At 42.3% G+C, this 72,089-nt stretch overlaps 2 protein-coding genes across 2 annotated transcripts in view; both read left to right on the top strand.

Moving 5' to 3' along the window:
* Positions 1 to 3,291, top strand: part of HTATSF1 (HIV-1 Tat specific factor 1) — an 18,595-nt gene extending 15,304 nt beyond the window's left edge. Inside the window, exons 9-10 of the mRNA XM_087427002.1 lie at positions 333 to 470; positions 1,005 to 3,291. Coding sequence (XP_087283128.1) covers positions 333 to 470; positions 1,005 to 2,273 — 1,407 coding nt within the window. The 3' untranslated portion in view covers positions 2,274 to 3,291. The remainder of the gene's footprint in view (positions 1 to 332; positions 471 to 1,004) is intronic.
* Positions 3,292 to 24,607: 21,316 nt separating this feature from the next.
* VGLL1 (vestigial like family member 1) lies at positions 24,608 to 49,276 on the top strand. The gene is made up of 5 exons (XM_004441631.3): positions 24,608 to 24,752; positions 29,141 to 29,359; positions 39,804 to 40,223; positions 41,990 to 42,049; positions 47,950 to 49,276. The coding sequence occupies exons 2-5, from the start codon at positions 29,158 to 29,160 to the stop codon at positions 47,991 to 47,993; spliced, it is 726 nt and encodes a 241-aa protein (XP_004441688.3). The 5' UTR covers positions 24,608 to 24,752; positions 29,141 to 29,157; the 3' UTR covers positions 47,994 to 49,276.
* The last annotated feature ends 22,813 nt before the right edge of the window (positions 49,277 to 72,089 follow it).

Genomic DNA, 72,089 nt, shown 5'->3' with positions numbered 1-72,089 from the left:
GGCAGAGCTAGGAATGAATCCCAGGGCTATTTGACTTCAGAGTCCACTCTCTTAACAGCTGTACTGTCTTTGTACTGCTTCTCGTTAGACAGTGTTGTCAGCAGAAACATTTCCAAGGACATGATGCTTGGTTCTTGCTAAACAAGATTAAGCTAAAGAAGCAGCTAGCTGTGTGTCACTGGCTGGGGTAAAAGGGAAGAAAGTCTTCATACATAAAATCTTTTAGCTCAAATTATCAGAAAGAACACTATTACTTACCTATTTTGTCAAATGTGTATGTTTTATTTTTAATTTTCTCATTCATTCCGTCTTTTTCTTCCTTGTCTTTCTAGAGACACCCAGATGGTGTGGCCTCTGTGTCCTTTAGAGATCCAGAGGAAGCCGATTATTGTATTCAAACTCTCGATGGAAGGTGGTTTGGTGGCCGTCAAATCACTGCCCAAGCATGGGATGGGACTACAGATTATCAGGTAAATTCTGCAACTGTCAAGGGCACATAAATTGTTTCATTACCAAGAAATACTGCTCTAGCAGTCCTTCAGATAAGTTGTGGGTTTGGTTTAATCTGTTTAATGTAACAGTACTTCTTTTAAATAATACTTTGTGTTTAGAGCACACAAAGAAAAATGTTTCATTCTTTCAGTTTATAAGTCTGAAATTTTGAAGCTTGCTCAGAATAGTGATAAGAACACATTAAACCAAAACCTTTCTATTCCTTTCTGTGTTGTAAAGTACAGACAGAGTTCAAATATTAGCTATTTAATTGTTAAGACATTTCTGCAGTACTGTGTTGTTGGGCATTTATTTAAATGATCTCTTAAGGTCACCACTACTAAATCAAGATGTAAAGTTTTGAAAACTGAAGATAGGGAATTGCTTTGATTTCCTAAGAAGAGATGCCTTACAAAATCAGGGTACTTGGATTAATATTAGGAATGCTCAGAGATGCTATTACTGCTTTTTGCCTAAAACTTATTTTAATGGCAGTTTCCATTTGTGCACAGGTGGAGGAGACCACAAGAGAAAGAGAGGAAAGGCTGAGAGGATGGGAGGCTTTCCTCAATGCTCCTGAGGCCAATAGAGGCCTTCGGCGTTCAGAATCTGCCTGTGCTTCAGAAAGGGCAGGGCCTTCTAGAGTAAGGCATTTTTCAGAGCACCCTAGCACATCTAAAATGAAGGCTCAAGAAACTGCAACTGAAATGGCATTTGAAGAACCTATAGATGAAAAGAAGTTTGAAAAAACAGAAGATGGGGGAGAATTTAAAGAAGATGCTTCTGAACAAGATGCTAAAGAAAGTGGACCTGAAAAAGCGGAAAAAGGCTGCCCCCAGAAAGAATCTGGAGAAGGCTGCCTCGAAAGAGAATCTGAGGAAGGCTGCCCCAAGAGAGAGCGTGAAGAAGACTACCCCGAAAGAGAATCTGGAGAAGGCAGTTCCAAAAAAGAGTTTGGAGAGGGTAGTCCTAAAAAAGAGTCTCAAGAGAATGGCCCTGAAAGAGAATTAAAAAAGAAGAGACTCAAGAATGATTGTGAAGAGAATGGTCTTGAAAAGGCAACTGAAGAAGATGGCCCTGACAAGCAGTCTGAAGAGGAGGACAGTCCCCAAAAGGCGTCTGAAGAAGATGACTTGGAAGGAGAATCTGAAGAAGACTGCTCTGTAAAGCAGTTAGAAGAGAGCTTTGAAAAAGAATTTGAAGAAAATGGCCTCGAAAAAGAATTTGATGAGGATGGCTCTGACAAGGAATTTAATGAAAACGTTCTTGAAAAAAAGTTAGAAGAAAATGACTCTGAAAAATCAGCATTTGAAGATGACAGCTCTGAAAAAGTGTTTGATGAGGAAGGCTCTGAGAAAGAATTTGACGAAGAGTCAGATGAAAAGGAAGAAGAGGATGATACATATGAAAAAGTATTTGATGATGAGTCTGATGAAAAAGAGGATGACGAAGATGCAGATGAGAAGGGGCTTGAAGATGCTGATGAAAAGGAGGAGGAAGAAGATGAAGATGAAAAGGTGTTTGAAGATTCTGATGAAAAAGAAGATGAAGAAGCAGATGTAAAGGAAGATGAAGATGTAGATGAAAAGGTGTTTGAAGATGACGATTCCAACGAGAAGTTGTTTGATGATGAGGATTCCAGTGAGAAGTTGTTTGACGATTCTGACGAGAGAGGGACTGCGGGTGGTTTGGGGAATGTTAAGGACGAAGGGCCCCTGTCCACAGGCAGCAGCTTTGTCCTCAGTAGTGATGATGACGATGATGATGATGATGATATTTAATCGTTAAACTTGCTTTGTAGGGAGATTCCTCCATCTACATTTTGCCTATGCTCCAGGGTAATTACTAGTAGTGTTACATGAACATGTGCATAGTGGTAGGATGCCATCAGATTAAAGCATTGAAGTTTTCATTGTTACCTGTACTTAATGATTTTAAGTATATGTTAATTGTTCATTAAAACTTCATAGTATGAAATGCAAGTCAACTGGATACTTGTCCTTTGTCGGATTTGTTAAATGCATGCAGAATAATATTTTTTAAAGTATTCTGATTGAAGTTTGTGATATTCAGAAATAAAAATAAGTTGTTAATATGCAGAAACTGAAAATTGGACTTGAGTTAAATTACATTTTAAACTCCAGTTATTGCTTTATTTATACTAAGGTTTGGTTTTTCTAGGGCCTTGAAAAATCCCATAGGAGTCTCCTTGCTTCCAGTTTATGTTACCACTTAGGTCCGCATTTCCCCTCTGTAAACCAGAACATGTTACTAAACTTATCAAGTAAATGGCACTTTGGAGTTTTTCCCTGCTGGGTCCTTGCAAGTTACTTGTATTTGTTTTCATTTCTACCCTCTTTCCATGAAAGTTGACTTTTAGATGTGCAAAAGCAAACTTCCTGAGGTCCACAGCTTTGATTATTGAAAATATAGAGAAGGAGATTAGAATTCTATCATGTACTGTTTGGGCCCCTTTAGAAGTTAATTAAAGTTATGGGGGCTCTCCCCAGAAAAATGTATGCACACACTACACAACCTTTTGTAGACAGTTTCGGGAGGTTCATGGATCCCCTGGAGTTGAAGAAATTTTGTCCTGCATACTTCTGTTTTTTGTTTTCATATTTGTTTTAGAATCACAGTGCCTAGTACTGTGCTAAGTTGTGTAGCCCCAATAAAATTTTGGGTCTTGATTGTGCTTTCCAAATTCAGTATTGGTGAATTGACTTCTGATGTAGCATTAAGAAGTTATTCTCATAAATTAGAAGCATTAAAATAAACTGCATTCGTGCTTTTTCATTATACTGTCTGTAAGTGTAATCATTGCCCTCTTTAGACAGAATAGAGTTCTTGTACTTCAAGCCAGCTTTCTGAGAATTTTTTACTTGATGTCTGGGATTTCTTAAAATCTTTAGGATTTTCACCAGGGATAAATCAGTAAAAGGTGAAGAAAGTTAAATTTAGAAAAATGGCAAACCAAAATCTTGTTCCCCTTTAAAGATAAGCCAAAAGCATTTAAACACTAAATTTATTGGAGAATTGGTTTTCGAAATGAAAGGAAAAGAATGCTTTATCTTCTGTACAGCATGGTTGGAACACATTAACTACAACATAAATTAACTTGAAGACCATTAGAAGGGGGCTGTTTTCATTCTAGCATCTTTTCCCCTGCTCACTAATTTGGTTGATATCACATACTCATTCTCTGTTCATGTATATATATTTTTAAACAGTTTTATTTATTTTTGTGTGTGTGAGGAAGATCAGCCCTGAGCTAACATCCATGCTAATCTTCCTCTTTTTGCTGAGGAAGACTGGCTCTCAGCTAACGTCTATTGCCAATCCTCCTTTTTTTTCCCCCAAAGCCCCAGTAGATAGTTGTATGTCATAGTTGCACATCCTTCTGGTTGCTTCTCTGTTCATATATAATACTTATGCTCTTCATATAAACACCCTGGAAGTGAAAGTCACAAACAGCTGTAAAATGGTAAATAATTTGTGAGGTGATACTGATAAATAAGAGTCATGAAGCACACACACACACAGTCACCTATTTACTAACTAATCAGGTTTTGGTCCTGAAAATGGAATTTATTGTGAGGCAACAGTAAATCTTGTTAGCAAAAGAAAAATATGGGGGTAGATTTTAAGCACAGCAATACTCAACTATTACGTGACAATTTCTAAATTTTAATGCTCCTTAAGACTATATAGTTGACATAAATATCAAATAATATATTCAACCCTGAATGCATGAACCTGTAGTGGCTTCAGGGATGCCTTTGAAAGGCTTGAACGTCCTGCTCTCTGAGTCTACCTTGTACAGGAGTGTACCTTGTATAAGAACAAACTTGAAACTTCATGTTAGAATATAAAAATATTACTGGTCTTGGCAATATTAAGGAAATATTTGAAATCATTAATGCTTTCTACAACAGGAACCTGATAGGGCAAAATTGGAGTGATTTGTCTCAAAGATCTCTTTTCCTTCTCAACTAATGGTAACTGGGCTCTTTCTGAAACTGTTTCTTGCGAAATCCGGTCTATTTGGAAGCCACTATCTCTTCCATTTTAAAGTGGAATCTAGGGGCCAGCCCCGTGGCTTAGTGCTTAGGTGCGCACGCTCCGCTGCTGGCGGTCCGGGTTCGGATCCCGGGCGCGCACCGACGTACTGCTTCTCCAGCCACGCTGAGGCGGCGTCCCACATATGACAACTAGAAGGATGTGCAGCTATGACCTACAACTATCTACTGGGGCTTTGGGGAGAAAAAGGGAAAGAAAGGAGGAAGATTGGCAATAGATGTTAGCTCGGCTGATCTTACTCACAAAAAAATAAATAAAGTGGAATCTCTTTTCCTCAGGTAAATTACTTGGGGACTTCTAAGACAGGAGTTAACTACTTTTCTGAATACACCTTCAAGATAATAACGTGAATCTTATTTTTTGTGTGTGTGTGTGTGAGGAGATCAGCCCTGTGCTAACACCTGCCAATCCTCCTCTTTTTTTTTTTTCCGAGGAAGACGGCCCTGGGCTAACATCCGTGCCCATCTTCCTCCACTTTATATGGGACACCGCCACACCATGGCTTGCCAAGCAGTGCGTCGGTGTGCGCCTGGGATCCGAACCGGCGCAGCACTTAACCCCTTGCACCACTGGGCCGGCCCCACGTGAATCTTATTTTTTAAAGTAAAGCAAACCAAACATTTCAATGTCATGCTGAGAAATGCTCTTAGTTTGAACAAAGCCATGGCTTGGAGAACAGTAGAAGGATTATAAATTTGCCCTTTGTGAATATTTGCCAATATTCTTATAGATTGTTTTTCCTTATTGAGTCTCTCTCAGATACAAACTGCATGTGGTTTTTGTAGGCAGTCACTTCAATTCATTTAAAATCAGTTTGCTCAAATGGTTTTTGCCTGTTACCACACCTCATTTACATGACTGGCTTTGTTCGTATCTCTCTAAGTAAAACACTAACCTGATATAAGAAAAAATGTTAAAATCACTCCTTTCTAAAATCACAAATTGATACTGCAAATAGCCTAAATTTTTGGACACCAATTATCACAGGGATCAACTGCTTAAGAAAAATATTTCATAGTTTAAAGTTTATTTTTAGGTGTTCAGAGTCCTGCAGATTTACTTTTCATTTGGAACCAGGAGGATTCTGATGTGATGGTATATCAGATGCATTATTACACTCAAATAGAAAGCATATGCAGGTTGGCTTGTGTCGATAGCTCGGTTATCTGGAGAACGTACAGGCTGTGATATTAAGATGCACTGATAGTCCTAGCCTGGATAAAGAAAGGGAGGATGGCAGCAGCGGCACAAAGGCGGCTTTTCTGCTGTCAGTATTCTACTTCTGCACCCCCTCTCAATGTTTCTGCTGAAATGGCAATGATAATATTAGAAAAATAAAACTCTAAGAAGAAAGCATTTTTTGATTTGCCAGTTCCAGCTTTTTCATAGAAATTAGGCTTAATGATGATAAGCCTGCAACATCTTAATGTAAAAATTTCTAGACTCAACTATTTCTAACTTTAAAGTTTGAAAATGTGATATCTTGACCTCTTTTTTTCTTAAAGTATTTTTATACTATCTTTTAAATAAACAGTATAAACTTTGGTTCTTAGGTGATTCTTGAGAAATTTTAGATTAGGGTAATAAAAATTTGCATATCACTTCAATGCTTTTCATATCACCTCTTACTGGGAATATATTGATTACCATCGTGAGATACTAGTAGTGTTGGACTATTTAGCATATTTACACTCGCTACAGCATCTATTTCATATAATTTGGTTCAGTCGATTAGCAAGTATAGGTTGGGCTACCGTGTGCCGATGAGGTGGGGCAGTGGGGATAAAGGCAGCATTAGGTGTGGACTCCTCAAATGGCTGCTGTAATCTATGTGGAGATGAGGCAGCCAAAGAACAATGTGGCATTGATCCAGCAATACCATTTCTGGAGCCTAGCACAGGGCCTGGCACATAATAGGACCTCAATAAATATGTGCTGAATGAATGAATTTATTCTATGGATACACTTGCACACGCCCATTCATTCATTTGAAAAGGTTCATTGGCCTCACCACTACCTTGTCATCATTCTTGGTGATTTCAATATCGAAGTAAATGATCCTTTCTTTCCCCCTGGTCTTCCCACCTCAGCAGCCCACACGTCCAAACCTAAATTCTAGGAATCATCTTTGATTTCCTTATCTCTTTCACCCTCCCCATATCCAAGCCCTGTTGGCTCTAACTCCAAATACACCCAGAATCTGAATACTTCCCATCTCCATTCCCACCACAGTAGTGCAGACCCCCATTAGCTCTCAGAGAGGTTCTAAGCTGGACTCCCCACTTGCACTTTTGTCTCCCTCCAAGTAATTTCTTACACAACAGCTAGAGTGATTAAAAAAATCACTGCCTAAAATGCCTTGATGGTCTGCTAGCACTTAGAATAAAATCCAGACTCCTTCCTATGGCCTTCCTGCACAGCTCTGAATGATCTTGCCCTGCCTGCCTCTCCAGACTCATCGCAGAACTCTCCCTAGTGCATCATTCCAGTCACACTGGCATTATCTGAGTTTCTCATTCCTATGTCAGGACCTTTGCACATGCCTCAGCCTGGCATGCTCTTTCCCCAGCAAAGCTGGATCTCTCATCCATCAGACTGCTCAAGCATCAACTGCTTAGAAATCCTGACCATCAGTAGCCCACCCCTTCTCTTCCCTGATGCTATTACTGTTGGACCCTCTTCACAGCAATAGATTATCTTGTTTGTTTACTTGTCTTCCCCCCCGCGCTGCCCACCCCACCACCACCCTGGCAGTATGCAAGCTCCATAATCGCCAGGGCTTTCTCCTGGTCTCTGCTGTCTCTCCAGTGCCTACAACAGTGACTGACACATAATAGGTAACCACATATTTTTTCAGGGTTGGGAATAATCATCATGAATGTGCTATGTTCTGTGAGGAGCTCCACATTCTTAGAGGAATGTGCAGAACTTTAAGTAGGACAAGGGAAAGGGAGTAAAAACAGTTATCTGTAATAAAAAAACAATGAGATAAGATTTTGAGAACACAAGGCCCACAGAGAGAGTTAATCTCTATTTGGGGACATAAAAAATTATATTATTGCAATTTTATTATATTCTTGTTCTTCATCTTCATGGAGAACAGGATTTGAATTATAGCAAAAGGGCTTAGTAAGATATGTTAAGCTTTCTGACCGTTAATCATTAGGACTTCTCAGTGGGGAGCTTATGGAATCCTCATTTCTGGATATCTTACTGGATATGAAATATCTTTATTAAATGAATTATGTAAAATTTCCTTTGGAAACCCCTTCATTTGATTTCTAAAATGATTTGATTCTCTGACTTCCCTACATTCTTCTTCCCTGTCATTTTATTCTCTCTACCTGCTCTGCAGACAATTGGAAATTTTACCAAAATTTTGTGTCTTTACAAACTTGTTTGGGCCCTTTCCAGTCTGACTACATACATTATCACTAACCATTAGAAATATCTCCATATTTCATGAAAATGAAGAAATGAGAGCCGGATTCAAATGCAGATGCCAGTATCACTGCAGGAGAGTAGGGATTTGGGCCAGTTGACAAGAAGACTATATTTCATTTATATATTTACTGATATTTCTGTTACAACCTCACTGTCTTAATTAACACGAAGGCATTGAGCTCCATTTCCAGGTCCACTTTGATATCAAAATCACCCAGAATGATGACAGGGATAATGGTGAAGTCAACGAACCTCTTCAAATGCATGAGAGTGTTCAAGTATATCCGTGGAATACAAGAGCAAGCCTGCAAATCTTAGAACTTTTTATATCTGAGTTCCATGCAATTGGGAGTTTGCTTTTAAAACTTTCAGAAGTACTAGTTAGTCTGTTCATTCATTCAATGAACACAGACTACGGGCCAGACGCTGTTTTAGGTCTGGGAATACAGGAATTAACAAGGGAGAATTGGAAGAGAAATAGACAATACACATATTTGTTTAAGAGAGAAATTCAAATGGCAGATGCTGGGAACAAATCAAATCAGGGTGATGTGCTAGAGACAATTTGGTGGGAGGAGAAAATTCTTTAGGTTGGTAAGGAGGGAAGGTCATGAGGAGGTGACATTTAAGCCAGTACCCAAATGATGAGAAGGACCTGCCGGGTAAAGAGCTGCTGGAAGATGGTTCCAGACAGAGGGAACAGCAAATGAAAAGACTTTGAGGCATGGCTTGAGAGCCATGCAAAGGGCATGGCTTTTATTCACAATGTAATGGGAAGCCATTAGAGAGTTGATTTTTAAACAGAGTGGTGATACAATCTAATTTATGTTTGAAAGGGATCTTTTGAACTGGTGTGTAGAGAATGAACTAGAAGAGAGAAGAAAGGAGGCACTTTTTTGTAGCCCAGGCAAGCAAAGATGGTGGTGTGAACTAGGGTGGTAGCTGTGGAAGTGGTGAGAAGTGATTGGATTCAGGACATATTTTGGAGGTAGATATAACATGGGGGATGAGGATGTTAAGAAGTTCGGATTTTATAAGAAGTACAAGTGTTTTCATTATAATGATGCCCCTGAAAAACTTCATATTCTGCAAAAGTGTGTGCTAAAAATAATAGGGCTTATGGGAAACATAGGGTGAGGGCAAACCTCTCAAAACGTATGGAACGTTGTAACCAGAGCGTTAAGAAGAGCAACAGGAACTCCAATGATAGTAACGGTGGAGGTAAATCTCTGACGGCATTTGTGCCCCATATCCCACCAGTCAATCCTTCACAGCCTTCAACCCTAGGTCAGCTTCCTCCTCCAAGATGTGAGTGCTGGAGGGCATTCCCTTCTACTGGAGACCATTTTCATCGAAATTTAATAAATAATCCAGGACATAGCTGTTTTTATTTTTCAGCAGCGCCCTCATCTGTACTCAGAGCTTTGACAGATTGCTGACCATAGCCATCATTGAAACCACTAAACTAGCCTCACTAGTGCTAAAGGAAGGTCTCTCTAGATTTCCTGCTTTTTGTCTAGGGTCTTCATATATTGCTAAGGCCTTTTGAATGGTGAGGAAGTTTGCCACAGATCACTTCAAAACATTAACGTGCTAGAAAATTGGCGTGTGAACCAACACCATTTCTATGTCATACCAACAGCAGTCCCTTATTGCTTATTAAGTCATTCCCAACAAAGAAACACACACTGTAGCAAACAGACTAGACAAAAGAAAGCCTGTGGAGCTTTTAAGCAGAGGAGTAACATTATCTGACTTATGCTTCAGAAAGATTCTGCCTGCTGAGAGGAGGACCAGCAGTGGAGGAAGAGGGCAACCCTACGGAACTGTTGCAGTGGTCCAGGTGAGAGGTGGTGGCAGTTGAGACTAGGCGAATAGCAGTAGAGATGGTAAGAAGTAACTGCAGTCATTCTGGATATGGTTTGGAGGTAGAGGTGATAGCATTTGCTGATGGAGTGGATGTGAGGGTTGAGGGAAAGAGAAGAATCAAGAATGACTTTCTAGGGTTTTGTCCTCAGCAACTGAGTGACTGGTGGTGCTGTTAACTGTAGTAGGGAAGACCGGGGAAGGAACAGGTTTGAGGAGGGGAGCAACTGAAGGCTTCTGTCTTGGCCACCTTAAGTTTGAGATGTCTATATGACATCCACAGGAGATGTCAAATAGGCGATTTGATATATGATTCTGAAGCTCAAGGATGAAGTCAGAACTGGAGATTTAAATTTGGTGACATCAGCATATAGACGACATTTAAAGCCAGGGGATTGAATGAGGAGCCTTCAGGAGAGACTGTAGAGAGATAAGAGGAGAGGACAAGACCAATCCTTCAGGCACTTGAGCATGTGGAGGTGACACAGGGGAGGAGGGCCAGAAAAAGAGATTGAAAAGGAATGATCAGTGGTATGAGAGGAAAAAGAGGAGAAGATGGGTTTCTGGACACCAAGGGAAGAAAGTATTTCAGGAAGAAAGGAGTGATCAGTTGTGCCAAACACTGCTAGGAGGTGAAAAAGAGGGCAGAGAATTGACCATTGCATTTGGCAAGTTGGAAGTGGTTGGTGATCTTTGTTAAGAGCCACTTCAGCAGAGTACTGGAGATTAAACTCAAATGGAGGGGAGGGAGAGGAGACTAGGAGGCGAGAATGTGGAGATAGCAACTATAGGCAACTCCTTTGGGGACTTTTGCTATGAAGGAGAGCAGAGAATGGGGCAGATTCTGGAGGAGAATGTGAGGATAAGGAAAGGATTTTTTTTTTTTATTGATGTTTTAATGGTTTCTAACATTGTGAAATTTTGGGTTGTACATTTTTGTTTGTCCATCACCATATGTATGACTCCCTTCACCCCTTGTGCCCACCCCCCACCCCCACTGCCCCTGGTAACCACAGTCCAGTTTTCTCTGTCCATGTGTTGGTTTATATTCCACATATGAGTGAGATCATACAGTGTTTGTCTTTCTCTTTCTGGCTTATTTCACTTAACATAATACGCTCCAGGCCCATCCATGTTGTTGCAAGTGGGACGATTTTGTCTTTTTTTATGGCTGAGTAGTATTCCATTGTATATATATACCACATTTTCTTAATCCAATCGTCTGTCGAGGGACACTTAGGTTGCTTCCACTTCTTGGCTATGGTGAATAATGCTGCAATGAACATAGGGGTGCATAAGCCTCTTTGGATTGTTGATTTCAGGTGCGTTGGATAGATTCCCAGTAGTGGGATGGCTGGATCCTGGGCATCTCTATTTTTAATTCTTTGAGGAATCTCCATACCGTTTTCCATAGAGGCTGCACCAATTTGCATTCCCACCAGCTGTGTATGAGGGTTCCTGTTTCTCCACATCCTCTCCAACATTTGTTGTTTTTTGTCTTGGTGATTATAGCCATTCTAACGGGCGTGAGGTGGTATCTTAGTGTTGTTTTGATTTGCATTTCCCTGATGATTAGTGATGTTGAGCATCTTTTCATGTGCCTATTGGCCATCTGTATATCTTCCTTGGAGAAGTGTCTGTTCATTTCCTCTGCCCATTTTTTGATTGGGTTTTTTTGTTGTTGTTGTTCAATTGTGTGAGTTCTTTATATATTATGGAGATCAACCCCTTGTCTGATGTATGTTTTGCAAATATTCTCTCCCAGCTGGTTGGTTGCCTGTTCATCTTGATTCTGGTTTCATTTGTCTTATAAAAGCTCTTTAATCTGATAAAGTCCCACTTGTTTATTTTTTCTTTAGTTTCCCTAGTCTGGGTAGGCATGTCATCCGAAAAGATTCCTTTAAAACCAATGTCAAATAGTGTGTTGCCTATATTTTCTTCTATGAGTTTTATAGTTTCAGGTCTCACCTTCAGGTCTTTGATCCATTTTGAGTTAATTTTTGTGAATGGCGATAGCACATGGTCCACTTTCATTCTTTTGCATGTGGCTGTCCAGTTTTCCCAACACCATTTATTGAAGAGACTTTCCTTTCTCCATTGCATGTTCTTAGCACCTTTGTTGAAAATTAGCTGTCCGTATATGTGTGGTTTTATTTCTGGGCTTTCAATTCTGTTCCATTGATCTGTGTGTCTGTTTTTGTACCAGTACCATGCTGTTTTGATTACTATTGCTTTGTAGTATGTTTTGAAGTCAGGGATTGTGATGCCTCCTGCTTTGTGCTTTTTCTTTAGGATTTCTTTAGCTATTCGGGGTCTTTTGTTGCCCCATATAAATTTTAGTATTCTTTTTTCTATTTCTGTGAAGAATGTCATTGGGATTCTGATTGGGATTGCATTGAATCTGTAGATTGCTTTAGGTAATATAGACATTTTAACTATGTTTATTCTTCCAATCCACATGCATGGGATATCTTTCCATTTCTTTATGTCATCGTGGATTTCTTTCAATAATGTCTTGTAGTTCTCATTGTATATGTCCTTCACCTCCTTGGTAAGATTTATTCCTAGGTATTTTATTCTTTTTGATGCAATTGTAAATGGTATTATCTTTTTGAGCTCTCTTTCTGTTAGTTCATTATTAGCATATAGAAATGCAACTGATTTTTGTAGATTGATTTTGTACCCTGCAACTTTGCTGTAGTTGTTGATGGTTTCTAATAGTTTTCCAACAGATTCTTTAGGGTTTTCTATATATACAATCATGTCATCTGCAAATAGTGAGAGTTTCACTTCTTCGTTACCTATTTGGATTCCTTTTATTCCTTTTTCTTGCCTAATTGCTCTGGCCAAAACCTCCAGTACTATGTTGAACAGGAGTGGTGAGAGTGGGCAGCCCTGCCTCGTTCCTGTTCTCAGAGGAATGGCTTTCAGTCTTTCCCTGTTGAGTATGATGTTGGCTGTGGGTTTGTCATATATGGCCTTTATTATGTTCAGGTACTTTCCTTCTATTCCCATTTTATTGAGAGTTTTTATCATAAATGGATGTTGTATCTTGTCAAATGCCTTCTCTGCGTCTATTGAGATGATCATGTGGTTTTTATTCTTTGTTTTGTTGATGTGATGTATCACGTTGATTGATTTGCGGATGTTGAACCATCCCTGCGTCCCTGGTATAAATCCCACTTGATCATGGTGTATGATCTTTTTAATGTATTGTTGTATTCGGTTTGCCAATATTTTGTTGAGGATTTTTGCATCAATGTTCATCAGCGATATTGGCCTGTAATTTTCTTTCTTTGTATTGTCTTTACCTGGTTTTGGTATCAGGGTGATGTTGGCCTCATAGAATGATTTAGGAAGTGTTCCATCTTCCTCTATTTTTTGGAAAAGTTTGAGAAGGATGGGTATTAAATCTTCTTTGAATGTTTGGTAAAATTCACTGGAGAAGCCATCTGGTCCTGGACTTTTTATTTTTGGGAGGTTTTTGATTACTATTTCAATCTCTTTACTTGTTATTGGTCTATTCAGATTCTCCATTTCTTCTTGGTTCAATTTTGGGAGGTTGTATAAGTCTAAGAATTTATCCATTTCTTCTAGATTGTCCAATTTGTTGGCATATAATTTCTCATAGTATTCTCTTATAATCCTCTGTATTTCCATGGTATCCGTTGTAATTTCTCCTCTTTCATTTCTAATTTTATTTACTTGAGCCTTTTCTCTTTTTTTCTTAGTAAGCCTGGCTAAGGGTTTGTCTATTTTGTTTATCTTCTCGAGGAACCAACTCTTTGTTTCTTTAATCCTTTCTACTGTTTTTTTGGTCTCAATTTCATTTATTTCTGCTCGGATTTTTATTATTTCTCTCCTTCTGCTGGCTTTGGGCTTTGTTTGTTCTTCTTTTTCTAGTTCTGTTAGGTGTAATTTAAGGTTGCCTATTAGGGCTTTTTCTTGTTTGTTAAGGTGGGCTTGTATCGCTATGAGTGTCCCTCTCAGGACCGCTTTTGCTGCATCCCATATGGTTTGATATGGCATGTTATCATTTTTGTTTGTTTCCAGATAGTTTTTGATTTCTAAGGAAAGGATTTTTTTAACCTTCACTATTTCTTTCTTTATGTAGCTCTGAGTTTCTGATCTATACCATCTTCCTTCTCTCTAAAGAACTTCTTTTAACATTTCTTGCAAGGCAGGTCTACTGGCAACAAATTCCTTCAAATTTTTGTTTGTCTGAGAAAGTCTTCATTTCTCCTTCACTTTTGAAGGATAATTTCACAGGGCACAGAATTCTAGTGGGCTTTCTCTCTCAACACTTTAGATATTTCACTCCACTCTCTTCCTGATTGCCTGGTTTCTGAGAAGTCAGATGCAATTCTTCTCTCTGCTCCTCTGTAGGTAAGTTGTTTTTTCCTTTGGCTTCTTTCAGGAATTTTTCTTCCTCTTAGATTTTCTGTAGTTTGAAAATGATATTTCTAGGTGTAGTTTTGTTGGCGTTTAACCTGCTTGGTGTTCTCTGAGATTTCTGAATCCGTGGTTGAGTGTCTGACATTAATTTGGGGAAATTCTCAGTGATTATTGCTTCAAATACATATTCTATTCCTTTCTCTCTTTCTTCTTCTTTGGTATTCCCATTACGCGTATGTCACACTTTTGTAGTTGTTCCACAGACCTTGGATATTCTGTTTTTTTTTTTTTTAATCTTTTTTTCTGTTTGCTTTTCAGTTTTGGAGGTTTCTACTGAGATATCCTCAAGCTCAGAGATCTCTTTCCTCAGCGGTATTCAGTCTATTAATAAGCCCATCAAAGGCATTCTTTATTTCTGTTAGGGTTTTTCCTCTAGAAATTCTTTTTGGTTCTTTCTTAGAATTTCCATCTCTCTGCTTACATTGCCCATCTGTTCTTGCATGCTGTCTACTTTAACCATCAGAGCCTTTAGCATCTTAAGCATAGTTATTTTAAGTTTTGGGCTGATCATTCCACAGCCCTGTCGTATCTGAGTCTGGTTCTGATGCTTGCTCTGTCTCTTCAAACTGTGTTTTTTGCCATTTAGTATATCTTGTAATTTTTTCTTCATAGCCAGACATGATGTACTGGGTAAAAGCAATTGCAGTAAATAGGCCTTTAGTGATGTGGTGGTGAGGTGTATGGGGAGGGTAGGTATTCTATAGTCCTGCGATTAGGTCTCAATCTTTCAGTGAGCCTGTGCCTCTGGATTGTGAACTTCACAAGTGTTTCTCGGTCTTTTTCTCTCCCTCCTTAAGCGGAACAGGATGGCTAGAGGGGGCTGGAATTGAGTATTTCCCTTCTCCCAGGTCAGTTATGCTCTGATAAAAGAAAAAAAAAAAAAGACAAAAACAACCTCCAGTAAGTTAGGCTCTGGTTAACTAGTTTCTCTTGAGGGCAGACGTTTTTAAGATGAACAGAGTGCTCTGGTGTATTTCAAAATAGTACATTTTCTCCTCCTCCTGCTGGAAGCGTGAGGGGACTTTTCTCAGATATTCACTGTGAGAACCTGGTCAAGCTCCCGGAAGTAAAACTCACAAAACTGTGGGGACCCACTGATGATTGGGTCTCCTGGAGTTTTTCATCTCTCAGACTTGTCCAGGCTGAGTCTCCAGCAATTTGTCAATTACAGTTTAGGTTTCCCTGCCCTGGCACTGCTTCCCTCAGAGGGTTCAGCTCACAGGTTTCTGCTTCAGAGATTCTCTGTCTTCTCGTGTTAGTCTCTCCAATTTGGGAGCAGCAGTTTGCCCTATGACCTCACTTCTCTCACAAATCTAAGAAGAGTTGTTGATTTTTCAGTTTGTTCAGCTTTTTACTTGTTGTTAGGACAGAGAGGTGATTTCCAAGCCTCTTACATGCCAGAGCAGAGCCAGAAGTCTTTTTGTTTTAATGAGTTATATTAAATCACACTGTATGCTGATGGGATGCTGCAGAACAGCGGAATGGATGTGCAAGAGAGGAGAGGATAATCGCAGGGTTGAAGCCCTTGGGTAGGCTATTTCATTCGGAGAGATGCAATCAAGTTGCCTTTGGCTGGGCAATTCAATTGATCAACGTGAGCTGTATGGCGGCTAACATCATGGTTAGCCTTGAGTTGTGTCCAGCAGTTTCCACATCTCACTCTACAAGGCCAAAACACATTTTATACTTTTGCTCACTTTGGGCACTAGACTAGCTTTTAAGTGCATTGTGCAAAACTATCTGCTTAAAAGTCGACTATTGCACAGCAGTGCAGACGAGGAACAGCAGAGGTGAGAAACAGCCCTGATCAATTCTGAGCATGTGTGAACACACCCTAGGGACTCCCAGAAATACTTTGGGGGGAAGGGAGCAAGTCTGGAAAGGATTTGGGAGTCCTGCAAATGTAGGTGATCAAAGGAGCTAGTGTCATTTGGGCACTGATTTGAATGTGACCTCATTTGTACCCACAGACTGATGAGGCTCTGGTGAAGTGCCCTTAGGTCAGTGCTTCTTAAACTGCAAAATCCAAAGGTTAAAACTCAGTTAAAACACTGGTCCCCACCCCCGGAGATTGTGATTCAGTAGGTCTGGGGTAGAGCCTGAGATTCCGCATTTCTAAGTCCCAGGTGCTGCTGGTCTTGATAGAAGTCTGGCCTGGGAGCAGTGGGGGCACAAGGTAGCACTGATCCCTCTGGATGGGGGAGGTCAGGAAAAGCTTCATAGGAAAGGTATGTGAGCTGCAAAGATGCCTAAGTGTTGGGCATGCCAAGAACGGGAGGAGAGGAAAGGCACTTATTTTTTCATGGTGGTAGCAGCTGAAACTAAATTGATCATCTGGTGATCGACATTGATTGTTAATACAACTGTAATGAACGCATCTGCTGTGCTGCTGACCACTCCAAGGAAATACTGATTTTAGGTAAAGCAGTCTTTTTTTTTTCATCTTTTTTCTTTTCGTTTTGGCTGAGGAAGATTTACCCTGAACTAACATCTACTGCCAATCTTCCTCTTTTTGCTTGAGGAAGATTAGCCCTGAGCTAATATCTGTGCCTATCTTTCTCTGTTTTGTATGTGGGTTGCCGCCACAGCATGGCGGCTGATGAGTGGTGTAGGTCCACTCTGGGATCCAAACCCAGGCCTCCTGAAGTGGAGCGTGCCGAACTTAACCACTAGGCCACAGGGCTGGCCCCAGGCAGTGTAGTCTTAATGGATGTGTTTGTTTTACCAAATAATTAGGATGGGAAAAGATTTGAATGACACCTGGCTATTTCTGTCCTGTGACTTTAGATTGTGGGAATCCTAATTTATTGATAAAGGAGGAAAGGAGGAGGGACACAAGTGTGTTTCATTTTCTACCATAAAATATAATAAATTTTTAATAAATATTTTAAATACCCACGGTTTTTTGCCCCCCAGGAAACCTTTGCTTATTTAATAGCCACAGGCTCCACCCATCTGATGAAGAGAAAATTTTACTGTATGTCTCTATAGACTGACATTCTTTAGTTTGGTTTAGTTTTGTTTTGTTTTAAGTTAAGCAAAGACCAACAGTGTTATCAGTCTCTCTGGAGGTTTGCACAGATGAACGGTGTTCACGTTGAAACTTCACAGTTGACTTGTAGTTATCTTGTTATAAATCAGAAATTTGTTTTTGTTAATTGCAAGTTTATTTTTAAATATCTTGTAGTATTTCTTTAAAATAGATTTCATAAAGTAGGTTTGCTGCATCACTAAATCATGTATATTTTAAATTTTGATCAATTCTGCCAAATTGCCCTCCAGAAATGTTGAACTCACACCACCACTCACAACGACAATGTGGAAGTGTTCGGTTTCCCCATATTTTTGTTAATACTAAGTGTTATTGATCTTTTGAATTTTTGCCAATCTGATAGTTGAAAATGGTATCTCATTTTACCTTGTATTTCCCTAATAACTAGTGAAGTTAAGCATCGGTTCAAATGTTTGTTGACTTTTGGCATTTCTTCCTCTTGGCTTTAGTTGTTCATATCCTTTGTCAAGTCTTCTATTGGCTTGTTTGTCTCTTCTTAATGATTTGTAGAAGATCTTTTTATATTATAGAAAGTAACCATTTGTTATAGGTACTGTAAGAAGTTTCTCTCAGTCTGCCTTGTAACTTTATGTCAGTTTTGGGCACACAGAAGTTTTCTGTATGTCAGTTGGTAAATCTTTCTGTTTCTGAGTCCTGAGCTTGTGTCATGCTTAGAAAGACCATCCCCACCTCAATATTATACTTATTGTAATATTTTTTCCATGCACCTGATTCTATATATTCTTTTCACAGTTTAATAGTTTAATTTTTATGTTCACATCTGTAACCCTTATGGTATTGACTTTTTCATAAAACATGAGGAAAAAATTAGGGTAAAAGCTCAGTTTTAGACACATTGAGTTTGAGATGCCTATTAGAGGAGAGGTCTGGGCTGGAGATGTAAATTTGTGAGTCATGGTTACATAGAAGATATTTAAAACACTGGGACTGGGATCATCAAAGGAGAGATTATAGAATCACAGGAGAGAGCCCAGAGCTAATCAGTCGCTGAGGCAATCCAAGATTTAGAGGCTCAGCAAAGGAGATTAGGAAGAAAGGGCCAGTGAAGTCAGAGAAAAACAGGAAAGAGTGGTGCCATGGAAGCCAAGAGGGGAATGTTTGAAGAATAAAAGGGAGTGATCAACCCTGCTAAATACCTCTAAGAGGTAGAGTAGGATGGGGACAGAGAGATGTCATTGGACTTAGTAACATTGAGGTGATTGGTGATCTTGACAAGAGCAAATACATTGGAGTGGTAAAAATGGACGCCCCACTGGAGTGAGTTTAGAAGTGAAAAGAAAGGTGAGAAGTAGAGATAGTTACCAACCATGGACAACAAGTTCAAGAAGTGTTGCTAGAAGGGGAACAGAGGAATAGAAATGGAGGTGGGTGGGTTCTCAAAAATGGGAGATACATGGGCATGTTTGAATGATGACGGAAATGATCCAGGAGAGATGGAAAAATTGAAGCGGGAGAGAAAAGGGATAACTGAGGTTTAAGATAGGCCTCTAACTTGATTCGTTTCCAAATGACTAGCCAATTGTCTCAATACTACCAGTTGATTAATCCATCTGTTCCCTACTGATTTGAAATCCTTAAAAATATGAAATTCCCATTTGTACTTTATAGTCTATTCCACTGATCTTCCATGACTTGGGCTTCCAAGTTACTAAAGACAATTTTCAAGTTACGTCCATTGCTATTTACCTGTTTTATTTCAGCAATTATGTTTTCAATTTGTCAGAGCTCTGTCTTATTCTCTGATTACTTCTTTTTCATAGAAAACTAATTTTGTTCTATGGATGCAATATTCTCTGGGACATCTCTCAAGCTACTAATTAGAATTTTTAAATGTTTTCCACATTAACTTTTCCCTGAGAAGTCAGTTGTTTTGCTTGTTCATCTTAGTATTTCTCTATCATGCTGTTGGTTTTCCTTAAATGTCTGGTGATTGGCCATTCATATGAAGGACTAGATGGCTACGTTTTGGTAACTGGTTTGGGGTCCTGAGCAGTTGTGAAGGTCACTTTCACCTGACAGGCTTTCCTTCTGAATGTGACAGAGCTGTGTGGGTGAATAGTTGTGGTGTGCCAACAGGAGGATTCCTGTTTATGTAGCATGGCTAGAGAACAGGTTTCAGTCTGAGTAGCTAGAGTTCAGAGGCTGGGAAAGTGTCTTATTGGATATATGGTGCTTTAGAGGATTTAACTGCTGTGCCAAGATGCCTTTTGTCCTCATATCCTTATAGCGGTCCCCACGTTACCTGGGCACGCCTCGTTTCTCTCTCCAACCACAAAGTCCATGTGGGCTCCCTCTCTGTGCACAAGAAGTGATTTATTTAGAAAGCTGTTCTCACTGGCTATAGTTGGGGCAAACACTACAGCAGGACACTGTGCACAGATTTGGAGAATGGCCCAGTTGCTTTGGCAGACGTTTAACTAACTTCTCTGTTTTCTGCTCCATGACTCATTCTAGCTCCTAGCCCCTGCTAATTCTGAGCTTTTTCTGGGGCTCTATTTGGAAGATTTGTAATAATTTCTCCAATATCTTTCTCCTAGTCCTGTGTTAGCAGGGTGTGGGTTCCACATTATAATTTGAAGAAATTTCTTATTGTTTCTGGAATGTCATGTAACAGTAGTTTAGCATAGAGACTCTAGAGTCGGACTGCCTGGCTTACACAAGCTACTTAACCTCTCTGTGGCTCTGTTTACTCATTTTTAAAATTGGATAATAATAGTACCTACTTTGTAGAATTATTTAAATGGTTTAATACACATAAATTGCTTAGTTCAATAGCTGGCCAGTTGAAAGCACTGAACAACTATTAGCCATTATATGTCTCTGGTCTGCTGGTGATACCTTTTCTGGCTCTCTAGCACTGCTCTGGATTTTGTCTTCTTATTTTTATATTTCTTCTGGCATTTCAGTGGGATTTTGGAAGGAAGATGAGATTAAATACATTGGCTCTGTCTGTCACCTTGAACTGGAAGTGAACACTTGCATTTGAAAACAATAAAAATGAACATTCTAGGTTATTAATTTTGCACCATTTTGAATTTGACATTCTCTGTATGAAACCTTAGAGATCCTCTAATAGAGCACTCTCATTTTAAAAATGGGCAAATAAATGAGAAATAACTTTCCCAAGGTTTCAAATCTATTTAGGGGAAGATCCTATACAAGAGTCAAGATGTCTTGCCTCCAAGTCCAATTCTCCTACCACTAAAAATAAGTAAATAAATATCTACTATAGGTACCAAGGTTACAAACTTCATATGTCTGTGCCCCTTTTCCACCTTATGCCCCTTTCTTCCTCTTACAACAGAATAGACCCTCCTTCTATTCAAAGCCAATCCTTCCACCTGGACTTTGGTCCAATCCTCTCATCCTGCATTCTCCAGAATTTTGTATTATTAATAATATCTTTGTTTTGTAGTGTATTCAACCTCTTGTTCTTTTTTTTTTTTTTTTTTTTTTTTAAAGATTTTATTTATTTTATTTTTTCCCCCCAAAGCCCCAGTGGATAGCCGCGTGTCGTAGCTGCACATCCTTCCAGTTGCTGCACGTGGGACTCGGCCCCAGGATGAACGGAGAAGTGGTGCCTCGATGCGCACCCGGGATCCGAACCCAGGCCGCCAGCATCGCAGCGCGCGCACTCAACCACCAAGCCACAGGGCCGGCCCCAACCTCTTGTTCTTAACTGAATCTCTTCCACTGGCCTTTAATCAGACTCTAGAGTTGGACTACCTGGCTTGGAAAAGCTACTTAACCTCTCTGAGGCTCTGTTTATTCATTTTTAAAATTGGATAATAATAGTACCTACTTTGTAGAATTATTTAAATGGCTTAATACATGTAAATTGTTTAGTTCAATAGCTGGCCTATTAAAAGCTATCCCTTTAAGAAAAAGGAACAATGAATTCATTTGACCCCTCATACTTTCACCCCCAGATTCTGCTCTATTTTTCCACTCTTTCACTTCCAAACTCCTGCAAAGCACTCTCCACATGTCAGTACTTTCCTCTTCTCCCATCCCACTTGAATCTGCCTCTGGCCTCATCACTCCAGGAAATAACTCTCACTAAGGTCACTTATGACCTCCATGCTACTAAATCCAATGGAAATTTTTCAGGCTTCAGATTCTCCCACTTCTCAACAGCATTTGACCTTGGTGATCAGTTCCACCATCTTGAAACACATTCTTCTTTGGGCTGTATGATACTAACACTCTCCTGATTTTTACCCTACCTCCCTGCCCTTTCCTTCTCAGTAATGTTTGCTGGCTTATCACTTCCACCTGGCCAGTAAATGTTGTGCTTACACAAAGCTTGGCCTTAGTTCTTCTTTTGTTTTCCTCATTTTTTAAAGTAGCTTAGTTCTTCTTTATGTCTCACTCTCTATTCTCGCTGGGTGACTTAGAACCCAAGGCTTCACTAGCCATGTATATATCATCAGCCCCCAAATTTATATCTCCAACTCAGACCTCTCCCTACTAACTGACTACTGTCGTCTCTTCTTAGATGGCTTAAAGACTCCTCAAAATCACCATGTTCAAACATAAATCTTTATTTTCTCTCCTAAAGATGACACTCTTGCAATGTTTCATAGCCTAGTGAAAGGCACACTCATCAATCAAGTTATGCAATCCCCAAACCTAGGAGTTATCCCTGATACTCCTCAATGCCTACATCCAATTCAGTACATCTTGAATCCATCCACTTCTCTCTACTCCCACCTTCTGGCCTCCAACTCCCAGATAGAGCTACCTTCATCTCTCCCCTAGACTAGGCATACAGCCTTTCAACTGGCCCATTCACGTCCCCTTACTCCCTCAATCCTTTCTCTACACTGCCCCCAGACTGATATTTTCAAAATGCACATGTGATTATGTCACTTCCCTTCCCCTCCCCTTTCCCACAGTCCTCAACAAATATCTCCGTAAACCCTTTAATAGCTTACTACTCTTAGGAAAAAGACAAAATTCCTCAATATGGCCTGCAAAGCCTTGCTTATTCTGGCCCCTGCTTACCTTTTCAGCTCATCTTACACTGTACTCCCTCCCACTGTTTCCATTCCGAACACGCTGCTTCCTTTTTTTCCTGTCACTCATATTTGCCAGGCCCCTCCTACCGCATGGGTTTTGTACATGCGTGCTGTTTCCTCTGCTTGGAACACTCATTCCTCCCCTCTTTGCATGGTTAACTCCTTCTCAGCCTTCAGATCTCAGCTTAAGCGTTATTTCCACAGGAAGGCTACCCTGTCTTCTCTGATCAAGTCAGGGTTCCTTATCAGAGGCTCTCCTAGCACCAGATATTGACTTATTACCATTGCCGTTGTACGTTTATTTGTGTGAATACTTGAATAACTTCTCTCTTTCCCACTACTCATTCATTCACTCATTCAACAAATATTTACTGAGCCCCTACTATATATGAGGCGTTATTTTAGACGGGGAAACAAACTGTAAACGAATAAATATGCAATATGATGTCAAGAGGTGAAAAGTGTTATGAAGAAATAGGAAATGGGGTCATAGGACAGAGAATTTGAGAGGCTTCTGTTTTGGATAGGATAGTTAGAGAAGGCTTCTCGGAGGAAGTGACTGAGCAGAGATTTAAATGAAGCGAGAGAGAGCAAGTCATGAGGATGTCTGAGGGATGAGCATCCTGGGAGAGGAAATAGCAAGGATAAAGACTAGAGGGTGTTTAACCTATTCAAGGAACTGCCAGGAAGTCATTGGGGCTGGACTACAGCAAAGGGGTGAGTGGTAAGAGATCAGAACAGAGAGCAAGGCAGTGGCTAGGTCGTGTAGGGCCTTGCAGCCATGAGACTGGAAGAGACTCCATTAGAAGCTTTAAACTTAGTGCCTGGATTCTATGCATGTTCTGAAACGACCGCTGTGGCTGTCTTGGGGTGAACAGATTAGAAAGGGGTAAGGGTGGAAGTAAGGAGTCCAGTAAGGAGGCTGTGGTGGTGGTCCCAGGGAGAAATGATGGGAGCTTGGACTAGAGTGAGCCTGCGGGATGTGGTGAGAAAGGATAGATTGAAATGCCATTTGAAGGTAGAGCTTTCAGGATTTGTTGATGTGTTCTTCCAGACCCTCCAGTGGGTTTCCTTCTCAGAGGAAAAGTCAAAAGCCTTAGCATGGCTGACAAGGCCCTGTGTGATCTGGCCCCCGTCACCCCTCACTCCCTCCTCTCCAGCCACGCTGGCCTCCTTGCCCTTCTGTGAACAGATCAAGCATGATCCCACCTTTTGCATTTGATATTCCCTCAGATATCAGGAAAGCAGGTATCAACATGGCTTCTTCCCTCAGGGTTCTGCTCAAATGTCACTTTATCAAAAAATCATTTCTTGACCACCCTATATAAATTTGCACCTCACTCCTGCACTCCTTATTCCCCTTCCCTGCTTAATTTTCCTGATTAATTTCTCTTTATAGTCCTTATCACCACCTGACATTATATGTATAATGTCCACATATATATATATGTACACATGAACACAGAACGTGTGTGCGTATTTATTCCAGGAAGGCAGAGATTTGGTCTGTTTTGTTCACTATAGAACAGAACTCTCAGAATAGCACCTGGCACATAGTAGACATTTAATAAATATTTGTTAAATTAATATTGTTGAAATAGAGAATGAGAGGAGCAAAGAATTTCTCCAGGGTTTGGGGCCTGAATGATGATGCTACCTCCTGAGGAAATGTTAAAGATTTTTCAAAATGAGGATTGGGACCCGCTGCTCCAAACGTCCAGCTGGAGTCCCTGAACTGCTTGTCTATTGCAGGTTCAGAGAAGTCCTCACTCCCTCTGGGGCCCACGGAAGCCTGTGAGAAGTCCAGAATCCTAGGGGTCTGGGCTCCCCGTCTCTTCCCACGGGGGGAGTGGGAGAAAGCAGTGATGAGCCAAACTAACTCTCAGTTCCCGAGAGTGAAAGTCACATCAGTTTGATCCAAGCCCCATAACTGATGTTTTAGACGTTACTGACTCTGTGTGTGGTTTCCGGGTAAACAATTGGCAGCCTACTTTAAGAGACAATATTGCTAAGTGCTTTTTTTTTAATGCAAAAAGAAAGAAATAAAAAAGGGCTACCTATTTTCCTCATTCCTTCAGGTGCCCAACCCGATTGACTTGTTGGAGTGCATTTTCTGCATTCTTAATAGATAGCTAGCAGGAAATGCCTTGTATAGCCCCAGCTAGAGGGGTAGAAAGTAGCGAGGGGAGGGTACAAAATCCCCAGCCCCTCCTTCCGCAAGCACTGAGCCGCTCTAAAGTGGGCCAGGCAGCTGTGCGCATCCAGACGCACCTTTGCCAGCCATAGCATCTTGCTGTCTCAGCTGATGGCCAGGAATTAAGGTAGGCAAAGCTGGGGGCTTTTGGAGAGGGGGAGAGATGGAAATTCACCTGGGAAGGAATCGGGGCAGAGGGTGGGTGGGCATCACATGCTTTGCACAGTGAGATACAATCTGGTTCCTTTGGGGCTTTTGTTCCAAGTGATCCTTGTAACAACCTCTCTGACTCTCCACCCCACCCCCGGGGTACTGGGTACCATTTTGCAGAAGGGTGGTAAGCGTGTCCGTGCAGGCAGACTGTGGTAGAGTTGAGGCCAAACTGCTGGTATTAGATTCTGTGTTAAAATATTTGTGCCGAAGATTGGGCAATATTTCGAGGACTGCTTGGAGCACTTGCTGTCTTTACATTTTGTGCATTGGGGAAATTGCAAGCTACTGTGTACTTTTGTAATTATGCTATCCTAACTGCACAGCTGGCAAAGCTTGGCCGTGGGGTTTTGTCTGCAAGAGGCTTTTACTACAAGCCAGGCACTGACACAGAGACATCTTTTCAAGGAAAGTCCCACCCTTTCTTCCACCTCAGTTCCAGCTTTGCAACATCCCCTTCTCCTAAGCCAGACCCACCCCCCAATTCACTCGTGAGTAAAGAGACCTTCACAGAAGGCTCATTTGACGACGCAACTGTTCGTTTCTCCAGAGGTGCAGTGAGATGCAGTTCTGCAAAGGATTAAGTCAAATAACAGTTCTCAGGATTTTAATCTCTCTGAAACACAGATCCTCTCCACTGAGGTCCAAGTGCAGCCCAGAGAATTGGCTTGTGAGCTGGATCCAGAGAAGTCACTCATGGTTTTCCTTTTGAATGCGTGTCTGGGTGTTCAGGGAGGAAGAGAGGGGCAGGGTAGTACATGTGGTTTATTCACGATACGGATCCCCAGTTGCCTATTTCTGAGCCCTCCAGGGTGATGGGGCTGAGACGTTGCTCTGACTTTCTCTATTTCTAGCCTTTCCTGGCTGTGGCCAGTTGGCCTGTGGTTTCTGTGGTCTCTACCCAAGGAGAGTAGGAGTGTGCTCCAGGGCGCTGGTGTCCCAAGGGTCTCGCCAGCTGCTTCCCTTGTGGCTTCAGGGAGATTTAACAAAGACAGATTGCAAGCTGCATGGAGCCTGAGCCTAGAGCAGTGTCCACCGGCAATTCTGAGAGTAAGAGGGCGAGTCCTACAAAGGTGCCACGCAGCCCTTGCAGGTAGAGGCCTCAAGGAGACGCCCTGAGGGAGTGCACGGATGGTCTGCCAGCATTCCCTAAAGGAAACTAGATGGTTGGTTTAGGGTCCTGGCTTGAGGTCCCCTGGAGATTAGAGGCCAAGTCCTCACATTTGATAGATGGGGAGACTGAAATCCATAGAGGGGAAGGGACTGTTAGTCCTGCCAGGTAGACAGTATGGGACAGTGGGAAAAAGACAGACATTGAAGCCAGAGAGACCTGGGTTCCAATCCCCATTCTGCCACCACCTAGCTATGTGGCCTGGTCAGTTTATTTCACCTTCTCTAAGCCCCAATTTGCTCATCTATAAAATGGGGATAATAATACCTACTTTGAGGGTTGTAAATATTGGAGAAAGTATATGTATAGCTTCTGGCACCGAGGAGATATTCCGTAAACTATAGCTTTAGAAAAAGTGCTGCTTCCACGTTTATCATTACTTTATAATTCATAACACATTGGCTTTATTTTTTTTTGCTTTTTTTGAAATGTATTTGACATATAAGATTGCGTAAACTTAAGGTGTACAAGATGTTAATTTGATAAATTTACATATTGTAATATGATGGCCACTGTAGCGATAATTAGCACTTCTATCACGTTACATAATTATCCTTTCTTTTTAGTAGCTGGAATAATTAAGTCCTAGTTTCTTAGCAAGTTTGGTGACTATAATACAGTATTATTGTCTATATTCACAGTGTTGGGCCTTAGATCTCTAGGGCTTATTTACTACTCGTTGCAAGTTTTTACCCTTAAACTACATCTGACCTGTCCCCTATCCCCATCCCCTGGTAACCACCATTTTACTCTCTGTTTTTACAAGTTTGGCTTTTTTAGATTCCGCATATAAGTGATATCATACAGTACTTGTCTTTCTCCGTCTGACTTATCTCAATGTGCTCAAGCGTAACACCTTTGCTTTATTTCTAGGACTCCGAGTATCTAAATATATCATGTGCTTTTTCATTGAGGAATAATTTACCTACAGTGAAACTCACAAATCTTAAGTGTACAATTTGATGAGTTTTGACAAACGTATACATCCACATATATCCTTCACTTTCATCAAGATGTGGGACATTTCCAGCATCCCCGAGTGTTCCCTCATGCTGCTTCCCAATCTCCACGCCACAGCAACCACTGTTCTCACTCTGTCGCCATAGATTATTTGTGCCTGTTCCATGTAAGTGGAACCATATAACACGTGGTCTTTTGTGTCTGGCTTTTCTCGCTCAACATAATGTTTTTGTGATTCATCCACGCTGTTGTGTGGATCGGTAGTTTGTTCCTTTTTATTGCTTAATAACCTTCCATTGTATGAAAATGTTACAGCTAGTTTATTTATTCTCTTGGTGATAAACATTTGGGTTGTTTCCACTTGTTGGCTATTATAAATAAAGCCGCTGTGAACATTCACTTTTGTGCGGACGTATGTTTTCGTTTCTCTTGGCTGTATGTACCAGCAGTGGACTGCTAGGTCATATGGTAAATGTACGTTTAACTTGATAAGAAACTACCAAACGTTTTTTCCAAGTGGTTGTTCACAAGTTTTTTGAAATAAAGATACAATGGATTCATTTTTCAGGTAGTGCCTGGTTATGCTTAGCATGGCTGTCAACCAGGGGGAAATAGATCGATGTGCTCTATCAAAGGCTTCTGTAGACGACATAAGCCAGTTATGACTGGGGCTAGAATGATTCTGAAAGGAGAACTTTTTAGAAAGGGTCCCCTGCTCACTGCCAGATTCCTTCCTAATGTCCCCCTCATAATCTGTTGACACTTCTAGAGGAACCATAAAAGAACATGCTGCAGAATTCATATACTTCAACCTCTTCATTTTACCCCAGAGGAATCTGAAGCCCAGAGAGGCTTTGTGGTTTCCCCAAAGTCACAGGGCCGAGAAAAACCCCTCTGACTCCTAATTGGTTTGATTTCCTTGCATTGTGCTTTCTCTGCGTGAAATGGAATTCAGTCATTCAGCCATTGTTTACTGAATACCTACTTTGTGCTAGGTGCTGGGGATAAAGAAATGAATAAGAAATGGCCCCCATCCTCAAGGATCTCATAGACTAGAGAGGGAGACAGGCTATTAAACTCTAATCATTCTCACTATATTCACAAGAATGAATAGATTAAAGATATTTCTAAACCAGAGCAGGTGGCTGGTCAGATTGGGTGGCCAAACGTAAAGAAGCATCCAGACAGGCTACTTTTCTAGTAAAGAAAGGCCACAGCGTGTCTTGAGTGCCCAGTGTATGCCAGGTCCTGGCCTGGGTGCAAAAGGACAGCCTCTGCTCTCAAGGAGCTCACAGGTAGGCTACAATGATGGAGGCCAAGTTTAAGGCAAGTCAGCAGACAGCTATTGAGCATCTACTCTATTGCAGGCACTGTTCTCGGTGAGGACGATATGGTGGCGAACAGAGCTGACAATCTGACAATCTTTAAGGTGCTTTTCACCCATGTTGCCACAATACAGGTGTAAAAAATGTTTGGTTTTGTTTTTCAGATCTGCATTTGGTTCAGAATATATCTGTCTGGAGACCTTAGGACTGGTGTTGTTTGTAGTTGCTAGTTTCTAGGATGGGGTGGTGGGCGGGTGCAGGACACCGTCATACACAGATTACAGCATCAGAGGGAGTGGGAGAATGTGATGTGTTTTATTCTCTTGCACGGAAGTGGTCAAGATGGAAAGCACTGCTCATTATGAAAACGGAAATTGTCAAGACCCACTGGATTGCTTAGTCAGGCTCTCCAGGGGGCCCATGCCTTTGTCCAAGGGGATCTACATGCAGTTCTGGGAGGAGGAAGGCACTTCCCTAGAAGGCAAGTTACTCTGCTGTTTGGCTTCAATGCCTTTTTTTTTCATTTTTTCATTTCCTGATGCTCTTCTAGTCATGTTGCTAGAGGAATTCTCGTTTGTAAGAGAGGGCCCTTTCAGAGCTTCATAGAGCTCTCTCTCCTTGTTTCCTGAACACTGATCAGATAAGGCTCCTCAGCTGCTCCTCAGGCCAGCACAGCATGGTTATTGAGCTTCTTGGGACTGCTCAGGAGCTCAGTGGCTTCCTGGGGCCCCAGTGAGAACCCGTACTCGGTAGGAGTAAACTGCTTGCCCCCAAGGATGCCGCTAATCCAAACTCGAGCCAAGCCACTTGGAAAAATAGTGCCAGTAACATTTTGTGTTTGATCCGCAGCTGTCACCTGTGTCACAATGGAAGAGATGAGGAAGACTGCCGTGCAGATGCAGAGGCCTGTAAAGACTGAGTGGAATTCCCGGTGCGTCCTTTTCACCTATTTCCAAGGAGACATCAGCAGCGTCGTGGATGAACACTTCTCCAGAGCTCTGAGCAATGTCAAGAGCCCCGAGGGATCGAGCCTGTCAAGCCAGAGTGAAGATGTGATCCTGAGGAATGGTGAGCATGTTGGGAGGGAGAGGCTGGAATTCTCTATCAAGGCTATCACTGAAAGACCAGTTTTCTGATGCCCTTGATGCACTTAGACATGTGTATATTTGCTGAAGGCAAGTCACACTGTCTAGTGTGAAGCCGCACCCTTTTCTTAGAAGTTTAATGTGAAAATGGACACTGTTTAGTCAAATTAGTTTACCTAGTTCGTTATTTCCTCAATTGTGTTAAATCCTGGGTTCATTGCTCAGTACACGATGAGAATACCACAACTGTTGGCTATTATCACCATTATCAGTATTGTTATTAATTATTATTATTATTATTATTATTATCACCGTTACTACTACTATTGGCCTGACAGGGCAGGAACACCAAAGGATTCGTGATAAGAGAAAGCATGTCCCATGTAGGTACACCCAACCTCCTCTCAACTAATCGTGGATGATCTGGTGAGCAGGGTGGGGCCAGAGGGAGGTAGGTGAAGGTCTCGCCGCATCCCTCCCTCTATCCTTAAGAGCATCAGCGGTGTCTATTGAACACACTAATTGGTAATTTTTTTAAAATAAGCATTCTTTTTTCTCAAAACAATTATTTCAAGAGAGCTATGTCAAAATGTGCTCATCCAAATATCCAGGTTTGGAGAAAGCCATAAAAATTAAGCTGGCAGGGAAGGCAGTATGACTTTCATGGACCCTAGACACATTTGCCCTCAAGGGCCCCTTCCTCCATATGTCCATTATGAAAAAGGACATTTTGTGACCGCCTTGGTAGAAAAACAAATCTAATCTAGGCTGGATTCATTTTTATGTATTCATTATCATTATTCATTTTTTTTTCTTGATTTTAAAAGAAGCTAAAACATTTTCATGGGCTCCTGAAAGTATTCATGGGCCCTAGAAAAATATTCATTAGGCCCTAGTGCCTGCTGTGCCTCATGGAGAAGTCACCCTGCCAGCTGGACATGAATTGATATGGGTCCTCATCACGTTTTTGAAATGCGCAAATAGACCGGGGTCTGGTTGATTTTAAGAGCTCTTTATCATTGCCAAGCACACATGTTGAATGTCTTGCTCCCACTGGAGGATGTACATGCCTGTGCCAAGCAGCTGAGTGGGGCTTCGGCCTGTGGGGGAAGAGGTCACCTGATTTCAGAAGCCATCACTCTGGCTTTCTTTTTTGGGCCTGGACAGGGGGTTGGTGTGTATCTGATGTACTTAGCTTTGCAGAATTTACTTCTCTCCTAGAAATCACTTTTACTGTCAGGTGATGTGATTTTTCTCAGAAACTCTTGTGAGTTAAGTAAACATGTGGAAGGGGGTGTGGTAGCGGCAGATACTAAAGAAAATGATGTACAACTTGTTGTTAAAATGAGCACCAATCGCTGGGTGGAGAGTGGGGAGGTGATGTCCAAGAGTGTGGTGAGTACTTTAGAGCAAGAGCGGGAATGACTGTACTTTTGAGTCATTTGGGGAATTGACGTGTGGTAAATGTGTTAAGCGGGATTCAGAGGATCTAACTGGCTCCCTGGAAGAGTCAAAACTCCAGGCTCTCCATGCATGGACAAATCTGCCAACTTTGGCTATTTGACTCTTTGATTTAGTTCTGCATACATTGGCTTGGATTCATTACAATCACTCTCTTGTAGGTATCATCAGCCCATAGTCCCTCACTTCCTTTATCCTGCTTGCCTGGTAAAACCAACCCTCAGCCTCTTGCCCCATTTCTCTGCTTCATCTTGCAGCAAGACTCACAGGTGGTGTCCACGCACACTCTGTCCTCTTCCTCTCCTCTCCTGCTCTCTAGAATTCACTCCACTCCAGCTTTCATCCTCCTCACTCCTTGAAACACTCTTGTCAAGGTTAGCCAGTGACCTCCACTTGCCAAATCCAGTGGTCCTTCTCTGTCCTCATCTTACTGGACCTATCAGTAACATTTGCTGCAGCTGATTGCTCCCTCCTCTTGGAAATACCTCCTTCACTTGGACTCCACTACGTCACACTCTTGGTTTTCCTCCTACCTCTCTGCTTACTGCTCCTTCTCAGTCTCCTTTGCTGGATGTCCTCCTCTCTCCAACTTCTTAACAGTTGAGGGCCCCAGGACTCAGGTCTCAATTTCTCTACACTCACTCCCTAGGGGATCTCTTCCAGTCTCTTGGTCTTAAATACCATCTAGATGCTGATCAATTCCAAATGCATATCTTCAGCCTAGACTGGATTTAAGACCTGTCTATCCAGCTGTCTACTTGATACCTTCACTTCCCAAATCTAATGGGAATCTCAAAACAAAACAGGTCCCAAACTGAGCTCTTAATCTCCCCCTCCACCTGCTCTGTCCACAGTCTCCCCCATCTCAATAAATGGCAGCTGCATCCTTCCAATTTCTCGGAGTCACGTTTAACTCCTCTCTTTCTCTCATGCCCCACATCCAATCCTTTGGGAAATTCTGTAAGTTCTACCTTCAAAATATATGCAAGATCTGACCCTTTCTCCCCACCTCTGCTGCTATCACCTTGGTCTGAGAAGCCATCATCTCCCCCCCGGATTTTTGCAGTAGCCTCCTATTGGTCTCCCTGCTTCCGCCCTTGCTCCCCTTCAGTCTGTTCTCAAGATAGCAGTTAGAATGATACCATTAAAATGAAAGTCATATCATATCACTCTTCTGTTCAACACCCTCCAATAGCTTCCAATTTCACTTGGAATCAAATTCAAACTCTTTAATGGGGCCCTACCTCATCTGGGCTGCTGTTATCTTTCTGATCTCATATCCTACTTCTTCCCACTTGACTCAGGCCAGTCTAGCCTCCTTGCTATTTGTAGAACATGCCAAGTACAATTCTGCCTCAGGCCCTTTGCACCTTCTCTCCCCTCTCCCTGAAATGCTCTTTCCCCAGATAACTGCATGGCTTCCTCTTTCTTCATTCAAGTCTCCATCCAAATGTTACCTCTTCAGCCAGGCTTACTCTGAACAATGTGTTTAAAAAATAGAAGCCCCCACCCTGTCACCCTCTGTCTTCTTACTCTGTTTTATTTTTCCTCTTGGCATTTGTCACCACGGGGCATATTATATATTTATATGTTTCCTTCTTGTCTCTTCCCACCCTCCAGACTCTGAATTCTGTGGCAGCAGGGACTCAGTCTGTTAACTGCTGCTTTCCAAGTATCTAGCCCAACGCCTGACACATGGAAGGCACTCAGTAAATATTGCTTGAATGAATGAAATTGTGATTTGGATCACAGGGTATTGATGTCTGCCACAGATGGAGTCACGAGGAGAGGGAGTACCGTGTGGTGTGTGGCTTTGAAACCAGGCAGGCTGGGGCCAGGCCAGCTCCACCATTGACTAACAGTGGGATCTCAGGGCATATCACTTTATCGCTCTGTGCCTCAGTTTCCTCATCTCTAAAACTGAGTATTATTTAATGAGATAATGCATGTCAAATGGCACATAGCAAGTGCCATGTAGGTGGTAGTTATTTTTGTGGGGGTGGTGTGAAAACTTGACACATGTTTTTGAACGGCTAGAGTGGACAAAAGGGCCTGCATTCAAAACATTAGGATCACAGAGCAGCGGGCCCCTCCTGTAAGGCCTTAAGTTTCCCAGGGGCTTCTGCTGTGGCAGCTGTACTGTTTCCTGTGCCTTCTGACTTCACTCTGTATTCTGTAAAGCCCCTGCCCACTAAGGGAACTTGGACGTGGCCTTGTGTCTTGCTCAAGCCAGCCTTCCCAGGCCAAACAGAGAGGCGGCTTTCGTCTCCACCTACCTTCTTGGTTGTTGCCTTTTCCCTGTGAGAATCGCACAGATCTCTTGACTGTGAAGATGTTATCTCCCTCACAGAGCGTGGTGTGGGTGAGGCAAATGTTTGTCAAATGTTTGTCCGGCTGTTTGAGCAAATGAAGGAGAAAGCCTGTCTTCCTCAAGGCCCCTCTTATCACAGTTAGGAGTCAAGTTTCTCCTAAATCCTGCTGCCTCAGGGGAGGGCCCCATCAAGGAAGACCAGTCCCCCAGCGGTTCTCACTGGAGGTGTTATATGAGATACATGTAGCTTCGAAAAGGGCGGGAAACCCATAAACTGGCCTTTTATTACTGACTGTTAGCATCGTCTCTGCCCCTGCAGGCCAGCCCCAGGCCGCCCAGCCCCTCTAAGCCATGCTGAGAACAGGCTCCCATTCACAGGCTCCCATCTGCCACTTGCCCACATTCTAAGGGTGCTCTGTGAAGCCAAATATGCAAAGCCCAAACACAGACTCATGTGGCTAAGAAATGCCCTTGAATTTCCTGGCTGCCTTTCCCAAGTCAAAGTTATTTTTTTATTTACTTACATATAATTTATACTGGCTGTACTTCAGAAAAGAAAACATAAGCTGAAGGTATCTTTGAATTATCTCCCTTTTAAAAGGACACTGGGGATTTCAGAGTAGGTAACTGGAAGCTTCAGTTATTACCATTTGTGGGGGCGGGGCACCGTCCTGGTGCACACCCCACTCCATATTCTTCCTGCCCCAGCCCGGAGCCCAGCCCCGGGTCCGGCAACAGCGCTCAAGGGCTGCTGAGAGAAGGTGAGAGGGCCTGTACCTGAGCACCCAGAGGTCTTTCATAGCCAGTCTCAAAGAGTCCCACCTCCTCTCTCCCTTCCGCCCATAATCCAGCGGGGATGGGGAAGAAACACTGGGTTTCTTTTTTAGTGTGAATATCTACAGGGGATGTAGTCATGCTGGTTGTTCATGGCCCTTGTGAACACTGACAACTTTGTGTCTTCCTTTCCGGTAGGGGAGAGGAATCTGCACCAACATACAGTGAGTTCCCACTGAATGCTGGACACCGTGCTACAGTTACTGTGTCCACTTCAGTCCTCAAGATCCACTGTGATGTAGAAAGGCCCAAGATGGGCAAACCCCATCTATGGTGTTAGAAGATAGGAGAGTGGTTACCTTTGAGGGGCTTAGTGGCTGGAAGGGGGCACGAGGGGGCTTCTGGGGTGGCAGTCATGTTCTCTTCCTTGATTGGGTGCTCATTACCCAGGTTGTGAAAAGTCCCCCAGCTGCACACTTAGACTTGTGCATTTTCCTGTGTGAGTGTTTACTTCACAAAACCACTTCACAGTGGATGTTAATATCCTCACTTTACAGAGGAGGAAATTGGAGCCCAGGGAGGTAAGTGACGGGATGGGTCACACAGCCAGTGAGTGACAGAGACTGAAGCCCAGGTCAGTCAGACTCCAGAGTCAGTCTCTTGACTGTCCCATTGTCCTGCCTTTGTGGACCCTGGCAACACCCCAGCAAGAGGGTTAGTGCCCATAAGGAGCATCACTAATAATGTTTATCATAGCTAACATTTATTGAGCACTTCCTGTTTGCCAGGCCCTTTGCTAGGGGCTGTCACATGGATTATCTCAATCATTCCTCATAGCAACTTATTGGTTAACTCTCACCAAGCCCATTTTCCTGGTAAGGAAACTGAGGCTCAGAGGGTCCAGTGACTTGTCCAAGATCCCACAGCTAGTAAGGGAAGGCTGTTCACACCAGATCCATTTGATTCCAGATACTGAGCTCAGAGGCACTTTCAAAATACTAGCACATGTTCTGTGTTTCATCTCCACTTTCAGTTGGGAAAAGGAACCTGGATGATCAGCAAAAGACTAGGTACCCCAGAGAGGCGACTGTGAAGGAGGGGGTGGGACTGAGCAGGCCCCAATGGTGCCCTGGAATAGGACCCACAGGTACCCTGGTGTGAGTTGTCCCTCTGTCTCTGGTGTTATACCAATCTCAGCTAATACAAAGAATATGCTCTTTGTTTCTGGGGTGAATGAATGAGAGACAAGTGCCACCGGCCAAGAAGGCAGAGAGGAGAGAGTCAATGTGTCTAGATTGGACAGGCCAAAGTTTGGACTTTCATGGTGCAAGATGTGAGTGTGTGTTTGGAGGGTTCTCAGTTTCAACTTCATCATAAAGCAGGATTTGTATCAAAGGTGGAGACAGAGAGAGGGGAAAAAGAAGGAAAGAATGAAGGATGGGTGGAAGGAATTCAGGCAGTCATGGATTAGTCTTTCATGACTGTGACTCAGATTCACCAAGTCAAGTGGTTTCTCAAGTTTTTACTTTAAAACTAAGTTTTTCTAATGACAAAAATAGTGTGTTAGTTTTTGAAAATTTAGAAAACACACATAAGCATCCATGACACAAACCCACATGTGCATCTATACACACATACTAAGTTTGACAACACAACATCATTTTGCACAGAATGGGCTGTAACTAGTTTTTTTAATTGACAATAAGTCATACATATCTCTCCATGCCATTACGTGTTCTGCTACAGCATCATTTTAGTGGCTCAAGAGTATCCTTTTTATAAATGTATCAAATCTATTAAAATTTTTGGACTTTTAGGTTTTTGCCAATCTTTCAGAATATTATAAATATCACTTTGAATATCCTTGTAGCTAAATTTTTGCATGCATCATTGATTATATCCTTAAAATAAATTGCAGTAAGTGGAATGATTGGATCGAAGGGTATGCACAAATTTTAGTTTTGATATATACTGACAAATTGCTCCCTAGAAATGTCATGCCCATTGCCACCTCTCCAACCCCAGGAGTGTGTGAAAGGGCCCAGCTCACAGTGTTCTTTGCAATATTGGGGAGGCATAGCCGGTAAGAGCATGAGGTTTGGAATCAGATGGCTCTACCACTTGCTAACTGTGTGGCCTTAGGCAAGTTAACTTTCACCACTCTGAGTCTCTATTTTCTCACCTGGGCTGCTGTGAGGCTCACAGGAGATCAGGCATGCAGAGTGTGGAGCAAAGTGCCTGGCCCATAGTAAGTGCTCCACAAACAAAAGCTGTTCTAGCTTTACAATCGTTCCCGCCCACCTCTGATGTATTATTCCCTGGGAATGGACACACACTGAGCGAAGGCTCCTGAAATCTCTCATAGCCAATATCTACTCCATCCGCCACATCAGCCCTGAAGTGCTGCTGCCGCGGGCTTCCTGCCTCAGTCCTTTCTTCCCCTCCCTTCTCTGGCACAAGGTGACTGACGGTGGGGAGGATCCTCAGGCCTCGTACATTACCATTTTGCTTTTTCCTAGGTTGATTACAAGAAGGTTGCAAATCAGGAAAGAAACCTGTGAATGTCAGCCCAAACTGGGTTTATAAACCAAAATAATGGTCAATACTAATAACAACAGCAACAGCTATCACTTATTGAGCACCTATTATGTCCCAGGCACTGTGCTAAGCCCTTTACATGGATTGTCCCATTCAGTCTCACAACAGTCCTCAGAGGCTCCGAGGTGAGAGGGAGTGTCCCACAGCTGGGAAGTGGCAGAGCTGGGGTTGGATTCCAAGCCTGTTTGACTTCAAAGTCTGTGCTCTTAGCTGCTTTGCATGTTGCTCTCTTTAATATAGAAAGATTTAGTGGGGGAGGAGGGTGTGTGTGTGTTTATGTTTGAGTGTGCATGTGTTTGAGAGTGTGTACATGTTTGTGAGTGTATGTGTGTTTGTGTACAAGCATGTGTGTGCATATGTGAGTGCATGCATGTGTGTGTGCATTCATTAGAATAATATTCAGTCAGGGCCTACAACGTACTGGGCACTGTGCAAGTTCCTGAGGATATGATGGTGAACAAAGACACGATCTCAGTCCTCTCAAAGCTTCCTGGCTAGTGGGGAAGACCCATGATAGTGAGTGAGTGAATGAACGAATGAAGAAACAACAGATTAGGGTTACTGCTATGAAGGAAATAAACTGGGCATAGTCCCAGAAAGCAGCAGGATAACAAACTTTAGATTGGAGCTTCAGGGAGAGCCTTTCTGAGGGGGTGACATTTAAGTTTGTGTGTCCAGAAACTAGTCTGGAATAGGGAGTCAGGGCCACCATGCAAGGATAGAGTGGAGGGAGGGTCCTCTGGGGTGGAAGCAAACTCTTCAGTGCCTGGAGATGCTTTCTACATGGTTCTGGGGCTCTCAGAGGTGTATATGGGTGGGCATGGGTGGTATCTCTGGGTATGCTTAGGAGGCAGGGGAATGGCCTTGCCAGTTTTACCCTAAAGGGGCAGAGTGGGAAATGAGGACCTGTTCTCTGAACAGGACCTGGTCTTAGGACCAGGGGCTTCAGGAATTCTAGAGGCATGGAAGGGACTAACAGGCAGGGTCCAGGCACTTAGAGTTGGAGTGTATGGAATGGAAGCCTTTTGTATTTGTACTAGAAAAATCCAGCCTGCCCCAAGTGTCCCAGAATCAAAGCGTTCGTGCTCTCCATTCATTAATATAGTTGGGGTTTGAGAAGGCAGCACAGTCTTCCCTGGGGCTCCCTCTCTCATCTCCAGAGGTAACTAAGAGGGGGAACTTGGGTAAGAAAGTGTCACCAGGGCCACTTCTAGCAGTAACAGCAGCAATTTTGAGCCAATCCAGGCTGTGGTTTAGGATATCGTCACCGGTTCACAGAGTAGATGGGCATGGTTGCTGGAGCAGTTGGCCCAAGAAGCCTGGGAAAGCATGGCCCACCAAAATTTAGGGTCTCCATTCCACGTGACACCAACACCCAAGCCTGCTCTGGCAAGGTGGCTTTCCCCAGGCCACCCAAGTCCCACTACTGGGTTGCTGTGAATTCGGGATGGGGACACTCTGTGCCTCCCCATGTGCTCCCATCCAAACCACTCTGGTGCACTCAGTGACCAAATAGGACCTTGGACAGTAGCACACCACCCACTCCCCTTAACATTTCAGAGTCAGAGTCAGAGAATTCTGGAAGGGAAGCAGTTAAAAGAAATATTCAAAACACTCTGGGGCCTTGCTTTCCACATTTCAAGCATTCAGAGCCTAGGTCATATGTATGAGATCTGTAAGGCCAGTTCAGATGGAAACTGCCCAGTTGTCAGAGGCTACACATTGTTTCTAATTGTGCTTAGGACATGCAGTACCCTCATTCAATATGAAGCATGGAGTGTGATTAGACTAAGTCAGCTTAACCACTCTATTTGTGCTACACAGTGCCCTGAATTGCTACTGGCTTGCAGATATCAGTTTTCAGAAGTAGCATTCATCCCCAGGAACAAATCTTAATATATGTTTCTTTGCCCTTGGTTTCATTAAAAGAGGCCAACCATTGCCCATCACTCATTGGGAATGATGTCAAGTGATGGGCAGAATGTCTGTGCCACGTAGGTCAGGGCTTATTTTTGCTCTTATCATCTGTACTATATGGAAAGCTATGGTGATGGGTGGGGGCACCCAGTATCACTGTGCAGACCTCTCAGGTGTTTTTATCTTGTACAAAGTCCAGGCAAATGAAACATTCAGGAGAGCTGAGAGAGGCGCATGTGGAGGGGAAGGGGACTAGACTCTCCAGCCCTCCAGTCTTCCTTTGTCTCCACGCCCACACCCCCCTTCATTGTCTTGGATAGACGAGAGGCTCCAGGCTTTAAGCACCATCTGCCAGAGCTCTCTTCCTCCTCCCTTCTTGCCTGAGTGGGAGTGGAGAATGGTGAAAATATCCACCCATGTCATGAGCTGTCCTAGACTTTTTGAGAACTCAGATTCAGCCGCTATTAAAGGTACAATTAGAATAGTGTCTATGAGACCAAATGAGACTCCATCCCCATTAGCCAGTCCACAAGAACTTTGCAAGAAGAAACTGAGTCACTGCTTGACCTTGAGCATTTTGCTTTTGTAGGAAGAGGTCCAAGCAATGCTTCCCTACCCATCACTTATCACTCCAGCTCAGATCTCTATTTGGCTAATCTGCTTGGCTAACTTGGTCCAGTCTCCTATCATCCCTATGCCCCAAGTTCCTCTTGAAAATGGGGTTTCAACCGCTAGACTTGAGTGAGTGACTGACACAGGCAAAGGTTAAACCCTTTATAAAGTTCTGTGGAGTCCTCCTATTCAGTGTATTCAAAACACCAGCTATAAAATAAAGCCAAACAACAGCAATAACCAAACACAAATCACTTTTATCAAGCAATTCTACTTCTAGAAGCTTCTATGAGGGGCTAGTTGGACAAGGGTGCACAGATTTATACTATACAAAGATGCTCATCGCAATGTTGTTAAATAATTGAAAAAAATGGAAATAACTGAGCTGCCCACAAATACCATGTTTGTTAGTCATGTTACTGCCTTACGATGAAATATTGTAGAACCATTTAAAAAGCTGGTATTGGGTCTATTCATTGCTATGGGAGGATGTTTGTGATATTTTAATGATGTAAAAACAGCCTTAAAAAGAACTTGTGATGTGAAAACAATGCATACATGAATAGAAAGAAATCCTAGAACGATGTACACCTAAAGGTGGACTATGGTGGTCTCTGGATGTTATGATTAGAATAATTTTTTTTACCTTTTCTTCACATTAAAAAATATAGTCTGTATTAACCAGAAAAAATAAGCTGCTTCCATTTTGAAAACAATACACACCTAACATGTCTTCTAAATCTTTCCTTCCCAGATAGTGACATGCCTCCAAATCAGTGGCGTTTCTCTTCTCAGTGGACAAAGCCACAGCCAGAAGTATCTTTTGCAAATGGTGCTGCCAACTGCAGCTTGAATGAGTCTGGTCCCATGGCTATGGATCAGTACCCACCGTCCCTGACTGCGAGCCCCTCCAGTCAGCCTGGCGAGATGTGGCATTTCTCCTCCCTAGCCAGCCCCAGCTCCCCAGACCCTGGCTACTCTCATGCCTTCTCTGCTGGGCAGCTGGTTCCAGATCCCCAGCCTGAGGGGAAATATGAGCCCCTCCTAAGTCTCCTCCAGCAAGACAGATGCTTAGCGCATCCTCAAGAATCTGCCATGTGGGAGGATTGCAACTCTGCCCAGATAGCCGGAAGCACAGGATCGCTCTTCAACCTGCCTCCCAGCTCAGCCCACTGTAAGGAAATGCCTTTAGATACTTGGAAGATTGCCTCTGATTGGTTGTGGTGGAGAGTGAGTTGGCATGAGATGGGGTGCCAAGACTAATTGCTGTCACTCCAGACATGGGAATTCTGAGGGACGGAATGTTCTGCTTAAATGTTCCATATGTCTTGACTAGGCTTCATTGACATTCCCAGTTTAATGACCAGAGGGTTACATAGATAGCCAGCCAGATGGACTTGGCCTGTAATATTCATCTCAGTCTGTTGATTTGGACTTTCCTAGAAAAATGATGGGCTACTGCCTAAAATCATTGGGTCCTGCATTCATCTCAGTATAGGCCACCAAATAATCCATTTGTAAAACAGAACTCTGTGACATACCTACAGGCTCAAACTCTATCCTCCAAACAGGTTGGCAACTTGCGCTGATGCCTGCCAGGCTCCTAGGCAAAAACAAGGGCAATCTATACCAACCATCTGCTCCATGCATTAAAATTCAAAGCGATTGTAGAGGCAGCTCCGTTGCTCCTGGAGACCATCATAGTGCCTGGCTGTCTGTGGCTCTTGCCTGCGCACTGGGCTCCTCTTGCTCCCCGGCCACCCCTCCTCCTGAACTAAAACACCCTTAAGGCTCATTCACTTCTTCATTCACTCACTCACTCAACAAATATTTAATTAGTGCCTACTAGATGCAATATATCCGTCAAAAAACAAGACTCCCTTTTTCTAAAAGGATGGGAAAGAATTGGCCTAAAGTCTGCCTTCTCCAAAAGAGCAACCCACTCTGCTACAAGATTTGCCTTTCATATGAAATATTGGTAATAATATATATATTTTATAGATTCGTGGGGCCAAGTCTTCATCCTCTGGCATTCTGTACTCTGGATGAATTTTCTTTTACAGCTCCCTAGTCCATACATATCTGTGGTTCTAGTGTTCCATGCCTGAAAGAAATTACTAGAAGCTGCCTTTACTCTGAACTAAGTATATTATACACAAAGGGCCTGTTCAGCATAGCCTACCTAAGTCAGGCACTGTGTTCCATCCTAATGTTGAAAACAAATTTCCCATTAAAATACCACTCTGCCATTTCCAGAGTTTGATTAGGAATGTACTTAAAAAGGGTAAATCATAAAAATGTCATGCTTGGGAAACCTATGAAAATTCCCACCCTGTACTCTTTTGCAAAAATCTGCTCCTACTGGATTCAGAGAGAAAATTAGGCCAACTGTGTTTGTATATATGCCTGTGCATACACACAGCAGAGCCCTGTTTCAACAGTTGGTTCAAACACCGATGGTTCAAATTGTCGCCTCCCAAACATAACAACTCTATATAGTTCAAATCCAATTCAGCAAATATTTAGTGAGCATCTACTATCTGCCAGGCACATCATGGCAAAACTATACTGTAGGCATTATCCCATTCCCACAACCTCTAGACACATTCAAATGTTTATCACTAAAGTCTCGACTGCTGAGAACCCTTCACACTCTCCTACTAATGTTGACATCAGTTGTAGTAATTAACAACTGGCGGTCCAGGATCTGTTGAGGAAGTCAGTGACTGTTAATAAGGAACGCTGCCTGTAAGATGGGAACAGGGCCCAAGGGACCTTAAAAACAGAAGCTTCTCTGTTTTTGTAGCATCTGATAAGAGAAAATATGGCAGGTGTCCATAAACTGAGGGACAGACGATTTGGGGTCCCTGGGGTACTACTGGACACTTTCTAATCCAGTCCCAGAGATTTCATTTCTAATCATGTTTTCTTCTTTTCTAGATAAGAAAATATATTTCCCCCCCGATCGCGGTCCTGCCAGTGCTGGTGTTGCATATGAAAGTAAGTATCTGGTTCTGCCTTTGATAGTGTCTCTGTATCCTGAGAACAAACTTGAGGAGAAGCTTGTAGCATAAAATCTAGGATCTCCAGCAACTGAAAAGACCTCCATTTCTACTATTAGTATTTTCATGGTTATCATGTTTCATCTTAGTCTCAAGAGCCCATGCCCTTGGTATCTTGTAAAATGTTCTTATTTTGCTGAAGAAGCAGCCCAATTGAGTTCATTAACTGAGCTGGATTTAACCGAGGTAACCGAGGTGACTGAGAAAAATGAACAAATTCATGAGGATTAGCTTGCTGTGTCCCAGGCGTTCAGTCTTCAGCCTAGAACATAGGGCCACCCCAGGACTCTGCAGTCAGGGAAAATGCCACCTGAGGCCGAAGGCCAGGACTCTGAGCTCCACACTCAATTTGAAGGTGGTGTCAGTAGGAACTTTGAAATGAGGACAATCGGGGTGGAACGACATGAGGGTGTTCATGGCCTGGGTTCGAACCCAGCTTCATTCCTTACTGGCTTCAGGAACTTAGTCACATTTCTTAATGTCTCCATACCTCAGTTGCCTCATTTGTAAAATGAGGATTAAAGTAGTGCCCACCTCATAGAGTTTCTGTGAGGATTAAATGAAATAATGTATGTAAATGCTTAGAATTTACATTCTGATGTAAATTAGCCGCAGTAAGCCACCAAACACACACAGTAAGCCTGGCACACAGTAAGCCGTCAACAAGTGCCTTTTTGGAGGGCATCCTGTATGCCTCATGCTGTGCTCCGTGCTGTGTGTCTGAGAGGAACAAAAGGAAGAGCTGCCACCACAGCCCTGATCTCAGGCACTTTAAAGTCTAGTGTGGAGTGGGGGTGAGGGCAATACATAGGCCTCACCAGTATGTCAGCTCCTTGAGGGCTGAGACTTTGAGGGGTGTACCGCCACATCCCCAATGCCTGCGGGGGTGCTTGGCACAGAGGTCAACACATATTTGTTGAATGAATGAATGAGTGAATGCTGGAAACAATAAAAAAATATTGAAAAAGGAAATAGTAAAAATATATCCGCCAATATAGTGCAAATTATTTTGCTTGAAGCCCTTGTGTAAGACAAACAAACAAGCCACAAACCACCCTCAGTGGTTAATTGGCCATGCCCAAGTGAGGAGATAAATTTAGGGCTGGTTCAAGAGCCTTAGCATGGCTGAGTCGAGATTTACGGAAGTCTCTGCCCAACGGAATGAGCTCGGCTGGCCTTCTAATTAATGAAAGTCAGGATTATGAAGTCTCCTAAGTACTTGGTAATAGTTTATACATTTTTTAATTGTAAGCCTTAGGGCCAGCCCCATGGCTTAGCGGTTAAGTGCGTGTGCTCCGCTACTGGAGGCCCGGGTTCGGATCCTGGGTGCGCACCGACGCACCGCTTCTCTGGCCATGCTGAGGCCGCGTCCCACATACAGCAACTAGAACGATGTGCAACTATGACATACAACTATCTACTCGGGCTTTGGGGAAAAAAAAAGGAGGAGGATTGGCAATAGATGTTAGCTCAGAGCTGGTCTTCCTCAGCAAAAAGAGGAGGATTAGCATGGATGTTAGCTCAGGGCTGATCTTCCTCAAAAAAAAATAATAATAATAATTGTAAGCCTTACAATTACTGAAAACTTGATGCTTTAAATTGTCCATAGGCCAAAAATAACAGCAACAACGTGTATGGGTGGTGACTATGAGCCAGATACCAAACACACCATCCTGCTCAGTCCCACAGTGACCTTGTGAGAGTGTGTATGAGTGTGTCCTAGGTGCCTTACACAGTAGGTATTCAATAAATAGGGATTGAATGAATAAATGCATATCCCCATTTTATAGATGAGGAGACTGAGTCTCAAACATGTGAAAGAACTTGCCTTAAGATCACACAGCAGCGTCAGAGGTATTATCTCTTTGCTCTCATAGTGTCATAAAATCATCAAAATCATAAATTACAATAAACATAAATTGTCAAAAACAATGCCAACTTAAATCAAGAATACAACAGTGAAAATTAGCAATTGGTAAGATTGTTTCACTATATATGGGTTCACTGTCTATCTGTGGCCAGGACACTATCCTAGAATAAGGGGAGGAGGTGGTGGAAGGCTTGGGAAGCACGCAAAGGAGCAATATTACCTCGGGAAAGGACAAGGGGATGACCTTTCCAATGCAGAGGGTAGTTGAGGGAGGGGGGTAACGGGTACCCAGCTATGCCAACAGTCCCAAGTTGGCTATCCTGCCACTGTGCTTCCAGGCAGAGGGAGGCAGCAGGGCATGGGGACTGGGAAAGGGGTAACTTCCTAGGGCTCCAAATAAAAGGACCAGGAAACTCAGCAAAGCCCATGCTCTTAAGCACGCTGCCAGTCTCCCAGTCTTGCCTGATGGTGAGAACCACAGGGGGAACTTGTGAAATGCACAGATTCTGCACCCTCACTTCCTGGGTCGATAGATTTGGCATGGGACTTAGTTGCCTATTTATATGTTTGATTCTTTATATATTTTATATTAACCTGATTTCAAAGTGAACTGGATGAAATTTTCAGTAGGAATTTTGGTAGTTCTGAAAGATTTATGTGAGGCCCCAGATAAATATTTGTCAAAGGAAGGAAGAAAGGCAGAATCTCCTGCCCCTCCAATACAGCCTAGTCCCCTAATGTGTGCTGTCATGCACTCATGAGGCAGAGACCAAGTGGAGCAGAGTAGCAATCAGTCAGAAGGGTAGACAGAGAGACCTTTGTGGAGGTGAGTCCCAAAAACTTTGGTGCCAAATTGTTAGTGAATTTGATTTTTTTGGTCTGTAGAAATAGACATTGGTTGTGCATTGTTTCAATGTCTACAGATAATAACATTGATATTGCTATTTACCAGACATAGTGCTATAATATATATATTATATATAATATAATAATAATATAACATAAATATTATATAACAAAATAATATATATTTTATTATATATAATTTATATAACATAAATATTATATAATATGTATTATATTTATATTATATATTATAAATATGTTTGCAATTATTATATTATATATAATATAATATAATAAATATAATATAGTATATAATATAATATAAATAAATATAACAAATAGTATGTAATAACATAATATGTTCTGATAAGTGCTATGAAGGAACCATACACAGTGTTGAAATAGGGAAAGACGGGGGCCAACTTTGGATCAGGTGGTCCAAAGAGGCTTCTCTGAGGGAGTGATGTGTGAGCAGGGACCCGAAGGAAGTGAGGGAGCCAGTTTTAGGAAGAGTTGGGGTGGAGATGGAGGAAGGTGGAGGAAGCTGCCCCTGCAATGGCCCAGAAGTGTGTGAGGAATAGGAAAAAGATCAGAGTGGCCAGAATGTAGTGAGAATGGGATAGTGTGGCACACGACCGGTCTGGAGAGGTAGACAGGGGCCAAGTGACACAGGGTCTTATTGGTCATGTTGGGAGTTTGGATTTTATATTCTAAGTGACTTATTGAGCCCTGGAAGGATTTTAAGTGTGATTCAATTTGCATTTAATAAAGTCACATAAGCTATTGTGGACAGGATAAATTGGAGAAAGGTAAGAATGAAGACAAAGAGACCAGTTAGGAGGCAAGAAACATGAGAAGATAATAGCCTGGATTAGGTGGCAGTGGTGGAGAGAGATAGAAATAGATATATTTGAGATCTATTTGGGGGGTTTAGTCTTAGGATTTGCTAATGGCTTGGATGGGAGTGGTGAGGAAAATGGAAGAATCCAGGTTAGCTCTTAGGTTTTCTGTTTGAGCAATTGGGTGGATAGTGGTACATGTATCAAAATGAGGAAGACTGAAGGAGAACACAACTCGGTTTTGGCCATGTTAAGTCTGAGGTGCTTATATGACATCCAAGTGGATATAGCTCTTAAACAGTTGTATATGTAAGTATGGAGTTCAGAAGGGAAGTCTGGGTAAAGTTTTGAGATTGATCAGTATGAAAATGACATTTAAAGCTATTGAATGATCGCCTAGGCAGAGGGTATAGATAAGAGAGAGAGAAGGGCAGAGGACAGAGTCCTGGAGTGTGCCAATATTTAGAGGTTGGGGACGTGAGGAACCAGCAGAGGATACTGAGGAGCAGTCAGAGTGGTGGGAGGAGATCCAGGAGAGTGTGTTGTTACAGAAACTAAAAGGAGAATGTTTCAAAACAGAGGGAGTGATCAACTGTGCCAAAGGCTTCCAAGAGATCAAATAAGAGGACAGAAAAGTTTCTATTGAATGAGGTATCAGAGATTTTGATAACACTGCTAAGAGCAGTTTTCGTTATGTGATGTGGACAGAAGCTAGATTGGACTGGGTTGGAGAGTGAATAGGAGATGAGAAAGTGGAGACAGTAAGAACCAGCAGCTCCTTAGAGACTAGTTTAGCATTGAGGGGGGTGAATAGTAATGAGGTAGTAGCTAAAGAGACTACAGGGGTTGAAAAGATCTTTTCTTTAAAAAGAATGCAAATATTAGAGCCTATTTGTGTGGTAACGGGAATGATCCAACAAAGATGAAGAGATCGATGATGTAGGAGGAAGAGGATAATTTCATGAGCGAAGTCATTGAGAAGATAGAAGGGACATGTGCAAGCATTGACAATTGCTAGGAGAAGGGGCCATTCTACCATGAAAATGTACAAAAGAAGGACAGTGAGGACACAGATGCCAATAGATTTGCCGGCTTGTTTGTGGGGGTCTAAAGAGTACTAATCAACCAATTTCTATTTTCTCAGTCAACTATGGGGCAAAATCATCAGCTGAGAGTGAGAATGCGGGAAGTTGAAGAAAGTGGGAGAGTATGAAAAAGTCTTCTCTGGCATTGGGAAAGCAAGCCTGCTCGTAGACAAACATAAGCAGGATTTCTGTGTGCTGATCTGAAGTCTGAACTCATGAGTTTCAAGTGGAAACGGTCAGCGGGGTTGTGTGATTTTCACCAGTGCTGTTATGTTAGTGTAATGCACAGAGAAGGCAAACAGTGAGGCTCATCCAGGGTTGAGGTTTTGGTAAGTGAGCATGATGGATGGATAAAGAGGAAAAGAATTTGAGGGTATTTGCAAGTGAGTGATTATAACAAGGGACCATGGTATCTAAGCTGCACAAAGAAGGTAATGGAGGCAGTTTGGAGGGTGATGGGTAATGGAGGGTAATGGATTGGTGGATTAAGTTAGGTAAAAATACAGTAATAAGACTACTTAATCCAATGACATGGGAGATGATGGAGAGTGGATGTTTGAAATTGAGATGGCTAGAGTGCCACCTGTGTAGGTGATGACAAAGTCTAGCATTGACCATGGCAATGGCTGGCTGATGTAGAGCGAAGTAAAAGGTCATTAGAGATGAGGAGAATGATAAGAATCATGGAAGTGAGGCAAAATAATAGCCAGGAGCTACCTACAATGCAGGTGCTATTTTTATCCTCATTCACAGAGGGGAAAATTGAGGTTTAGGGAGGTTAAGTAACTTGCCCAAAGTCAAGGTGAGTAAGCGCCAGAGTCAGTTTTCTCTGGCTTCGAAGTCCTTGCTCTTACCCAGTAAGCTAAGCTGCAGTGTGACCACACAATAATTCTACTCTACTACATATAAAGATACTGCCTCTTTAACAAAATAATACCTAACATTTACTGAGCATATGTGTACCAGGCACTGTTCTAAGGGCTTCACATGTGTTTAATTTACTTAATCCTTCCCAGAATCTTAGGAAGGTAGGTATCATTAGTATGCCCATTTAACAGATGAGGAAAATTGGGGCTCAGACACGCTAGGTAACTTGCCCGAGGTCACACAGCTAGGCAGTCATGAGGTCAGGATTCAAACCTGGCTCATTTGACCCCAGAGACAGCTTCTTCCTCATTATGCTTATCCTATTTTTCAGAAAGCCAGTCTCCAGAGAGAAGAAAAGATCTGTTCTTTTATTGAACTTCGGTGTGAAGAAGAGAATTCCTTTTTGCAAACCTGCTCCTGATTTTCTACTGTGAATCCAGAGGGTCTAGAGACATCACCGTCTTTTTTTCTTCCTGCCACTGGAGAGCACTGAGTCAGGAGCAAGTTTCTGTTCTCGCTAAAATAGTACACTTCCTTGGCACCTTCTCTTCCTTAGCACCTATGCCCTATGACAGGGGTTTTCAAACTTGTTAAATGAATCATCAGCATATAAAATCATTAAAAGAGGTGTTTAAGGATGGGAAGCATAGAGGCCCACCTGCTTGCCCATCCCACCACTCCCTGCACCCACTGCCTTCCTACTTAGAAATCACAGTCCCCTCACCCTCCAGCAGCAGGGTCTTTCAAACCAAGACTGACCGCATGGTATTCTATGGGGTATCCCACTTTTCCAGCTGAAGAGAGATACTGGGAACAGCCTGAAGCTTTCTAGCCTTAACCAGACTGTGGCCAACTTCACTCCTGCCACTACCAAAAGCAAACTAAAAATGGAGTGGACAAGACCCATTGAGAATGGGTTGAGGCTGGGCATTCCCTAGAGCCTCCAAGTCTGGAAGGAAACTGAAAAAGTCTCAGGCTGGCCCTGATGAATGAAATACTTTCACTTGGAACATTTAATTCCTCAATTTGAAAGAGGCGATTCCAAATGGAATTGCTGAGAAATCTGAGAACTAACTTATTGGAAGTTAGTTAGTTGGCAAACTGCCCCATCCCAAGTTGGGCCTAGAGTAAGTTGTGTATCCAGATTATTTCTTAGATGCAGTTCCCTGAGTTCCTGTCTGCCCTCACTCTGAGGGTGAGGACTCTGGCATCTGACACCCCACAGGTGTTCATCTGGACCTTGGCAGCACCTTACAGCCTTCCACAGGGGCCCACCTGGCTTCCAAACACAACGTAACTTTTTCTTGAGTTCTTTCACTGTCAGTGACATCTGGGAAGTATTAACTTTCTTTTCAGCACAAAGTTGGGGCCACCCATGTGGATACCCACAGCGGTTTAGACAAACTAGAGGTGAAAGGCAAAGCTTGTTTAAGACATGGCAGCAGGAATCCCTGCAGATTGTTCCAGATAAAATGACAAGTTTCTCCAAGCTCATCCGTCTCTCCAATCTAGTAGACAGACTTGTGTCCTGTGTGAGCTCAGTACATATCTTGTGACAACCTTGGAAGCCCCTGCTGTCAATGTTCCCCATTCATACCCCACTTACTCCTGTGTTACAGCTCAGAGGGTGAATAATAAAACTCCACTTTTTTGGATTATGCTATTCTCAATTCTAAGTTCTTTCATATCCATGATCTCATGCAAACTTCCTAGCAACCCTGGGTTTGGCGTTATTATGTTCACATAATACATGTGGATACTGAGGCTTAGAGTTGCTAAATGACCTGCCCAAGATCACACAGCCAGCGCTGAAGCCCAGGTCTCTGACTTCAGGGCTCTTTTCTTTCTATAATACTTATCAAGGGTTAACATCAGGATGGCTCTTAGGTATTTTTTCCTCCCGTCTTCTCTGTAAATAAAGACCACAGCTCTTGCATGAACAAACTGGTGACCTTGGTGGTAATATAGTAATTCTCCTGTCTCAAGAACAAGTTTTTCCAGTATGTTACATATGTTTCCTAGATTTAGTAAGAGAAAACAAATCTTAGCCAGTACATTTTCTTTCAAAGTTATTTACCTTCAAAACCCATGTTCTTTTTTTAGGTGATGGTTGGGGAAATTCAGGGTGAAGGCTGATTCTAGCACTTATGATGCATAATTATACAAGTGTGTGCTTACGTTGGCTCTCTCTAGAAAGATTCATGTGTGTTGGAAGATAACATGTACCATCAGAATTGAACTCTTCATATACTATTTAGGGACAAGAAGAAATGATTCCAAGAGGGCTGGTGTCTTATAGAGACTGGGTAATCTGACAACATTTCCCTGTAAATCCCTCAACCTGGAAGCTCGCTCTTGAATAAAGCAGAAGGCAGTAATTAATTTTCCCATTTTAATAAAGAGGGAAGAAAAGGCCTCCTGCCTCTGAGAGACCCCTGCTCCTCTGACATAGGTAAATGCCCAGATAAACTCCTACTTAATCCCAGACAGATTTCCAGCTTTCCATATTCATCCTGTTTTAGCTTTCCCACCTTACTTCCAAAAAGCTAACTTGAAAAGCATTTCTTTGCCTCACTTTGGCATTTTACTCTTCCAATTAAAAATACACACACAATATGTGTGCCACCCTTCACACACAAAGGTGGGGTAGCTGGCTCCTGTGTGCTGGCCGTGTGGCTTCATCTACACTCCTAGTTGATAATCATCTCACAAGATGCTAGTTGGGGTGTGTAGAATTAGCAGATCAATCAAAATTTGAAACTGGAGAGTCAAGGCCCTGAAGGGCTAGAGCCCACAAACCTCATTCACATCTATACAGATTTTTTTTCCCCTGAGGAAGATTTGCCCTGAACTAAGATCCGTGCCAATCTTCATCTACTTTATATGTGGGTTGCTGCCACAGCATGGCTGTGGTGTAGGTCTGCACCCGGACCCCAAACCCGTAAACCCAGGCCACTGAAGAGGAACGTGCTGAACTTAACCACTACTCCACGGGGCTGGCCCCTTTCTCTACAGTTTTGAGAAAATGAAAAGTGACCCGATGGACTCTGACTCACTAGCTGCTGCCCCTCCCCGCCAACACACATCCATTCCTGAACTTTACAAGCTGGAAGAATGGGAATTGCTTCCATTCAGGGCTGGAAACTCTGACATACTTGAATGATGTCTGTCCTGAAAAAGCAAAAAAAGGTGACAATTCCCTTTTTCTGGTAGCGAAGACTATCTTTTAAGAATTCCAGATAAGAATGTTGTTTGCAGATCCAATTGAGACCTGTGTTTAAGCACTTTTCCATTCTAAAAATCAGTATCACGTGTAACACTGAAAATAAACTCACTCCTCCACAAATGAATGCTAACTAGACTGTAACAGTTATCTTTCTCCCATATAAACGAGAATCTCTGCTCTTTCAATAATTGTTTCTCTAGCTTGACATAATTAATTGAAAATAATTTTGTAAACCATTTGTATTTTCACAATGTGAAGTAATAATGCAATGTCCATTTCAATTCCTTTAATGTGTAAGATCTTAAAATAGCATGTCACTATGAATTTTTATAGATTAGTGGTGATTATAGAAATGAACTGAGCTATAGCATTTTCATAAGGATTATAGTTTTATCACTATTTCTTTATAAATTTAATTAAGGTTAAATTAAGCCTCAGAGATCTCAGAGAGAAGTTTGGTTATTTTTTTCTTCATTTTAGTGGTTCTGCATGCTTAGAAGCAAGTTAATGCGTCTATTTTCCAGCACTTACAGTTATGTCTTAGGTGAAAACTGTGACCCTCCACTAATCTTTCAAAATGAGCAGCTTTTTTTTTTTCAGCTGTACATTATATTTCGACTTCTGTGTAGACTGCATCGTGTTCACCACCAAAAGTCTGGTTGCCATCCATCACCATACACATGTGCCCCTTTACCCCTTTCTCCCTCCCCACCCCCTTCCCCTCTGGCAACCACCAATCTGTTCTCTGAACCTATGTATTTGTTTATCTTTGACATAGGAGTGAAGTCATATGGTAATTGTCTTTCTTCCATCTGACTTATTTCGCTTAGCATAATACCCTCAAGGTCCATCCATATTGTCACAAATGGCAAGATTTTGTCTTTTTTTTAATGGCTGAGCAGCCTTTTCTTAATGCTACTGCAAACCTGGACTGAGAGAAGACCTGGGTTCCAGTCCTGGTTCTGCCACTAGCTAGCTGTGTCATCTTGAATGAGTCATTCCTTCCCCCGCACCAGGTCTCAATTTCTCTATGTGTAAAATGAGATGATCTCCAAGGTCATTTCCAGCTCTGACAGCCTATATTTTGATATAAATATAGTAGTTATGACAAGAGCTATCAATAGTTACCATATTGGGTTTCAAAGAAGAGGACAGGATCTGGACAACTGAGAAACAGAAAGAACAATGGTGGCGGCCATTCAGCTGCAAAGAGTGCAGTTAGCCTAGTACCGCCACCTGTTAGCATCTTAGGATCTGCTTCAGCCATGCTTTTTGTGGGCAGCCCCCAGCCAATGACTGAGCATGATAGGGGTACTAGGGCCTGGTCGTTTCTCCCCAGTGTGGGACTCCTCTAATGGGCAATATTTGCTCCAGGGTTCCTGTTGAGTTGGCTGAGACTTTGTCAGACCTGCGTCATGGTCTGAGTCTCTCCCTGCTCAATTCCGCTTCCTCCACCTTTTATCTTTCACAGGTGTTACCCACCAAGCCACCATAAACCTCTCCCACCCCTAACTCTTTCTCTGTGCCTGCTTCCTGGAGGACCCAGCTGTCAAACATATAGCAGTATTTTAAGAGCAAAGACAGAGAGAGAGAAATCTCAAGACTCACTGAATAGATAGTGATTAGAATAGTCTGGCTGGAGTGAAGCATTTGGGTTGATAATCAGTTGAAAATCAAGCTGGAAAGGTAGATTGGGGTCAGATTAGTGAGGCTGATTGACACTGTCATAGGGGAGGTAGAGTTAAGGTTGGTGCCAGATTGGCACCCCAGGTCAGCCCCAGCCACATCCTCAATCACCTACCTGAACCATCCTCCAGGCCAGCAAGTGACTGTCTACATAACAGGAGATGGTTACTTCTGCAGACCGATGTGCTCTATATCAAGGATTCCCAAAAGCCCCACTGGATGCATCATCATCACCTGAGGAACTTGGTGAAAATAAATACATACTCCTCAGTTCTGCCCTAGATTTACTGAATCAGAGGCCCTGGGAACAGGAAACCCCACCTCCCATCCCCCTCCCCCACCCCCCGCCATTAGTCTCACGTGTAACCAGGTGTATCAGCTTCCTATTGCTGCTCTAACAAATTACCACAAATTTAGTGGCTTAAGACAACACAAATTTATTTTCTTACAGTTCTGAAGATCAGAAGTCCTTCTACATGGGTATCACTGGGCTAAAATCAAGGTGTCTACAAGACTGCATTTCTTCTCTAGGCTCTAGGGGAGAATCTGTTTCCTTACCCTTTCCAGCTTCTAGAGGCTGCCCACAATCCTCACCTCTTAGTCTCCTGCCTCCATCTTCAAGGCTAGCAATGTTACATCTCTTTGCTCATTCTTGCATAGTCACATCTCCCTCTGATTCTTCTTTTGCCTTCCTCTTCCATTTTTAAGGATCCTTGTGATAACATTGGTCCCCAGATAATCAGGATAATCCCCCTGTTTTAAGTTCAGCTAATTAGCAACCTTAATTCCATCTGCACCCTTCGTTCCCCTTTGCCCTGTAACATAACATATTCATAGGTTCTGGGGATTAGGACGTGGGCATCTTTGGGGCTATCATTCTGCCTTGTACATCAGGTATGGAAGCCACTGACCTATGTGATATGAATATTTCTCCCTGAGGCTATCATATCTGAGGATCTCTGTTTAGGAAGTCTGCATGACAGAATTGGCAGTTTTCTTTTAAATGAAGTGGCTAATCTTAAAAATACACATACCCTTTGACCTGGCAACTTCACCTCTAGGAATGTATCAAAAGAAAATAATTTGACAAATGCACAAAGAGTTAAGTACACAGATGTTCAAGACTACATTGTTTGTAATAGTGAAAAATCAGGAACAACATAAGTCTCCAACAGTAGGGCATTCGTTAAACAAATTATGTTACATCCATCCAATATAATATACAGCCATTAAAAACTATGCTATAGATCTATATTCATGAAAATGCATATTATTAAGTACAAAGAGCCATACACATGCACTGCACACACACATGTACTTTAAGCTCATTATAAAATATATACAATTCAAATAGGTGTAATTATTTATTTATTACAGTATTGTTAGTAGTAGCAAAAAAACTAGGAGTGACCCCAATTTCTGTCAAAAGCAAATTGGGTAAATTATAATACATCTATACAATTGAACACTTGGAGCAGGTACAAAGAATCAGGCAGATTTATATGCACTGATATGGAAAGACATCTAAGATATATAATTAATTGAGAAAGGCAAGTCACAAAACAGCCAGTTTAGTATTATCTTCTTTGTGTTTTTTGAAAAAGGAGATGTTAGTATGTATGTGTGTATAGGGTTGTTGCTTTGCACAATGCTGCACAATTCCAGGGCGCACCATTCACATTCTATCATATGATATTCTATGTGACTAAGGATCTCTCTGAAACACAGGGTATGTGTATGTAAATGCATGTATGCATGTATGTGTGTGTGTGTGTGTGTGTGTGTGTGTATACACACAGTATACGTGTATTTGTACATGGGCCAGAAATGCCTAGATAATGACTGGGAGAATCTCAGACAATCTGTTAGCAGTGATTTCCTTTGGGGAGTGGGATTGGGGAGATTTTGTGTGTGTGTGTGTGTGTGTGTGTGCGTGCGTGCGCACATGTGTGTGGTGGTGTTGATCAGGGAAATTTTACTTTTCATGTTATACCCTGCTGCACTACTTGCATTTTTTATAAGAACATGTTGCTTTCATGAGAAAATAATTTTAATATATATCTCATGCAGAAAATTTTTAGAAAAATGAACAATAGTTATCTCTGAGTGGTGCAATAATTGTGAAGCAGAGAAATATGTTCTGTTCTTTCAAAGCTTCCCTGATAACCCAGACCAATTCTTCTTTTTGAGACCTGTTTCTTTTGTAACACTGGAAGAAAATCATACACTCCCTGGGGAGACACAGCCTCAAGAGATTACGTAGGCCGGGCCCCTGCCTTCAGATAGATAAATTATTTAAGTAATCCAGTACAAATCATTGCTTATCAGGAAAATGTTAATAACCTTCTTTGGAAATACTAATTACCTGTATTCAGTGATTATTTTCTTTCTTGATTAGTTATAACTCTGTAGAAATAAAAATGAGTTTTTAAAAACATTTATTGAGTGTGTGTTATGAAGTTACTTTCACATTTTGAACATCTCAGTAACCCTGTGCAGTTGACAGATGAGGAAACTGAGGCTCGGGGAGATGTATACATATTGCCAAAATGGGGAGAGGAGAGGGAACGAATGTTTAATGAGAACCTACCACGTCCTAGTTACCGTATAAAACTGACTCCATTTTATCTTCACAACATATAGATGTCATTATTCCCATTTTGCAGATGAGGAAACTGAGGCTGTGAGAGTTTCAGTAATATCCCCCAAGGCCACTGTCTTAGTCCATTCAGGCTGCTGTAACAGAATGCCATAGACTGGGTGGCTTAAACAACAGAAATTTATTTCTCACAGTTCTGGAGGCTGGGAAGTCTAAGATCATGGCACCAGTAGATTCCGAGTCTCGTGAGGACCTACTTCCTGTTTCATAGACGGCCATCTTCTTACTGTGCCCTCACGTGACAGAAGGGGCGAGAGCTCTCAGGGGTCTCTTTTATAAGGGCACTGATCTCATTCACGAGGGCTCCCCACCTTCATGAATCACCTCCCAAAGGCCCCATCTCCAAATACCATCACATTGGGGGTTAAGTTAAAACACATAAATTTGAGGGGACAAAAACATTCAGTCTATAGCAGCTGCACAGCTTGAAACTTGGCAGAGGCAGAATTCCAAACCAGTTCTCCCCTTTCTAGGGGAAGTGTTCTCTCCATTAGCCCACTGGGATTTCTCTGCAACTTTTCCCTGGTGAGCCTTGAAGAATTCTCCTGCAATTAAAAAAATAATTTTAACGTTTTATTTTTACAGAGTACAGAATCCTGCATTTAAAGGTCTCAAAACTTCTGCTCCCAGCCCTTGTGAGCAAGGATGGTGGCAAACATGAGCTCATCTCTGAGATTTGGTTAATAACAGATAAAAGCATCATTACTTCAGAATCATTTGTTTGTTCCTGAAGTAGTGGTCAGGGAAAAGGAGAGAGCAGTTTATGTTTGTGATAATTACTGCTTTTGGTAAAAACACTGACCCATATAGGAATGTCTATGAGTGATCCCTTGATAAAACCTGTTACAGCAGGAAGAAGGAAAAAGGGAGTTGCTATACAATGAGTACAGAGTTTCAGTTTTGCAAGATGAAAAGTTCTAGAGATCTGTTGCACAACAGTGTACATAAACCTAACATTACTGAACTGTACTCTTAGAAATGGTTAAGACAGTAAATTTTATGTTATGTACTTTTCACCACATTTGAAAGTTTTTTTTTTAAAGCCTCTTAGAAAGTTCTGGAAACTTTTAAACAATGTCCAAGAAAGAAAAAAAGAGAGAAATGGTGAGCATGTTATGTTCTTTGCTCTAAAAGTGTAAGTTTGTTGCTTGCCCTTACAGCTGTAGTCAATGCAGACCTAGAATCTTCAGATTGCAGTCCTGAATCTATGGTACACATGATACGGTGAGGAATCAAGGCACAGAGCTCATAATAACAGCAGAGTGAGGGAGCTGACCATGCCTTGCACCTATAATCTATACATGAAACAATCCACAGTGACGTGAGCCCTCAGAGATTCTCTTAACTTAAAACTTAACTTAAAAAACATGTATGTGTCAGCTATATTTGGAAGCACCACTAGATGGTACAAAAACCTAGTTTTCTGCTCACGTTGTGCCGGCAACAGCAGAGTATTTAATTTGAAATACTCTGAATATGTTCTTTGTGAAGCTGGAAAATAAAATACATTGAAATATCATCTGGAAAAAGTAGCCTTATATTCTCATTTTCTGTTAGTTTGCCTCCAGCTTGCTAATGACAGAAAAAGCATTTTTAGGAAGAAAATTGGGCTACATTTTCAAAATTTCCCAACCCTTTGACTGGGATTTGGTGTCCCAAAATCTAATTGCAATGGTGATATTTCCACTCTAACTGGCTTAACCTTGGTAACTTCTAGAATTATTGAAATTATGGTAGAAGCATTTCCAATACTAAGTCAGAAGAGCTTGGTACCTTGAGAATATATTGTCTTTTTTATTGAAAAGAGAAATGCTTTAGAGTTCCATAAGAGAAAGTAGCAGGATTCCATATATATACAGTTCAAAAAAAAACAGGCAGAACAAATCTATGGTGTAAAATGTTAAGGCCCTGAATTGAATAAAATTAGAGTTTAAAAATGAAACCAAAAAACAAAAAGACAAACCTCAGTGTTAACATGGCTGCTGATATCACTGACATGAAGTTTGGTTTCATCCTCAAAAGCTGAAGGTCAGTCTTCAAGACTCCATTAGATAATACCATAGCATAGAACCATGCCAGCAGGTTCCAGAAACTCAGGTACACTTTCCTGTTCATGAACTGACACATTTTGTGGTGCAAAAGGAACAAATAATCAACGGATGTTTTAACCAGGCAGAAATCCAACCAATGAATTCTTCAGGATTAGTTATTGTTACCTGATACCAGAAGCTGGTGGAGTTGATAATTCTGAATAAACTGAAAAGCATCATTGCCACTCAGTTCCTAAAGGAAAGAGCCAGCTTTCAGAAGGGCAATACCCATGTCTGAGCCATCTCTGTGTTTCATCGTGCCTACCACATTGCCTGGCACAGGGACCTCGTTCAGTAACTTTTTGTTCAATAAATAAATGAATGAAAATGGCATTGTGCCACTGAACAATTGATATTACTCTTGGCCAACAAAGAGAACAAATGAACTTTACCAATCCTTCCTGGACCCCCAGCCTCGCCCCCACCCAAGGCTGGGCTAGCTGCCCTCTTCCGAGCTCTCCTGGCTCCCTGGGCTTCCCCTATCACAGCACTGGTCACACCAAGTTTATCCTGATTGACTCTTTCCTTGTCTGTCTTCCCCACTAGACTGCGAGCTGGGTCTGCCCGGATCATCGCTGCACCCCCAGTGCCATATTTATGAATGACTGAATGCATGGAATATTAATTACACTCTATGTTCCAGAAGTACAAGGTCAAGGCTAAGGAATAATGGATTTACCACTCTCTCTCCACGTCTTCTTGCTTGGTGAACTGTGTGATCTTAGGCAAATAACTTGGCTTCCTGCGAGCCAGCCTCAGTCAGAGTAGTGGGCTCAGGGACGGACCTTCAAGGGGGCACAGGGCATTCCCTTACACCAGGGCTCTGAGAGATCTAAGGCTGGAGGGAAGAGTAGATCACCCTTCCAGAACAAAGTCAACAGGGGAGTCTCAATTCTAGCGATTAGGAGTAGGGCCTTTGGCTTCAGACGGACAGGGCTTAAAGTCCATCTCTAGCACTTTCTGACCAACTTTGGGCAATTACCTCATCCCTCTGAGTCTCATTTCTTTATCAGGGTTTGTTTTGAGCATCTTATCATTGCCATTGACTATCCTCAAAGTGAATTCACAATTGTGTGTGTGTATTTAGAATTCTTACAATATTTGAGTAATAAGGACTATGATTTATCGAGCACTCTTTGTGTACCAGGCTCTGGGCTAAGTGCTTTAGATACATCATCTCATTGAATCTTCACAATAACCCTTCGAGGCAAAAATTAGTGTGGCTATTTTTTACGGATAAGGAAATTAAAGCTTGGAGCGGTGAGGTAAGTAGCCCAGCCTGTGCAGCTGGTAAGTTGTAGAGCTGAGATTCAACCCTGGTTTTGTCTGAGTCCAAAGCCCATACTCTTAACCCCTACACTCAACTGCTGTAGAGTAATTAAGGGGTATTAAAATGGAACCCTGTAAAAGCCAGGGAATAAAGTAAATAAATAGAAAGCTTTTGACTTCTCTTGAAAGGCCATTAGTTCCAGCAGCTTGTTGGTGTCAAATGGAAAACATAATAAGGTTGGCCCATCAGTTAGTAGAAGCAGGCAGGCCACTTTACCAGTAGGCCAGGCCCTCCTTTCCATCGCTAGCTAAAATAATTACCATCCATTCAACTGCTTTAATGACTCCCAACTCAGACTCGTGGGGCTTTCACTTGGCTCTCTACTTAACTGTAGAACACCAAAATAATGTGTAGATAGGCAGCTCTCTCTAGGGGATCTCTTTTAAAAAAAAAACGAAGTCTCCAGTTTTCAATCTTCTAAAGCCATGAATTCTTTCCAAACTGGATAAGACCTTTCATCAAGCGTATTGAGCTCTGTCTGAAGGAAGTGGTGAACACTGCAGTCCATCCCTGGAGAGTTTTAGAGCTCATGGATGCTGTGGCTTAGTTAACACCAGGAATGGCCTTGGTGACTAAAACTGCTCCTGTTGCCCTAGTTTCAGGCCGAAAGTTGCAAATTGCTTAGGTTTGGGGAAACATTTTAGTCAAACCGAGCGTGATTTCCACCCCTTTGGAGAGAGGCCAAATGCTGTGTAAAGTTAGAGATGAAAGGAGACCTGGCCCCGATACAGGGCCTGGCGTGGAGGCAGGTTTGTGCTTGGGCGGGGGGGGGGGGGGGTCTCTGCTGCTCTCTGCTGGCCACAGGCTGGTGCTGAAGTCGCCGAGAAAGGGACTTATTCAAAGTGCTGCTGCTGGGGCTTCTCCTACTGTGGCCACTACCACTATCACTACCACCGACTAGTGCCGTTTATCGAGTGCCCTCTCAATGCCAGGTACTCGGCGAGGTGCTGTGGAGACAGAGGTGACGAGTTCTGATCCTTGTCCTTGGCAAATTGAGTCTAGTGGGGAAGACGGACTCCCAAACTGAGAATTACAATAAAGTGCAGTTAGTGTCACAAGAGAGCACGGAACAGGATTGCTGCGATCCCCTCATCAGCAGTCCTGATCTCCTACTCTGTGTCAACTGCCAAGTGAGGTTCTGGGAAAACAATAATGCCGCCTATTCCCATTTGCACAAAGCTTTATTGTTTTAGCCACCCGCTTAGTCCACATCTCATTTGATCATCACAACGAACTGGTGAGGTCTGCAGAACAAATATTAATATCTCCATTATATAGATTAGGAGACTGAGGCTCAGATAGGCTGCATGAGTTGTCAAATGTAACACAGCTAGCTGGGAAGTTCTAGAGCTTGGACTTGACTGTCTGACTTCGAATCCCCTCCCTTTACTGCTGCACCACACTGCTTTGTGCTGCTTACTGAGAGATCAGTAGAGTAACGGTTAAGGCCAAGTGCTCCTACAGTCCTACCACTCTCTAGCTATACAGTCATGCGACGCTTAACAACGGGGAATGCATCACTAGGCAATTTCGGCATTGTGCAAACATATGGAGTGTACTTACATAAACCTAGATGGTATAGCCTACTACACACCTAGGCTATATGGTACTCATCTTATGGGACCACTGTCGTATATGCAGTCTGTCATTGACTGAAACATCGTTATGTGGCACATGACTAGTATAGCAACAGGCAAATTACTTCTCTTTGCCTCGTTTCCCCTATCTTTTAAATGTGAAGAATAACAGTACTTAACTTATAAGGTTATTCTGAGGACTGAATGGGTAAATGCTTATGCCAGTCATATAGTAAACACTTAATAAACATCAGCTCTTAATATTACTGTGAACACATGAGGCAGATAACTGAGCACGTGTGAAGACTTCACTCTGACAGCTCATTTTTCAGTCTTCTAGGGACAATACCTCTTCCTCTTGTCTCCAAGAGTACCTGCAGATATATCAGGGGTACAGCGGGTGGAGGAACTAATTCTACCCTGGAGAGGTGACCTCTGTCTTTCTAGGGGCAGGGGGAAAACTGTCAGAGGGATGAGGACTTGTAAAAGAGAATTTAAAAATGTTCTTGTTAAAAACAGTCTCATCCTGGGGTGATGTGTCGATGTGTTGATATTGGTCTGGACTCATCCGTGAAGAATCACACGCCACTCATGTCAATGACCAGACTTATGGCTTATACATCAGCAGTTTACTTAAATTATATTTTAAGACACAAAGATGTTTGTTTGGTATGCATTTTAATTACTTAGAAATGGCTCTTGTTAACAAGACATTTATCAAAGAAGGACCTTATAGGGCCGGCCCCGTGGCTTGGTGGTTAAGTGCACGCGCTCCACTGCTGGCAGCCCGGGTTTGGATCCCAGGCTCGCACCGACGTACAGCTTCTCTGGCCATGCTGAGGTCACGTCCCACGTACAGCAACTAGAAGGATGTGCATCTATGAACTACAACTATCTACTGGGGCTTTGGGGAAAAAATAAATAAATAAAAAGAAAAAAAAAACCAGAAGGACCTTATAAAACATCCCCATATATGCAGTTGGAGAATTTCATCTGGCTGGAAATAAATTCATTTTGAGGCAAACGGGGAAAAAAAGAATTAAAAAATGTGCTTGTTGCAAAAATTCTCTTGTTAAAGAGAATTTTAAAAATTATACAGAATTTATCATTGGACAAAATTCATCTTATCCATATCTGCAAAACAGGGTCAATATGGGCTGGTGCTGGGTATGTGGGCAAAGCTTTAATCATATAATAGTATTTAAATTGGATCTTCTCTCCCAGTGCTCTGGAATCCCATGACAATCCCTCCTCCCACTTTGCTCCTTTCCTCAAATCTCTCCAAACCTCCTCTTTTGGCTACTTCCTGAGCTCTTCTTTCTCTGCCATCCCCTAAACATTAGCGTTTCCCAGGTATTTTTCCTTGGCCTACAGCCCTCACACACCACACTCTCTTCCTAAGTGATTGCTTCCTTTCTCATAACATCAATGACCATTGATGACCAAGCTGATTATCTCTGTCTTATGACCAAGTTCAAAATGTCTGTCTCTTGCCAAGACTTCTCCCAGGAGCTCCAGACTCATCATCCGCCTGTCTACTGGACATCGGTACCCAGAGGTCCCAAAGGTGCCAGTCCCTCCTAAAAGTGTTCCACCGCTTGTTTCCTCTGCGTCATTTAATAACACCGTCATTAACCCAGCCAGCCAAGGTAAGAACTTGGAAGTCACCCTTTTTTAAAAATTGAGATATAATTAGCATATCCACCCTTTTAAAGTGTACAATTCAGCACTTTTTAGTAAACTTCACAGTTGTGCAATCAGCCCCACAATCTAGTTTTAGAACATTTCATTGCCCCCAAACAGATCCCTCTTATCCATTAGCAGTCACTCCCCATTCTGCCCTCCTCCCACCCCTGGAAACTAATCTACTTTCTGTCTCTATGGATTTTGCCCATTCTGGATATTTCATATAAATGGGATCATACAATATGTGGTCTTTTGTAACTGGCTTCATTCACCTAGCATAATCTTTGCCAAGTTCATCCATGTTGTAGCATGTATCAGAATTTCATGCCATTTTATGGCTGAACAATATTCCATTGTATAGACAGATCACATTTTATTTATCTGCTCATCAGTTGATGGACATTTGGGTTGTTTCCAGTTTTTGGCTATTATGAATAATGCTGCTATGAACATTCACATACAAGCTTTTGTGTGGACATATATTTTCAGTTCTCTTGGGTAGATACCTAGAAGTGGAATTTCTGGGTCATATGGTAATCTATGTTTAAGCTTTTGAGGAACTGCCAAACTATTTTCCAAAGCGAATATGCCATGTTACGACCCCACCAGCAATGAATGATGGTCAAATTTCTTTGGGAATCATTCTTGATTCCTCCCCCTCCCTTAGTTCACACAGCTAATCAATCACTCAAGTCTTGCCAATTTAACATCGTAAACACCTGTCAAAACTGTCCCTTGCTCTCCAGTCCTACTACTACTGCTTTGGTCAGTCTGCCATGATCTCTCATCTAGACTATTGCAATAGCCTCCAAACTGGTTCTTGCCTCTGAGTGCTCCTCCACTTGCTGTCCAAATGAGCTTTCTAAAACAGGCATGTGACAACATCATTGCCCTGCTTGAAACCCTTTAATGCAGTGGCTCTCAACCCCGGCTGCGTGGTAGAATCACCTGGACAGATTTCAAATATCCTGATGCCCAGGTTGCGCCTGAGGCTGATTAAGTCAGAATCTCTGGGGGCGGGATCCAGGCATCAAGAGTGGTCAAGCTCCCCAAGTGATTCCAATATGTAGCCAAATTGGAGAAGCACTGCTTTAGTGGCTCCTTATTGCTCATAGGATCAAGTCTAAGCTCCTTAACATGGCCCAAAAGTCCTTCATCATCTGACCTCTGCATACCTCTTCATTTACATCTCTTACCCTTCCCTACCTCACACTTAAAACCCCAGCCACTCTGATCTGCACATGGTCTCCAACAGAAACATGTTTTTCCATCCCTGTCTCCTCTGCCTGGAATGTCCTTCTCAGCTTTCTTTGTCTAGGGAGCTCCTACTTGTTCTTTAAAATTCAGCACCCCTTGGAACTCTTCAAATATCACGTCCCTCTTGTCCCATGTAATCTTTGAGCCCTGTTGGAATTGTCTTCCCCAGAAGATTGGGATTCCCCCCACCCCCACCCAAGCTTAGCTGATTCAGTCATCTCTCGCCAGCACCTGAAATTTATCATGCACTCGATGAAGAGTTGTTGGGTGAATGGATGAATGTCCTCAAAGGAGTTGCAATACAGTATTTATTTCGTGCCATCTTAACAATCAGATTCTGAAAGCAACTGGGCCAGAGTAGACACAGACTTCAACTATGGAGGAATGGCCTGGTGTACCCAGGCCCACCACACCAGCACACAGCTCCCTTAGCCAGGAGAATCTTAGGCATCTCAGAACTTGGTCCTCAACCAGACAAATGGCTCTTGACCAAAGCACACTGCATGTGAAACAAACTAGGACTTACCGTGAAGCAGATGCCTTAGCAGATCCTTCCCCTTAAACTCCAAAACTGCCAATGAGGAAAGCAGCCACTGCATGCACATGAATAAAGGACTCTAGTATGGGGCAGATTGAAGGACCCTCCCTCCCTGAACCCTTTCCAATGCTCCATCCCATCTCTGGGGCTTCTATGTTTTATGCCTCTCCACCCTGTCTCAACCTTAAATGGCAGATACAGCTGCCTGCTCTGACCAGTCTCTACCTGCCAGCCTGGCTCTCACATCTTAGCTCCACCTTGATTACCTGGTAGCAACTGATTGGCCAAGCCCATGAGCTCTCAGGAGCCCATCTCTCTGAGGAGGGCATCAGCCTTGCCAGCCTACTGTCTGCTCAATGTCAGGCCCCAGACTTGGCCCCTTGATTTGGTATTCACTTTACATGTATTTCAATACTAAAATGAGATGCCAGCGCTAACACTAATTGTCCATATTGTGTGCCGGCTATAAGGGAAAGCACCACTTGAAGAAGCACAAGACTATACACACATTAGAATCCTTTATTATTTTAGCTATGGTTTATTGCTGTTTAATTCATGGTTCTCAACCTTGGCTGCATATTGAAATCACCTAGAGAGTTTTAAAAAAATACTGATACCCATAAGTAAGTAAATAAATCAATCACATTACTTGATTAAACAAATAAATAAAAATGCTGATTCCTGGGTCTCACCCCCCCCACACACACACACACCCCACCCCCAGAGATTTTGATTTAATTCATTTGGAGTGCAGCCTGGACATCAAGAGTTGTTAAAGCTCTCCTGGTGATTCTAATATGCAGGCAACATTGAGACCACTTGCCTTAGGTCTACATCCCAGGCCCAAATCAATCTTCCCCTGACTTGGTTCTAGGTAGTTGACATTAGTAATGTTATGACTTGGTCTTAGAATGGCTTTAGTTCCCCCACCTGAGACTTCCTCTTATGCCCAGGATCTTAGAAGCTACTCCAAGGGCATTATTTGGGCAGAATAGCTGACCACCTCCGTGAGTTTACTTCCCTTCAGGCCTTTTGAGAGTTTATTGCCTTTATTTCACCTCTACTTGCAAAGGAACCCGAACCCCACTCTTCTTTGCAACATGGCCTATTAAAATCATCCCTTCTGGCTTTAATTTCTGGCTTGTTCTTTCTGTGTCCAAAGTGAAAGCCCAAAGTGAGAGAAACCCACACTGTATAGAGTGATTCGCTGGGGTTTGGTGCCAAATCTTACAACGCCCACTTTCCAATCCAGTGTGACTAAATTATGAAGCAGCACCGCCCCCATCCCCTGCTTTTCAGTTCCTCACAGTACCTGCTCTCACCTATTTTATAATTAGTAGTTGATTAGCATGACAAAGATCTTCTTTCCTCAATGAGGCCTCACAATTGTGTTTTTCAACTTCTGACCCAAACTGCAGGACTAGTGAGTGTTTTTGTTTGTTTGCTTGCTTTTTTTTTCACTCACCAAATCCTTGAAACACGTTTTGCTCAAAGCAGCTTAAAAGCAGTGTCAGGCTGTTTCTGCACACAAATGGAAGGGCCCCTATCTAAGCTCGTGTTTCTACCAATGGTATAAAAACTACTTTTTCCTTTTGTAGGAAAAGATAAAGATCACCAGCCATGGGGGACCAGGGCTCAAGTTTCACTTAGAAGAAACTGGATTCAGTTTTCTACATGACATTGAGAGTTTGCATTTCAAGGTCAGGACTTACCAAATTAGGGCTCTCTCGTTTTCAGAGAGCATGTGGATTCTACATATTGGGTTTTTAGGGTGTACACGATGCATGGTTTTGCAGCATTTCCCCACCAGTTTATTACTGGCCAAGACAGAGGTAGCACTGTAGCTCTCTCCCTGAGAAGTTTCCTCCCACGGAGCATCCCACTTCCTTTTCAAAATTTACTTATTTCGCTCATCAGCAAGAAAATGAAAATGTCTTTTTCACTTCTCTATGATCATCTCCCCGACTCAGCAACTTAATGCACCTCTGTCACTTTGATTTATGCAAATGATGTGAAATGTCAACCTATTGAAGATCCGTAGGGGACCGTGGGTAGTGTCACCCACTGCCCTGAAAAGCCAACGATTTCAACTCTCTGAACGGATGTCAGAGAGGGGCAAAGCTGAGCCCGTGGGATCTCTTCCAGCCATGCTTCTCAATGGAGTGATTCAAGGTGACTTGAGCACACTTATTGAGGAAGCCACATCTCCTGCCAGTTTGAATGGCACCATCTTGGCAAAAATGAATGTAGTCACTGAGAGATTTTTCCCCCCAACTGTGATTTCTTAGAGAGCCACAGCATTATTCTGACACTTAATGAAGCAGAACCTTTTGATCCCAATCATAGAATGATCTTCCTGGGTTGGCAACAGTCCCGGCATACTGACAATTTTAATGAGGGGACCACTGGTTGAGGACCTTATGTGAGGCCTCATTAATTAGTCTGTGAGGATGGCCTCACATGGTGCTTGGCACAGAGGTAGAAAGCACTCATTGCATGTCAGCTATTACTACGATTATTAAAAATTGATTTCCAGAGGGTTCCACCAGTGCCTAAAAGAAGGCTTATTATGATTGTAATTTGGCCTCAAATACGCTGTTACTATTCCTGGAGTTCTATTCTGCTGGTGGCTGGTCTGGTGCTCTGGGGCAGTCAAAACCATTACAAGAAACCTCAGGAAAATGTCTAAATTCTCCTATTGGGTTGGAATTCAATGAGCTCTAATGGGTCTTGAAATAATTGGATCAGTGTCTCAGGCTTGGAAAGGCAACAATTCTTTTTTGCTGCACGAGATTTGGTGTGAATTTAGCTTTAAGGCCAGACCTGTACTATTTGCTGGCTTCCTTGAGGCTGTTTTAGCCTCAAGGAAAGGCTAAAACACTTGGCAGAGCCTGGCTCAGTTTCTCAACAGGGAGTGGCACGTTAGCTCCGTGTGTAGGAAGTTAGTCATGAGGTGCTATATATAACAGAGATCTGACCTTGTTCTTAGCTGAGGTTGGTATGGCTTCCTCTAGAGCATTAGCTAAGTGGCCTTTGTGGTTAAAGAGCACACTGAGCTCTCTTAACCTCTTTTATAGAGAGGACAAAATGATGGATTCGCCTGGCTGCCTCCAGTGAACATTAGCGAATGTATCCTCTGTGCTGGGTGCTGAAGGCGCAGTGAGGAACAGGACAGTCCCAGTCTCAGTCTTCAAGGAGCTCAGTCTAGTCAGGGAGACAGACAGGGATGTGCTGAAGCCAGCTCCTACTGGCTCAGGAGAGTTGACAAATGTCAGAAACTTTGCAAACTGATTGTTAAACATACCATTATTAAACATTAAATTATATAATCTTACAATTAAATAAAATATAGATAAACAAAGGAAATAGGGCCAGCCCTGGTGGCATAGTGGTTAAGTTTGGTGCGCTCTGCTTCGGCAGCCCAGGTTTGGTTCCCAGGCGTGGACCTACACCATGTATCTGTCAGTGGCCATGCTGTGATGGCGGCTCACATACAAAAGGAGGAAGATTAGCAGCAGATGTCAGCTCAGGGTGAATCTTCCTCGGCAGAAAAAGAGAAAACAAAGGTAATAAATACCCAAAGCTTTTTACTTCGTAATGTTTTTCTGCCTTTTAGCATTATCTTGCTCTTGCGGTGATCTACATCTACTGTATCTATATAGTAGTGGAACTACCATATAATGCTGTGCTGCTGGGCATTTCTTCCCAACTCGATGTTGAGTGAGCTCACATTGGTTGCTTGAAATTGGCCATGGTAGGAGTATTTATACCAGGGAAATCAGCAATCACTATAAACTAGGAATTTTTTTCAGAAAACCAGTTATTAAACATTTACCAGCACAGCACTGGAGACAGACTGGCAAGTAGGTGATTGCAGTAAATCCAGTGGGCCACACGGCTGTAGGATTTCAGCCTAGGGAGGGGGAGTGTGGGGATGTATTGACAAAGGCTTCACACAGGAGGCAGTGCTTAGGCAAAGCCCTGAAAGATAATTAGGAGTGAAGGCCCAGAAGCAAGATAGGGCAGAACTGATTGAATGGAAATGATGTGTTCTCAATAGCCAAGACTCGGAAGCAACACAAGTGCCCATCAACAGATGAATGGATAAAGAAGATGTGATATATGTATACAATGGAATATTACTTAACCATAAAATAGTCAAAATCGTGTCATTTGCAACAACATGGATGGACCTTGACGGTATTATGCTAAGCGAAATAAGCCAGACAGAGCAAGACAAATGCTGTATGATTTCACTCATATGTGGAAGATAAACAAACACATAGATAAGGAGAACAGATTAGTGTTTACAAGAGGGGAAGGGGGTGGGGGGGAGGGCAAAAGGGGTAAAGGGGCACATATATATGGTGACAGATAAAAACTAGACTATTGGGGGTGAGCATGATGCAATCTATACAGAAACTGATATATAATAATGTACACCTGAAATTACACCATGTTATAAACCAATATGACTTCAATAAAATAATTTTTTAAAAAAGATATGTTTCTTGCCCTCAGGGGCTGTCAGTCCAGTGGGAGAGACAAATGAAGAAACAGGCTGAGGGAGGTGCAGGGTCAAGTGCCCTGCTGGGGCCTGCTGGGGCTACTTTGGAAGGACAGGGGAGGGCACCCTGTTAGTGGATGTAAGTGAAGGCTTCCTGGAGGAGGTGATGTGGCATCTTAAGCTGAGATCAAAAGATAATTAGGTGTGGCCATTTCTCTTGGAAAGTGAGGTAGAAGAGTAATGTATTCTTATATATTAAAATATGTTACCCACATATTCTGCATAAGAGTAACAGCAATAACTGTTTTTAAAAGGAATTCTCAAGAAATGCCTTACTCTTTTTTGAGCTTGTGGGTGTGCGGGGGCTTAGTTTCCAGGACAGCCTCCCGCCGGGCATAGGGCTTTGCTTCATAACAGCCCTGACCAAGGGCTTCCAAGTTCTGTCTGAATACTGTGGGAGTGTGTGTGTGTGTGTGTGGGGGGGGGGATTGTGTGCATTTGTTAAATTCTGAACTAAATAGGACCAAATCCCTCCTTTGGGGAGTAATTACTAAATCCTATATTAAAAAGTCTGGTGTTTGCTAAGCCCTTTGGTTTCACGGACAGAGCATAAATCACACCATTGTCTTCTCAATAATATACATTCTTATAAATACCACAGCCTAACTTTTCCAAGAAAAAATGGTGCTGGGATAAAGATGGATTATGTTCTGGCATAAGTGTAAGGAACAGGGATCTTGAACTGTGAACAGATCCCTAGCTACAGAGAATCTAAGAGATGATGTTGTCTCACTTTGGTAATAACACCTGGGGAAAATCCCTACTCTCTCTTTGCATTCGGTGCCTTTAAAAAAAAAAAAAAAAAACTAAAGGTCAGATTAGCAACCTAAAAATGAAACTAGAATTGAGGTGAGGACAGAGGGAGTAGGGCAACATTTTTCTCCCCAGCTGAGAAGAGGAAGATCTAGCTATCCAAGCGCCCTGGTATGAAACGTTACAAACAGAATTAATCCATTTGCAAATAAACTGTTGGAAAGAAACCTGGGCTAAGCTTTCTCAGAGACTTTGAGTTTTTATTTATTCCTTTGCATTCTAAACAAGTTTCTTCTTTGCAAGGAACAGAAATCCACCAAGCTAGATCAGATAAAAGATGGGTGGGAAAATTGAATTAACTCAGAAATATTTACTGAGAATCCACTTTGTGCCGGGTTCTGAGCCGGGAGTCCCTGATAAGCAGAGACTAAGAGGGACACAGTCCCTGTCTTCATAGAGTGTACTATCTAGCAGAAAAAAACAAGGGCTACACTCATAATTACATACACAATTTGTTATCTAATTGTAAGTGTGATGTGCCCTCTGAGGGAAAAGAATGAGAGATTGTGAGATCCCGTAAGACCCCAACCTAGAGGGGCTGCAGGAAAGGTCAGAGAAAGTTTCCCCATAGAAGTGATATTTGAAAACACTCAGGTGTGTGCCTTTAGCTGGGATGAGGGAAGCATATCTGATACCTTTGTTTTTCTTCCTGATTCCCTTATCAGGCAATGCATTACAAAATCTGCATGAAAATTGAAAAATTAAAACTCAGAAACAGTGTAGAAAAAGAATCCCCCAAATCTATTTTATACTTGCAGGCTCCTTCAACCAGAATGCTCAGTTATGTTCCCGAATCTTCCATTCACCCAGGGGTTTATTTCTTGGCTACTCCTGATAAAGCGCTATTTAGTATGACCTTTAAAGTGTATGCGTGTATAGCACTATACCCAGAAGGCACCCCAGAAAGGAATTTTCATTGGTAAATGTAGGGCCTTAGTCATGGGAATAATATGACTAAAAGATTGTGGGAGTACTGATTATTTAAATGTGACATTACTGACTTTTAGAGTTTTAATTCCGTGTCTTCACAAGCAACTGTCTTTGTCCATTCGGAATATTCTGTTATAGCAGAATACCATCGACTGGGTGGCTTAAACAACATAAATTTATTTCTCGGAGTTCTGGAGGCTGAGAAGCCCAAGATCAAGGTACCAGCAGATTCGGTGTCTGGTAAGAGCCCACTTCCTGGTTCATAGAAGGCCTTATTTTTGCTGTGTCCTCACATGGCTGAAGTGAGAGAGAACTCTCTGGGGTCTTTTATAAGGGCACTAATCCCATTCATGAGGGCTCCACCCTCATGACCTAATCACCTCCCAAAGGCCCGCTTCTAAATACCATCACCTTGGGGGTTAGGTTTCAACATATGAATTTGAGGGAGGAGGACACACAAACATTCAGGCAACAACTCTTTATTTTTATAGTGCTGTAGAACTGACAACACTGTTGACTTGTGTCTCATACTTTACATAGCAGATATCATGTGCTTTTGACAGTTCTCTCTTGTTTCCACAGTTACCTTCCATCTGAGAAGTTGGAGAGGAGGCATTTGCATTGACCCCCGCCCACTACAGCCTCATCAAACATGCCTCTGACTAACAGCAACTGCCTAAAGGTGACTTGATACATCCAGCAGACACTGAGCTAATGGATAGGATCCCATTTTTACCTTTCTTACAACCATCTCTCTATCACACCCAGGATAACTACTGGGTAGAGGAAGGGGCCTCTTCTCTTCCCTTCCCATGCCCATTTCTCTCTTCTAGGCTTGTTGCTCCACCAGTGTAGACAGAGTTGTCTGGCCTGAGGAAGCAAACTGACCTAAGATTTGTGCAAAACTCAGCATTTTCCATTTCACAGAAACTTTTTTCAGTTATAGTTGCATAAAAGAACCCTTCCCCTTTAAATTTCACTCTGAACTCTACCTTTGGCTAAACCCAAATATCAGAGTGAAACTCAGTCAAAACTACAGTGTAGACTCCAAAGAAGTAAAGGTTTACTTGAAATTTGAAGATTTTCTCAAAAGTTTTTGAGATGGTACAGATAGAAAAGACTAGCCTTACTCAGATTTACAATAAGGGGTGAAATCTAAAACCGTGGGTTGTAGGCCTTGGCTACCACTAGAGGTGGGTGGTGAAATAATAATAATGACAATCATCATCATAATTACTACTATTATTGCTACTAGTGCCACTGTGTATTAAGATTTTACTATATACAAGGAGGTGTTATGCTAAGCACTTTTTTTTTTTATCTCATTGTCTCATTCCAGCAACACTCTAGGGTAGTTGTGATTCCCCACCTTGCAGATGAGGAAATGAGCTTTGGAGAAGTCACACAATCGGCCCACATTCTCACAGCCTATGAGTGTCAGAGCTGGGATTTGCACACACATTTGCCTTATGTTAGTGCCCGTGTTCTTAGCCCAGGCCAGGTATAATGGGAAGTATTTCAACTAATAATAAGCTGGTTCCCAAAGCAAAGAAGCAGAGTGACCTTATGATGTCTGGATTCCTGTAAATTAATGACAACGTCACACCCATTATATATACAATTGTATACATATATACTCTCAAGTTCAGAGTGCTGGTGCTCCTGTTAACTCTTGTTCTGACTAGATGTGAAGCTCACCCTTATATAAATGCTTCTTACTGTGTTAATAAAAATGTGTTTTGTTGCCTGACCAGAAATGCTGCTGTCTTGAAGCAAGGAGGAAGGACTAGGAGGAGGCAGCCTGATAGAGGACTCTATGCTTTAGCAAGGTTAAAGAAGGATTTTGGTTTTCTTTGGAGTAACCACACAGGGCAAAGCTGCTCACTTTGGCAATACCTTTTGGGGCTGTTACACATGGGGAAAAGTTTGGATCAGGAAGGTAGGTGAGTAATAACAGCACTAATAATGGGCATGTATACAGCCCTTCTCAGTTGACGAAGGACTTCACATATGGAGTTTCTCACTTGGTCTCCAAATATTTTTTGTCATGTTTTATGTTGAAATAATTATAAATTCATAGGAGATTGCAAAGATATATACAGGGAAGTTCTG

The sequence above is a fragment of the Ceratotherium simum genome, chromosome X, assembly GCF_057802395.1.
Source record: "Ceratotherium simum simum isolate JZ-2026a chromosome X, ASM5780239v1, whole genome shotgun sequence".
In the NCBI taxonomy this organism is placed as follows: domain Eukaryota; kingdom Metazoa; phylum Chordata; class Mammalia; order Perissodactyla; family Rhinocerotidae; genus Ceratotherium; species Ceratotherium simum.
The sequence above is the reverse complement of the archived record's forward strand: the minus strand, read 5'-3'. Positions and strand labels throughout refer to the sequence as shown.

Excerpts from the sequence above, each read along its gene's own strand:
- VGLL1 (XM_004441631.3), top strand. The coding sequence starts at position 29,158 with ATGGAAGAGATGAGGAAGACTGCCGTGCAGATGCAGAGGCCTGTAAAG. Across the intron at positions 40,224-41,989 it reads GCCTCCCAGCTCAGCCCACT|ATAAGAAAATATATTTCCCC; the intron begins GTAAGGAAATGC and ends CTTCTTTTCTAG. Across the intron at positions 42,050-47,949 it reads TGCTGGTGTTGCATATGAAA|AAAGCCAGTCTCCAGAGAGA; the intron begins GTAAGTATCTGG and ends CCTATTTTTCAG.